Source organism: Brachycentrus maculatus, unplaced genomic scaffold (genome assembly GCF_059751285.1).
Source record: "Brachycentrus maculatus isolate JH-2025_06_01 unplaced genomic scaffold, ASM5975128v1 h1tg000116l, whole genome shotgun sequence".
NCBI classification, from domain to species: domain Eukaryota; kingdom Metazoa; phylum Arthropoda; class Insecta; order Trichoptera; family Brachycentridae; genus Brachycentrus; species Brachycentrus maculatus.
Window position 1 is genome coordinate 1,054,047 of NW_028280869.1, and position 71,393 is coordinate 1,125,439.

At 36.9% G+C, this 71,393-nt stretch overlaps 8 protein-coding genes and 1 long non-coding RNA gene across 11 annotated transcripts; 5 read left to right on the plus strand and 4 right to left on the minus strand.

Moving 5' to 3' along the window:
* Positions 1-649: 649 nt before the first annotated feature.
* Positions 650-7,685, minus strand: LOC148309901 (motile sperm domain-containing protein 1-like). Of its 2 annotated transcripts, none has more exons than XM_088259332.1 (4): positions 7,375-7,685; positions 4,115-4,278; positions 3,748-3,917; positions 650-3,688 (listed from the first exon to the last, which is right to left on the minus strand). In XM_088259332.1, exons 1-4 carry the CDS (start codon positions 7,493-7,495, stop codon positions 3,508-3,510), a joined length of 636 nt encoding a protein of 211 aa, XP_088115458.1. In that variant the 5' UTR covers positions 7,496-7,685; the 3' UTR covers positions 650-3,507. The 2 variants fall into 2 exon arrangements, with proteins under 2 accessions (XP_088115458.1, XP_088115459.1); XM_088259333.1 differs by having other exon boundaries at positions 651-3,673; positions 7,375-7,683.
* Positions 7,686-9,614: 1,929 nt separating this feature from the next.
* On the plus strand, positions 9,615-11,058 carry LOC148309902 (uncharacterized). The gene is made up of 2 exons (XR_015837466.1): positions 9,615-10,065; positions 10,193-11,058. It is a non-coding gene; the product is annotated as an uncharacterized LOC148309902 (long non-coding RNA).
* A 6,762-nt stretch (positions 11,059-17,820) lies between these two features.
* On the plus strand, positions 17,821-19,960 carry LOC148309903 (uncharacterized). The gene has a single exon (XM_088259330.1). The coding sequence runs from the start codon at positions 17,951-17,953 to the stop codon at positions 19,190-19,192; it is 1,242 nt and encodes a 413-aa protein (XP_088115456.1). The 5' UTR covers positions 17,821-17,950; the 3' UTR covers positions 19,193-19,960.
* Positions 19,961-23,086: 3,126 nt separating this feature from the next.
* LOC148309904 (uncharacterized) lies at positions 23,087-28,271 on the minus strand. Its single transcript, XM_088259318.1, has one exon. The coding sequence runs from the start codon at positions 28,173-28,175 to the stop codon at positions 26,754-26,756; it is 1,422 nt and encodes a 473-aa protein (XP_088115444.1). The 5' UTR covers positions 28,176-28,271; the 3' UTR covers positions 23,087-26,753.
* An 8,015-nt stretch (positions 28,272-36,286) lies between these two features.
* Positions 36,287-38,703, minus strand: LOC148309905 (uncharacterized). The gene has a single exon (XM_088259319.1). The coding sequence runs from the start codon at positions 38,232-38,234 to the stop codon at positions 36,831-36,833; it is 1,404 nt and encodes a 467-aa protein (XP_088115445.1). The 5' UTR covers positions 38,235-38,703; the 3' UTR covers positions 36,287-36,830.
* Positions 38,704-45,095: 6,392 nt separating this feature from the next.
* LOC148309906 (uncharacterized) lies at positions 45,096-47,603 on the plus strand. The gene has a single exon (XM_088259338.1). The coding sequence runs from the start codon at positions 45,303-45,305 to the stop codon at positions 46,761-46,763; it is 1,461 nt and encodes a 486-aa protein (XP_088115464.1). The 5' UTR covers positions 45,096-45,302; the 3' UTR covers positions 46,764-47,603.
* An 8,691-nt stretch (positions 47,604-56,294) lies between these two features.
* Positions 56,295-58,758, plus strand: LOC148309907 (protein KTI12 homolog). The gene is made up of 4 exons (XM_088259345.1): positions 56,295-56,945; positions 57,024-57,183; positions 57,978-58,158; positions 58,348-58,758. The coding sequence occupies exons 1-4, from the start codon at positions 56,678-56,680 to the stop codon at positions 58,582-58,584; spliced, it is 846 nt and encodes a 281-aa protein (XP_088115471.1). The 5' UTR covers positions 56,295-56,677; the 3' UTR covers positions 58,585-58,758.
* A 2,472-nt stretch (positions 58,759-61,230) lies between these two features.
* LOC148309908 (protein-L-histidine N-pros-methyltransferase CARNMT1) lies at positions 61,231-64,652 on the minus strand. Of its 2 annotated transcripts, XM_088259344.1 has the most exons (8): positions 64,567-64,652; positions 64,355-64,489; positions 63,264-63,486; positions 62,636-63,185; positions 62,140-62,289; positions 61,890-62,041; positions 61,718-61,799; positions 61,231-61,477 (listed from the first exon to the last, which is right to left on the minus strand). In XM_088259344.1, exons 4-8 carry the CDS (start codon positions 63,104-63,106, stop codon positions 61,337-61,339), a joined length of 996 nt encoding a protein of 331 aa, XP_088115470.1. In that variant the 5' UTR covers positions 63,107-63,185; positions 63,264-63,486; positions 64,355-64,489; positions 64,567-64,652; the 3' UTR covers positions 61,231-61,336. The 2 variants fall into 2 exon arrangements, with proteins under 2 accessions (XP_088115470.1, XP_088115469.1); XM_088259343.1 differs by lacking the exon at positions 63,264-63,486 and having other exon boundaries at positions 62,636-63,152.
* Positions 64,653-65,532: 880 nt separating this feature from the next.
* On the plus strand, positions 65,533-67,169 carry LOC148309909 (metaxin-2-like). The gene is made up of 3 exons (XM_088259342.1): positions 65,533-65,723; positions 66,259-66,832; positions 66,926-67,169. The coding sequence occupies exons 1-3, from the start codon at positions 65,681-65,683 to the stop codon at positions 67,101-67,103; spliced, it is 795 nt and encodes a 264-aa protein (XP_088115468.1). The 5' UTR covers positions 65,533-65,680; the 3' UTR covers positions 67,104-67,169.
* The last annotated feature ends 4,224 nt before the right edge of the window (positions 67,170-71,393 follow it).

The following is a 71,393-nucleotide window of genomic DNA, read 5'->3' on the forward strand; positions in this document are numbered from 1 at the left end:
CAAAACATGTTACATTCACAATATTTCTAAGAATAACTAAGAATAATTTCCCCTGATCACAACAATATACATAGTTATGTATTCAGTATTGCTGAAAAAGTAACTACAATGTTATAAGTTGTCCAATTTTTTTTAGTCAATATAGTCCTTTACTATTTTTTTCTCCAAGTTATGAAGAGGTGTAAAGTTTTAGATGGTAATTATTAATTAAGGATGGCGAGTAAATGTAGAGTATATTGAAGCCCATATTTCTCCGGACAGATGATACTATCATAGAAACAAATATAGAGTGTGAGTGTCGTGGTGTGGGGTAGAGGCTTGACTGTGAAACTGGCATCGCGGGTTTGATTCCTGCCAAGTGAACAAAAAAATTCAAGAAAGATTTATTTTCAATTGGTCTGGGTATTTGTGATGTATTTTTCACATTTACCTTCCCTATCCTTACTATCCTACCTGCAGACAAGCCTCTAATAGAGGCTTTGCGGGTTACTCCATATCGAAATTTATTTTGTGATTAATTTCATAAATAAAAAATACTTGGCATGCGTCTATTGAAATAATAGTCATCAGTTATCATCTGAAAATGATCAGAATCCACAGTCTAAGAGAAATAAAGAGTCTTCTTTAGTTTGCTTGAAATGTCAATTAGGAAATTTAAAACAATGTATGGTCACAGATTCATTTATTAAATTTTAAATATAAAAATTAAAACAATATCTCTATCAATAATACAATATAAAACATTTACAGATATACATTATAGTAATTATTAGAGTATTTTAAATATGTATAAACTTAGTCTATATGTGTAAAATGTCAGTGACAATAAAAATAATAAGTTAGGTCACTAATATCACACTTCATAAAAATTAAACCAAGTTTAAAGAGTTAAATATTTCATAAATTTTAAAAAGGTCCGGAAAAAGTTTTCTTCTTTTAACTAGAATGTCAGACCTTTATTGTAAATAAATTTGAGAAACAAATTTATAAAATCAAGACAGGATGTGGTCCCGTGGCTAGTGTCGCGGACTTTGAGACAACTTTGCCACATTTGATTCCTATTTTCAAACATGAGTCGCTTAGGCTTACCTGAAAACAGTATTCAGTTGAAATATTGTGCATATCATAAGAATACAAATATTTCATTTACATAAAAAAAAAAACTAGTTGCCAAACATTAAAATAAACTTATCTAAAAATTGCTCAGATTAAGTAGCATGGTTACTATATTGGAAAATAAAATCATACATTATCAATAGAAATAATTTCATATAAACAACAAAGCTGGTTCATATTTCATATATTTCTAGGAACCATATTTTAAAAGTAGTAGAATTCTAATTATCCGAATGAATTGGGACCGGACCCCATTTGGATAGTTGGTTTATTCCAAAAAAAAGGGTTTATTTTAATTTATTAATGTGTGATGAAAATGGGAGAAAAAAATATTTTTAAAGAAAAAGAGCTTTTAATTAATTAAATGAAAAGGTAACACTTTTACATATTAAGTGTAGTCACAAGTGCTGTAACTGTACTGATAAACATACCATACTGTAAATAAAAGTCATTGCTTGTTGAACATCTCGGTCAAAGTAAGCTCAGTAAGGCCTAATAAGGTCAAAATGAACAATGATAGGCGGATTCACGGGGGGAAGGACAATAGCGCGCGTAGACAGAACCATTGCCAGTCGGAGAACATTCGCAAGAATGTTTTCAAATAATAAATTCTGAAAGCGATTTGGATAATCGGAATTCGGATAATTAAATTTCTACTGTATGTAGAAAAGAGGAAAAAATATTTTATTTCAATGATTTGCACATTCAGATCCTAAATTTAAATGAAAAATATCAATTTTACAGGTTATTTAGGTATTTTATAATATTTATTTCTACAGGTAGATCACAACCACATTGAACCAAACTTATTTTAATAAGAGATAAAGCAAGAAAAAAAAACAAATTAAATTGTTATTGAAATAAAATTATTCCAACCAGTAAATTTATTACCGCCCAATTATTACCAAATAAAAAAAATATAAGTTTTGATTTTTGGTATAAATATTCATTAGGTCCCTAGAAGCATCCCCTAAATGTCTCAACCCCTCAGGCGTCAGCTCCCCCTTCCCGCCCTCCGTAATGTGTCACTGTCCTTGTTTTTTTTTCCACAAAAATGGCTAGGGCTAAAATAAAATACACACTACACATGTGTGGGCGGAGTAGCCATGCGAGCAGGCAGGGGGTACAGTGGGGGGACAGGATGAAGTGCTGGCCAGATCATATTTTATATACACTATATTTAAAAATTTATTTTAAATATACACATGTGTAACATATACATGGTATATAATTTGTGGGGATAGGTGTGAATGTGTACATGTTGGGCTCGAGCCCGCCATTCAAACAGCTTGATTTGTGGACACTTCATGGGTCGTTATCATGTATAAATGTAAATTACATTTGAGATCATGATTATGGTGCTGTAAAATAATGTTTTGTGATAAATTAAATGATTGTATTGTCACATACTTAAAATGTTTAATTTACAAAAAAGTTTATTTATTTTGAAGTCTTAATTGTCAATAGGACATATTATCGCGTATCAAATGGAATTTATTTTATAAGATGTATTGTATCGGTTACTATCGGATAGACTGAGTTCACATGGTCATGAAAAATATGTAAAAATAAAATTGACCCATACAGAACTTGTTTTTATGTCAAAAAACATTTTGACAGAAAGTCAAATATGTTTTCTTTAGTACGTTATAGAATCAAGATTTATTTGTTTCCCAATCATTTTGTCACAGTTTTCATAGTTCTATTGTTCTATTGTTCCCGTAAATTGAGTGCAAAGGATATATATTTTTTTCAATAATTTTAATGATAAAAAAGTACTATAAGTAGTTATATTTCAGAATGCATATGTCCGATCAAAATAAAATAAATATCATTATGTAGATAATTTAATAATGATCTTTTTTGCTTTTGACAGTTTTTTTTTCTTTATAGCTTTAACCGTTTTAGTAAGAAAATAAATTTTAAAAAAAAAACAAGGACAGTGACACATTTAAGGTCAGGAGGGGGAGGGGAGCAGACACCCGAAGAGTGGGCACTTTTGACAAGATCTTCATTAGAAGTATAATATGTTATATATAACGCATCGACAACTTAAAATAAAGATTCAAAGGATCTGGTTTAAACATAAAGCAAAACAGCTTGTTTGCCTAGTGCTGGAAAAAAACATATATTCAAGATCAATCAGAATTAAACTCAGATTTTACAAAAATAAACTGACACAAGTTATAAGTTCTTTAGCCTTAAAAATATGATTTAGTTGTTTTATCTGACTTATATAAATAAAAAAGTATGTATTTGCAAACATACCAAAATTATGGACTAAACTAACAGTTGACATTGAACGAACTTTACGGGTTGGTAATTTATGTGACAATAACCCGAGGGTTAGCATAAAGAATAGCACCATAGCGTTGGACAAGTAGAGTCCAGTTAGGGAACGGGTCGCACTAGCAGCATGGTGAGCAGGCCCAAAATGAAAGAACACACCAGCTGCAAGTTGTGGGACAGCTGCAGGCGCTCCTGCACGTGTGGGGGCAGTAGCAGGGCCACTACGCATACCGCGCATACCAATATCAGCGCTCCACTGGGGCCGGAGCTGTAACACGGGACACTGGTTTAGAGAGTGTGCAGGCCCGGGAAGAACACACGCAGAGAGTCAGGTCGCAGTACCTGCGGGTGGAGCAGCCGTGCGGGCAGGCAGGGGCCGCGGCGGCGGGGGCGGGGGAGAGGGCCGTGCGGCTCGCCAGGGGCTGGAAGGCCTCACTGCGCTCTTCCTGGGCGTCCTCACCCACCGGCTCCCCGGGTAGGAACTTGGCCACCACGATGCGCTTACCCAGTAGCTGAAATATTTTGCAGGGCGAATATAAAGGTAAGGTAAGTCAGTAGGCATATTAACATATTGTATGCGGGTTTATGGAGCTGGGTACATGGGCTTACTGATACTGTCTTGTTGTCGTAACTGACCAATGGGATTGATAACTACCAGCTGGACTGTATCGGCATCCCTAGCCGGGTGAACTAGTACAACAAAGATAACCTGGTTGGTGGCGCGGTCGTGCATGGTGATGCGGAACTTGTCAGAGGTGTTGCAGTGCGCGGGGGAGGGTAGTGCGTAGCGCACCACCACATCCACGCACGACAGGGGTGCGATGCTTCCCTCCGAATCCGTGACCCTGAACTTGTGAGGGGACGTGCACATCACTACGCAGAAGCAATTCAGACATTATATATATATATATATATATTGGAAAAAAAAAATATTTTTTAACTCCTTACCCTTCAAAAACTCTTTTTTTTTTAAAACCACATATTTATTTCAAAGAAAAACTTATTTTTTCAATACAAAAACGGTGTTTTAAGATTTTTTAAATTATGTCAAATGTTAGAAAATTAAGTTGCGGACTAATAATTACTGGGCCTTAACATTATAACATTTTGTACTTAATTTTTATTTACGTAATTGTAACTCTACATAAAAATCCCAAGAATCTGTGTACTAGAGCTCTTAGAGATGTGTGAAATAGATTAAGACAAATTTACCAGTGCAGAAACGATGAATGCTATATCGATATCAATAAGCAGCCCAAAGGGTTTAGTTTTACTTGCGACTTCTATTTTTAATGTCATTTTTTAAAGGAATAACCTGCAAAACCTCTACTTTTAGAGGCTTATCTGCGGGTAGGATAGTAAGGATAGGGAAGGTAAATCTGAAAAATACATCACAAATACCCGGATTAATTGAAAATAAATCTTTCTCGATTTTATTTGCGGGAATCAAACTTACAATGTCAGTTTGGCAGTTGAGCTGCTCAATTACGGTGCGGCGCCTGTCTTTATGCGTCGGGATTTATGATGGTTGCCAAAAGCCCCAATAAAACACGAAAATAAACTAAAACCTACAAAAATGCACATACAGCACACTCATCTATTTGTTTTACACCACTTAAAACAGATCACAGATAGTCCATTACTACTATACATCAGTCGGTGAGAAGCATTATTTGAGAAGTTTCACTTCAAAAACTAACTGCATCATTTTTAAAATGTGACAATAGTTAATACACATACTGTTTTGATGAGGAACATATATATATTTTTTGTTGGTAAATACCATATCTTAAAATCTATTCCGACAAATATTTTTTAATGTATAATTTTTCAGAACAAAATCTCGACTTCGAACCTCCGAGATGAAGACTCTCCGATCCATAACCGGAAACACATTGCGAGACCGAGTAAGAAATACCGACATTCGAAGCATGTGTAAGACGGAGAATATCGTGATGTGGGAACGACAACGAAGGCGATACTGGAATGAACATATAAACAGAATGTCAGAAGACAGACTTCCACGTATCGCCCTCCGAGGCAACCCTGAAGGACGCAGACCCCCAGGCAGACCTCCGAAAAGACAGAAAGACAGCTGGGAGTCGACATCCCAAGAGCGATATGCGGAGGCACAAACAGATCTTTAGGATCTACAAAAAGAAGAAGAAGAAGTATAATTTTTATATGCCAACTTTCTAGTGATTTTCAGAATAAACTAAAGAATATAATAGATTTATATTATCCACTGACACTTCGTGATGGAATTGCATTTTTAATTTATTATTAGATTAAAACCAATATTTTTAGCTTTTCCACTTTTTTATTTGACCAGCGACCGGGTTTCGTCGTTACCGACATCATCAGACTGGTGAGAGGCTATACAAATTGTTATGTTATATATAAAAGAAGGCAGGAGTTGATAACCATGATTTGATATAATTTTATGAGAAATTAATTTAATTTGAGTGAATTTAAGTATTGTATGATATTTAAAATATTTTTTATAAAGGTTTTTTTGTATTGAAAGCACGATTTTATATAAAGTTATAATAGATTTGCATTTTTTGTAAATGAATTTAAATTATGTAACGAGGTATCAGGAAATGCTGGTTGACGGCTCCTTCCACTAAGCTGTGGTTGTCCGGGGGGAGTCCGAAGTTCTCTGAAATGTAAATTTCCCGGCAGTCATTTCTTATCGACAAGACATTAAGGCATCTATTGTTTCTTTTCTAATGGGTAAAGTAAGGGAGAATGAATGTGTGTTACTTGATCATTTAATATGTATTTATTATGACAATTTTTTAATCTATTTATTTCCAAAATTTCGAGCCTATCTAATTTTTTACCTTTACTACATTTGTGTAAGATTTTTACATTAACATTTTTATCGAAATCATGATTTGACTCTATCAAGTGGTTTGCAAAAGTGGAGTTTTCTTTTTTATTTCTCCAACTTCGGACATGTTCGTTTATTCTTATTTTAAACGATCGTCCTGTTTGCCCCACGTATTCAGCACTGCATGATCCACAACTTAATAAATATGAGCCTGAATTTGTTTCTTTTTCCCTTTTATCTTTATTATTAATTAGTATTTTCCCCAGATTTGAATTATTATAAAAGGCTATGGAACATTCATCTTTGTTCGCTAGTTTTCCGATTCTGTTACTACTATCCCCTATAAAAGATAATTTAGCCCATTTTTTAACTACTTTTCTCTCAATTAAATAAAGCTCTCATTACAGAGACTTCAAAAGTAGATACAAAAATAGATTAAAAAATAAATACATATTAAATGATCAAGTAACACACATTCATTCTCCCTTACTTTACCCATTAGAAAAGAAACAATAGATGCCTTAATGTCTTGTCGATAAGAAATGACTGCCGGGAAATTTACATTTCAGAGAACTTCGGACTCCCCCCGGACAACCACAGCTTAGTGGAAGGAGCCGTCAACCAGCATTTCCTGATACCTCGTTACATAATTTAAATTCATTTACAAAAAATGCAAATCTATTATAACTTTATATAAAATCGTGCTTTCAATACAAAAAAACCTTTATAAAAAATATTTTAAATATCATACAATACTTAAATTCACTCAAATTAAATTAATTTCTCATAAAATTATATCAAATCATGGTTATCAACTCCTGCCTTCTTTTATATATAACATAACAATTTGTATAGCCTCTCACCAGTCTGATGATGTCGGTAACGACGAAACCCGGTCGCTGGTCAAATAAAAAAGTGGAAAAGCTAAAAATATTGGTTTTAATCTAATAATAAATTAAAGAATATAATTTGGATAATGTGCAATGTTTGACAGTTTTTACATGAAAATGTGTATTTCAGTTTTCATTTACTGCCTTTGGGCAGTACATTTACAATAATATGGTTAATTGGTCAAGTAAAAGAAATTTATGTGTATAAAATTTAAAAAATGCGCTATTTGTAATTATAATTACCTGTGAAGCTTACAGCAAAATCACACGGATTATAAAGAGTCAGTAATTGTTTGTGTGTGTGTCTGGCTGACAAATAATACTCTAACGAAATAGGAAACACAAATACGGACAGCTTCTCCATTTTCAATAATAATAATAAATTAAGCTTATTTTGAATCTATAGAAATGTCATTCACTCTTATTGCAATTTAAATAAAGTATTTCGGAAATCGGATTATACACAAAGAATGTATACATGGTAGTCGATACTAGATTACATTATTATATGATACTAGCCAGACGCAAATACTTTTGACAGTTGACAGAAAGATCAAAGATAATTGTATTATATAGTAGTTGACAGTACTTTCGGAACAGCGTTCATTTATTTAGAGGCCGCACATCATTAATTATGACTTATTGACCGACCTCAATCCATAATAGGCAATCGATCGATTATACCAAGATTATACTCTTGAAAACTGAGTTTTTTTTTGGATGGGGAGTCGCATTTATTATTTTCTTTACTTTGTGTACAAGGTTTACAGATCATTAAGTGGATTTTTGTTGCTTGTATCTAAAAAAAAATAATCTGTGTTGAAAACACGAGAATAATCTAGTGTCGGCCATCAGGAACTTCTCGGCATTTGCTCATTGCTTGAAGGAAACCGCGTAAAACTTATCAGAAGCCGGACTGTTGTCAACAGGTCTTCCGTTCCGCTAGAAGAGCGTTCGGCATTTTGTGTCCTAGCTTGGCTTATGGTACCAATGTCCTTCACAATTTTAGATATAACCTCTTGTGAGAGTTCCTTATGAACAAGCATGGATCCGATGTTGGATAGGTCCTCACCCAAGCTGCTGCAACGCGCCTCCAGCGTCTTTGAAAGCTGAAATGGGTGATAAACATCAACAGATGAGGAACATCTTGAGGTGTCTCACCATCACACGTACAACTGTCGAGCTTGAAACGAAGCAGGTAATTCATGAACCTACCGTACCCCGTAAGGATTTGGGCGAGTTCAAAGCCAAGTTTCTGCAGTCTCCTGAAATCAAAGGTATGAAAAATAGTCGGAAAGAACTTTTCGGTTACCTGTCCGGTGGTTTCGTGCAAATAAATATCGTTTCAGCGTCGGGTGGTCCTGTTTCTAATTTTCTTTCTGGCAAAACTTAGCGGGAAATTGGCAAAGTCGGGGGTGGTCTTTTTGAGTGTTGCCTCCCGAGCCTTTTCACACGCTTTTTTGTTGTTTAGAATACCTCAGTGATTCCCAATCCAACCGATGTACACGTTCTAATGTCTGGATCTTAGCTTTTGAATGTCTGTTATGATGTCCATGACAATACGGTTGATCGAGTTTCGGTCCGCTATTGCGTGGACCCTCTTTTACAGGATATCAGGATTGTTATCTGCTTCTATATGTTTGGGGTTTTTTCAGAACATAGATCAAGGCTTCTTTGATCTATGGAGTTCCACCTTGAATACAGAGCAGAAGTCGTCGTGTTTCAACTTCCTCGACGGCAGCTCTCTCACGTCGACGAAAGATACAAAAGCTGTACCTACTTTGCCGTTTAAGAGACTGTTTAGCTGGATGAAAATCTGTCTTCTGGCAGGTCCTGCAAAATGAGACTTTTATTGACAGTGTATGCCTCATCAAGCTCCCTGGTCATTAGATCGAGGGCATAAATCCAGACTTGAAATGGCTATATATTCACGGAGTCAAGATTCTTTCTGATGATATTCTTTCAAATCACTTCAACCCACACGCTCGAGGCATCCGTTATCAGAAGTTCTACAGCATCTTCGTATATTTGCTGCATGTCACGCTCCCTATATCTGTTTGACGGCTCTCAAGAGTTTGTTCGTAATGCCAGTGACTTTTTTTACAAAAATTATCGACGTGTTTAGAACAATTAAGGTTGCGGTCTATAGTGAGGCCCAAAACCTTAAAATGGTCCACGAATTTCAACTGGACCTCGTTTTTGTGTGTTTTTGGTTGGTGGTCCTTTCTTCTGGAAATAAACATCGCGTTCGTTTTATCTTCTTCAAAATAAAGTTTGGCCTTCATTCTCCTTCCCCATGTTATGATAGTCTTCTCTTCTTCTTCTAGGCTTTAGCTAGGACAGTGTCTTGTTGTTCTCGGAGTCCGCTCCTGGGACGTGGATGACCAGCTATCTTTCCATATATGACAGTAAGTTATGATAGTAACCTGAGTAATCGAACACACCCCAAATTAGAAAGGAAATGTCAATGTTGGTCAAATGTCTCATGCTGGTCACTCACGACGAGGAAAATAGTAGATTTTGTTACATTTTCTCTGGTTTTGTAACGTTCAAGTACGAAATTTGGAAAGACGAAAGATTTCACTGCCAACCTGGCGATATGACGCGAAATCATTAGTATATAATGTTTGTATATAAGCTTCGTTCGAGTCTGGCCGGGCGGCCGTTATGAATTCATTGCACAAACTAATTTATGTAATTCATTGTAAACAATAAATGACAAGCCGGGTGATCTCGTGTTGAAAATAACCATTATATATTGGAAATGTGAGTACTTCATTATTGGTAAGGCGTTTCCTCTCATTCCGCCGTTTGCCAAACAGCTGTCAAACAAATTACGCAAGAAATTTGTCTCGACTGCTGCTCAAATAAGCGCTAATTAGAAGAAATATGTATTCTATAACCTCCGGAATGACCCCATCAACAGCATTGCAGGTAATCAACTGTTTTTGTTGTTGTTTTTCATGCCTGAAAAACTGCAATCTTCTTTGTGTGAAATGTCATTTTGACAGTCCGTTGACAGCGAGTCTGTTTTCATTATTGTTTTTATGTTATATTTTAGGTAAAGTACGGACAACCGGCATAGTTACAAGCACATTTATTGTCATATAATGTTATTTATTGCACTATATGCATATAAAATAAGATTCAACAAACACAAAAGATGTCATTCAAAAAATAGCTACAGCACGTGGCGTATAGATTTTGAAATGGTTTTCCAGTTTTACTTATACAGTTACAAATGTCAATTTACTAGTGGGTGCAATGCTTGGCCATGTTTTGTTCACAAAGAAATAGGTATGGATGATAATTAATAAATAATATTGGATATATGATGTAAGAAGACCAGCCCGACGAAGCTTGCAATCGCAAAACCGGACTGGACTCTTTTGCTGACAAATTTCCAGCCCCCATCTGTGCTCCACGAGTAGTTTTATGATGAGGTTGGAACTCTTCATATCAACCCCTCCGAGAAGCCTGCCACTGTATACCTTATAAGACCATCTTAGTGTATACCGGTGTCTGATATCCTCACATCGGAGATCGCTCAGTGGGTCGTAATGCTCGCAATTATTTTTCAAACATAAAAACTAATTCTGTAACTTTGTTACCTTTTCAGACTCTTGCAACTATTGGCAAATGACTTGTCGCGGCAGAAGGGTTCCATTTCCCCCATTGTGTTGGCGCTTTGGACAGTTTCATTTCCTAGCGCTGGATCAGAATATATAAACTACAGAGGACGATTCGGCATTGTTTTATTTGGATGTGTAGCCAGTAATTACTGTTTTAGTGTTTGCAGATATGTATAGGCAGATAGATGATATAACCATGAAACGTGTGTTATTGCACAATTTTCTTGGGAGTTATTCATCGTGACTAATATATGTATACTCTCCCCCCTGAAAATAAACATATTATGCTCTTAAATATGTTTTTATTTTGTTCATTAATGACCGAGATCCTTGAAAAATATCATCCTATCCCGCTCTCTGTGATCTTACAACATTGGCCTTAATTTTTTACAGAAATGCAATCTAAAGTAACTAACTGACCATCACGCCGCTTCCGCAGGGATAGGCAGAGAGAATAGAACACCACACCACGCTACTCTTGTCTTTGTACACATTCTTCTTTACGCATCCCCTCACACATCCTCCTCCCAACCCTTATCCGCACCCCAAAGGTGCATAGGGCACTGCATTATATAGAAGCAGTGTTATCTTGATCGTTAAATACACGAAGGAAAGGTGATCAGCCTTTCGCTTCAGGTACCAGTCCAGGGTCATATTAAATATATATTTGACTGAAAAATCAATAATATTTATTGCGACCCTCTTGGGAATCAAACCCGGGACCTCCAGCATGGTAGCCTAGAGCGCTAACCGCTACACTATGGAGGCGGACCTCATACATACCCGCCGATTATTCGGATTCCTGAATTGACCACTTTCAATTATTTTAAATACTTGATCATGCCAAGTTTTGCCCGGTCATCCTCTGCTCATGTTCCCAACAAGATTCGCCTCATAAATTTGTTTAACACTCCTTTCTTCGCTCGTTCGTTTAGATCTTTTATAACTAACTAACTAACCATCACGCCGCTTCAGGCAGAGAGAATAGAACGCCACACCACTCTGTCTTTGCAAACATTCTTCGCCTCTTCCACGTTCATGCATCTCCTCATACATACCCGCCGATTACTACGACTCCTAACCTGACCACTTTCAAGTATTTAGCATACCTGATCGTGCCATGTTTTTCTTGGTCTTTCTCGGCATAAATTTGTTTTGCCGTTCTTTCCTCACTCATTCGTTCCACATGTCCAAACCATCTCAACGCACCTTTCTTAATTTTATTGATAATGGTTATCTCCGCTTTGCATTCCTTCCTTATTTCACTATTCGAACATCTATCATACATCGTTTTGTCGCACATTCTTCTGAGAGATTGCATTTCGACTGCACTCAGTCTACTTTCATCCTTCTTTTGCCAACTCCATGTTTTACTTCCATACATTAGAGTTGGAACCAGGACTCCGTTGTGCACTGCCAGTTTAGCTTCCGCTGATAGGCTTTTATTTGCCATAACTGATATTATTAGAGGGTATTTCTTTTTCATCGAGAATTTTAATGACTTCCTTTAATCTGACTCTATCGAATGCTTTAGTAAGACCTACAAAGCAGAGGTAAGCTGTCTTATTGAACTCTATTGCTTTTTTAACTAATTTGTCTAACAACAAATGTGTTGAACTTATTTACGTCCGAGTTCACTTAGATCTTGGTTCGTTTAGATCTTTTATAACTAACTAACTAACCATCACGCCGCTTCAGGCAGGGAGAATAGAACGCCACACCACTCTGTCTTTGCAAACATTCTTCGCCTCTTCCACGTTCATGCATCTCCTCATACATACCCGCCGATTACTACGACTCCTAACCTGACCACTTTCAAGTATTTAGCATACCTGATCGTGCCATGTTTTTCTTGGTCTTTCTCGGCATAAATTTGTTTTGCCGTTCTTTCCTCACTCATTCGTTCCACATGTCCAAACCATCTCAACGCACCTTTCTTAATTAATAATGTAATAAATAATAAATAATATATATAAATAATAAATAATGTATGTAAAAATAAAAATAATAGATCAACCTGGCTGATCGGTGATAATATGCGTGAATAGCCTATAAATAAAAAAAAGACATTCATAATAACAGCAATGGGGGCGCGAGATAGAGACAGGCATGAATATAGAAAGAGGTAGAAAGACATTCGCCGGAGCTAGCGGTTGAGTTCGGCTTCGTCCACAGAACCAAAGATCAATTAACGAACATCTATTTACTTATATTTCTTCTTTTTTTATGGCTATTCACCCTTCTAGCCAATGCGAGTTATTTTTTATTTATATATTATTATTTTACTCTTTTTACAATTTAAAAAAGATAAATGTTTGAGTTTTTATTATTTACAAAAAAAAACTTCAATTTCATACTATTTCTGTGAGCCTGAGCGGCTCATTATTAGAAAGTGGTATGAAATTGTGGTAAAGTGGTTCGAACCGAAAAACTTTGATTAAAAAATCCGAGACACTAGCCACGGGACCACAACCCGATACGATTTGAATTGATATCGTTTGTTTTCCTGTAATTGGGGTTAGCTTCATTATTAAGTTAGTTTGTTTAGTTAGTTATTTTATATATTTCATACACATTTACAAATGATTTTCAATTAATTTTGTTTGTTAGGGGAGGTCGATGAGATTGAGATGTTAGTGGAAAATGGAATTGGATTGAGAAGACAATACTTGACATGTAAATTTATCTTAAAATTTTCGACTAAAAAATATAATATTCTGATTTAAAAAAATGATAGTTAATAATTCCGAGGGGGCGTCAGAGGCCTGCACTTGCAGGGCATTAATTGGAGACCTAGATCTTATTTCATTGGGTGCCCGTTTAATGACGGCTACCTTTCAGACCTCTCCAGCATTAGCATTCCGTTTTCCACTAACCTCTCAACCTTATTAACCTCCCAAACTTGTTTGTAATAATTTTTATTTCTGCTAATAATTTGGATGCAACTGGCTATCCAGAAGCTTTCAGATTCATTGTCGTTGCATGACCTAGTTGTGAAAGTAGAGTGGAGTTCCCTAGATTTTCAATTCTGCGGCGATTGCATCGTTCAGAACTATCTTCAAAAGCTGTTCCGCACGATCGCGCTTTTGTTGTTTTCGAGTCATCTTGCCCCTATGTGCGGCGCGGCGAATTGCCGGCTTTGTGAGTCAGTGACAAATTGACATTCTGATTCTGGAGAAGGGTGATTGATGCAGGGGACAGAAGACGATTGAAAGCACGCGTGGAGAAGAATCATTAAAGATATCATGAAATACATTTAAAAAATAAAAAATAAAAATTATACATTTGTGGGTTACAATAGTACATGTAGGAAGGCTCAATATATAAATACATACAGATAAACTTCACAAAAAACATAATAAGATAATAAAAAAAAAACAAATAATTCAAATCGTATCGGGTTGTGGTCCCGTGGCTAGTGTCTCGGATTTTTTAATCAAAGTTTTTCGGTTCGAACCACTTTACCACAATTTCATACCACTTTCTAATAATGAGCCGCTCAGGCTCACAGAAATAGTATGAAATTGAAGTTTTTTTTTGTAAATAATAAAAACTCAAACATTTATCTTTTTTAAATTGTAAAAAGAGTAAAATAATAATATATAAATAAAAAATAACTCGCATTGGCTAGAAGGGTGAATAGCCATAAAAAAAGAAGAAATATAAGTAAATAGATGTTCGTTAATTGATCTTTGGTTCTGTGGACGAAGCCGAACTCAACCGCTAGCTCCGGCGAATGTCTTTCTACCTCTTTCTATATTCATGCCTGTCTCTATCTCGCGCCCCCATTGCTGTTATTATGAATGTCTTTTTTTTATTTATAGGCTATTCACGCATATTATCACCGATCAGCCAGGTTGATCTATTATTTTTATTTTTACATACATTATTTATTATTTATATATATTATTTATTATTTATTACATTATTAATTAAGAAAGGTGCGTTGAGATGGTTTGGACATGTGGAACGAATGAGTGAGGAAAGAACGGCAAAACAAATTTATGCCGAGAAAGACCAAGAAAAACATGGCACGATCAGGTATGCTAAATACTTGAAAGTGGTCAGGTTAGGAGTCGTAGTAATCGGCGGGTATGTATGAGGAGATGCATGAACGTGGAAGAGGCGAAGAATGTTTGCAAAGACAGAGTGGTGTGGCGTTCTATTCTCCCTGCCTGAAGCGGCGTGATGGTTAGTTAGTTAGTTATAAAAGATCTAAACGAACCAAGATCTAAGTGAACTCGGACGTAAATAAGTTCAACACATTTGTTGTTAGACAAATTAGTTAAAAAAGCAATAGAGTTCAATAAGACAGCTTACCTCTGCTTTGTAGGTCTTACTAAAGCATTCGATAGAGTCAGATTAAAGGAAGTCATTAAAATTCTCGATGAAAAAGAAATACCCTCTAATAATATCAGTTATGGCAAATAAAAGCCTATCAGCGGAAGCTAAACTGGCAGTGCACAACGGAGTCCTGGTTCCAACTCTAATGTATGGAAGTAAAACATGGAGTTGGCAAAAGAAGGATGAAAGTAGACTGAGTGCAGTCGAAATGCAATCTCTCAGAAGAATGTGCGACAAAACGATGTATGATAGATGTTCGAATAGTGAAATAAGGAAGGAATGCAAAGCGGAGATAACCATTATCAATAAAATTAAGAAAGGTGCGTTGAGATGGTTTGGACATGTGGAACGAATGAGTGAGGAAAGAACGGCAAAACAAATTTATGCCGAGAAAGACCAAGAAAAACATGGCACGATCAGGTATGCTAAATACTTGAAAGTGGTCAGGTTAGGAGTCGTAGTAATCGGCGGGTATGTATGAGGAGATGCATGAACGTGGAAGAGGCGAAGAATGTTTGCAAAGACAGAGTGGTGTGGCGTTCTATTCTCTCTGCCTGAAGCGGCGTGATGGTTAGTTAGTTAGTTATAAAAGATCTAAACGAACGAGCGAAGAAAGGAGTGTTAAACAAATTTATGAGGCGAATCTTGTTGGGAACATGAGCAGAGGATGACCGGGCAAAACTTGGCATGATCAAGTATTTAAAATAATTGAAAGTGGTCAATTCAGGAATCCGAATAATCGGCGGGTATGTATGAGGTCCGCCTCCATAGTGTAGCGGTTAGCGCTCTAGGCTACCATGCTGGAGGTCCCGGGTTTGATTCCCAAGAGGGTCGCAATAAATATTATTGATTTTTCAGTCAAATATATATTTAATATGACCCTGGACTGGTACCTGAAGCGAAAGGCTGATCACCTTTCCTTCGTGTATTTAACGATCAAGATAACACTGCTTCTATATAATGCAGTGCCCTATGCACCTTTGGGGTGCGGATAAGGGTTGGGAGGAGGATGTGTGAGGGGATGCGTAAAGAAGAATGTGTACAAAGACAAGAGTAGCGTGGTGTGGTGTTCTATTCTCTCTGCCTATCCCTGCGGAAGCGGCGTGATGGTCAGTTAGTTACTTTAGATTGCATTTCTGTAAAAAATTAAGGCCAATGTTGTAAGATCACAGAGAGCGGGATAGGATGATATTTTTCAAGGATCTCGGTCATTAATGAACAAAATAAAAACATATTTAAGAGCATAATATGTTTATTTTCAGGGGGGAGAGTATACATATATTAGTCACGATGAATAACTCCCAAGAAAATTGTGCAATAACACACGTTTCATGGTTATATCATCTATCTGCCTATACATATCTGCAAACACTAAAACAGTAATTACTGGCTACACATCCAAATAAAACAATGCCGAATCGTCCTCTGTAGTTTATATATTCTGATCCAGCGCTAGGAAATGAAACTGTCCAAAGCGCCAACACAATGGGGGAAATGGAACCCTTCTGCCGCGACAAGTCATTTGCCAATAGTTGCAAGAGTCTGAAAAGGTAACAAAGTTACAGAATTAGTTTTTATGTTTGAAAAATAATTGCGAGCATTACGACCCACTGAGCGATCTCCGATGTGAGGATATCAGACACCGGTATACACTAAGATGGTCTTATAAGGTATACAGTGGCAGGCTTCTCGGAGGGGTTGATATGAAGAGTTCCAACCTCATCATAAAACTACTCGTGGAGCACAGATGGGGGCTGGAAATTTGTCAGCAAAAGAGTCCAGTCCGGTTTTGCGATTGCAAGCTTCGTCGGGCTGGTCTTCTTACATCATATATCCAATATTATTTATTAATTATCATCCATACCTATTTCTTTGTGAACAAAACATGGCCAAGCATTGCACCCACTAGTAAATTGACATTTGTAACTGTATAAGTAAAACTGGAAAACCATTTCAAAATCTATACGCCACGTGCTGTAGCTATTTTTTGAATGACATCTTTTGTGTTTGTTGAATCTTATTTTATATGCATATAGTGCAATAAATAACATTATATGACAATAAATGTGCTTGTAACTATGCCGGTTGTCCGTACTTTACCTAAAATATAACATAAAAACAATAATGAAAACAGACTCGCTGTCAACGGACTGTCAAAATGACATTTCACACAAAGAAGATTGCAGTTTTTCAGGCATGAAAAACAACAACAAAAACAGTTGATTACCTGCAATGCTGTTGATGGGGTCATTCCGGAGGTTATAGAATACATATTTCTTCTAATTAGCGCTTATTTGAGCAGCAGTCGAGACAAATTTCTTGCGTAATTTGTTTGACAGCTGTTTGGCAAACGGCGGAATGAGAGGAAACGCCTTACCAATAATGAAGTACTCACATTTCCAATATATAATGGTTATTTTCAACACGAGATCACCCGGCTTGTCATTTATTGTTTACAATGAATTACATAAATTAGTTTGTGCAATGAATTCATAACGGCCGCCCGGCCAGACTCGAACGAAGCTTATATACAAACATTATATACTAATGATTTCGCGTCATATCGCCAGGTTGGCAGTGAAATCTTTCGTCTTTCCAAATTTCGTACTTGAACGTTACAAAACCAGAGAAAATGTAACAAAATCTACTATTTTCCTCGTCGTGAGTGACCAGCATCAGTAGTTGGTAGCAATTGCAGTTAATCTGTGGCAATTGGTAGTTGTCATGTTGCTGTCATGCTTGGAAATGTCAAAGCGCGTTTGTTGATTTAGACGAATTGTAATGTTTTATTTTATCGAAATTACTTTATAAACTGTGTATGTTCTAAGCTTTTTTCTTTAAATATGCATTTCAAAATAGAAAATCTCAATGAAATTTGTCGAGTGTGTTTACAACATAAAGATGATTTAATTCCAATTCTCGACATTCCGTCGATTATAAGTATCAGTGAACAAATCGAGCGATGTTCAGGATTCAAACTCTTAAAGATCGAAGGGTTGCCTTCAGCTATTTGCGGTTGTTGCGCGCGAGAACTATCCGCTTGCCACAGGTTCCTCGAAAAGTGTCACGCCTCAGAGAAGGAACTGCAGAAATTAACGGAAAATAAAACTCTCGATCTGGCTAGTAAAAAGGAGGACGATTATCAGAGAGTAACAAATATATGTAAAGAATCAAAATATGAGCTTTCCCCGGATATGTCAATTGCCGACACGTCTGCGGATGAACCAGGTCATTCTGAATCAAAAAAGCGATGCTCAAAGCGTCCTCGACTCCACGGTGGGCGTAAATTAGTTCGTCGAGCGGATGTCGGCGGTAAGAGACAACACACGTGCGAAGTGTGCGGGAAGACTTTTTCCACATCGTCCAACCTCCGCGTGCACCAGCGTGCGCACAGTGGCCAGTTGCCGTATGCGTGCGACCAGTGCGAGCGCCGCTTCACGCAGCAGGGCTCGCTGGCGGCGCACGCTCGGCGCCACTCGGGCGAGCGGCCCTTCCGATGCGCCCTCTGTCCCGCTGCCTTCGCGGAGCGCACGCACTTGCGGCGTCACGCCAGCGTGCACAGTCAGGAGCGCCCCTTTGTGTGCGCCGCCTGCGGCAAGGCCGTCAAGTCCGGCTTTGCGCTAAAGCAACACGCCAAACTGCACGCAGAGCGCAAGGACCACGTGTGCGAGGCGTGCGGTGCGGCCTTCGCGGTTAAAGGCAACCTGGTGGCTCACACTCGCGCGCGGCACTCGGAGCGGGCGGGGCGCTGCACAGAGTGCGCGCGCGTGGTCCCGGATCTGCGCGAGCACATGACGCAGCACACGGGCGAGAAGCCGCATGCGTGCGTGGAGTGCGGGCGCCGCTTCTCGCGCCGCCGCGGGCTGCTCGTGCACTCGCGCCGCCACGCCGGGGCCGACAAGTTCCCGTGCCGAGTGGCCGGTTGCAGTCGCACATTTAACGCCCGTTGGGTTTTAGATTGCCACATTATGAAGCATACGGGAAAAACTCCCTATATCTGCAAGTATTGTTCCAAAGGTTTTATTCGTGTTTGCCATTTAACTAAACACCTGAAACTTAATCATCCTAATGAAGATGATAATTAGAGTACTTAACTGCTTTACAAAAAAAAAACTGTAAGATCGTGTTCACACTGCAGAGTTATGTAGAGAAATATCAATAGACACATTCACTTTACAAGTTGCAATTTTTTAAACTCCTCATCTATATTTTTCTTTCCTTCTCTCTGGTAGAAAATATCTTTTTCCAAAAAAAAGGATCCAAGAGGTTTCACAACCGATTGATCATAGTTATGTAAATTCTTTTATATCCATTGTCATTCAAACATATTTTCCTGAGTTAAAATTGTGATAGTTACAATATATTATGGATACCAATTCTAATAACGGATGTGGTCCAAAATATTGCCTAAAACTATCAAGGAATATTTTAGGATAACACTATCAGTATTTATGTAATGTAGATGGAAAAACTACAGCCAGTACCCTTTTTTATGCAAAAAATCTTTGCCTCTGACAGAACTGTAGAATTTCTATTACAAATAAAAAATATAAAAGGATTAAATTCTACCAGTATTTAACTTATTTTAATAATAACTGTGTTGTCTTGTAAGAAAATTGTTATGAAAACATAGGATCTTCTTACTAAAATAAAAATTATCATATTTTTAAATATAGGGCGGTTACTTCATAAGGAAATGCAAGTGAAGTTGATAATTTGCTAGAATTAATATATAGAACAGCCTATAGGTGGAATTACAGTTTATCAAGTTTGAATAAAAATCATTATTCCAGTTGTATATTATTAATTTAAAAAAATTCAGTTTTAAAAATAAAAACATACTTTTAAAACTTTTTTCCACTCTTCATGCAAGTACCTAAAATCAGCCGACAACTTACCTCGAATCTGTGAGGCGAAAATATTATATCAATATACCGTGTAAACTAACTACTAGTAGTAAAATCAGCCTACAACTTACCTCGAATCTGTGAGGCGAAAATATTATATCAATATACCGTGTAAACTAACTACTAGTAGTAAAATCAGCCTATAACTTACCTCGAATCTGTGAGGCGAAAATATTATATCAATATACCGTGTAAACTAACTACTAGTAGTAAAATCAGCCTACAACTTACCTCCAATCTGTGAGGCGAAAATATTATATCAATATACCGTGTAAACTAACTACTAGTAGTAAAATCAGCCTACAACTTACCTCGAATCTGTGAGGCGAAAATATTATATCAATATACCGTGTAAACTAACTACTAGTAGTAAAATCAGCCTACAACTTACCTCGAATCTGTGAGGCGAAAATATTATATCAATATACCGTGTAAACTAACTACTAGTAGTAAAATCAGCCTACAACTTACCTCGAATCTGTGAGGCGAAAATATTATATCAATATACCGTGTAAACTAACTACTAGTAGTAAAATCAGCCTACAACTTACCTCGAATCTGTGAGGCGAAAATATTATATCAATATACCGTGTAAACTAACTACTAGTAGTAAAATCAGCCTACAACTTACCTCGAATCTGTGAGGCGAAAATATTATATCAATATACCGTGTAAACTAACTACTAGTAGTAAAATCAGCCTACAACTTACCTCGAATCTGTGAGGCGAAAATATTATATCAATATACCGTGTAAACTAACTACTAGTAGTAAAATCAGCCTACAACTTACCTCGAATCTGTGAGGCGAAAATATTATATCAATATACCGTGTAAACTAACTACTAGTAGTAAAATCAGCCTACAACTTACCTCGAATCTGTGAGGCGAAAATATTATATCAATATACCGTGTAAACTAACTACTAGTAGTAAAATCAGCCTACAACTTACCTCGAATCTGTGAGGCGAAAATATTATATCAATATACCGTGTAAACTAACTACTAGTAGTAAAATCAGCCTACAACTTACCTCGAATCTGTGAGGCGAAAATATTATATCAATATACCGTGTAAACTAACTACTAGTAGTAAAATCAGCCTACAACTTACCTCGAATCTGTGAGGCGAAAATATTATATCAATATACCGTGTAAACTAACTACTAGTAGTAAAATCAGCCTACAACTTACCTCGAATCTGTGAGGCGAAAATATTATATCAATATACCGTGTAAACTAACTACTAGTAGTAAAATCAGCCTACAACTTACCTCGAATCTGTGAGGCGAAAATATTATATCAATATACCGTGTAAACTAACTACTAGTAGTAAAATCAGCCTACAACTTACCTCGAATCTGTGAGGCGAAAATATTATATCAATATACCGTGTAAACTAACTACTAGTAGTAAAATCAGCCTACAACTTACCTCGAATCTGTGAGGCGAAAATATTATATCAATATACCGTGTAAACTAACTACTAGTAGTAAAATCAGCCTACAACTTACCTCGAATCTGTGAGGCGAAAATATTATATCAATATACCGTGTAAACTAACTACTAGTAGTAAAATCAGCCTACAACTTACCTCGAATCTGTGAGGCGAAAATATTATATCAATATACCGTGTAAACTAACTACTAGTAGTAAAATCAGCCTACAACTTACCTCGAATCTGTGAGGCGAAAATATTATATCAATATACCGTGTAAACTAACTACTAGTAGTAAAATCAGCCTACAACTTACCTCGAATCTGTGAGGCGAAAATATTATATCAATATACCGTGTAAACTAACTACTAGTAGTAAAATCAGCCTACAACTTACCTCGAATCTGTGAGGCGAAAATATTATATCAATATACCGTGTAAACTAACTACTAGTAGTAAAATCAGCCTACAACTTACCTCGAATCTGTGAGGCGAAAATATTATATCAATATACCGTGTAAACTAACTACTAGTAGTAAAATCAGCCTACAACTTACCTCCAATCTGTGAGGCGAAAATATTATATCAATATACCGTGTAAACTAACTACTAGTAGTAAAATCAGCCTACAACTTACCTCGAATCTGTGAGGCGAAAATATTATATCAATATACCGTGTAAACTAACTACTAGTAGTAAAATCAGCCTACAACTTACCTCGAATCTGTGAGGCGAAAATATTATATCAATATACCGTGTAAACTAACTACTAGTAGTAAAATCAGCCTACAACTTACCTCGAATCTGTGAGGCGAAAATATTATATCAATATACCGTGTAAACTAACTACTAGTAGTAAAATCAGCCTACAACTTACCTCGAATCTGTGAGGCGAAAATATTATATCAATATACCGTGTAAACTAACTACTAGTAGTAAAATTAAATACTTGAGGCTCCGGTTTTTTTTCAAAAAAATAGAATTGATAATGTGTATCAGGTTATTTATTTTTTATTTAAAGAGTATTTCACATAATTTAAAATTAATCCAATTAAAAAAAAACATAAGCAATAAAAAATGTAAAAAAACTTACCCTTATACAAACAAAAAAAAAAAAAGATAAAATTTGGTCATTTATTGAAGAATTTCCAAAAAAATTCAATTAAAAGCGTCAAGTGGCTAATGGTGAGCTCGGGTTCAGTTGTCTATCTTATGTAACGCTAATAAGTCAAAACTCAGATTGGCCATACCGAGTGAATGATGTTCATGGACAGTTCATTGGCATGCGCCAATACATACGCCGTCCACGAACACCATTCACTCGAATGCATTAAGTGGTTAAATGATTGTCAGTGTCAGTTGAAACTGTCAGTTAAAAGATATTTATAATAAAACCACACACACCCACCGGCTGTAAAACTCAAAACACAGTAAGGGACATGTTTTTTGTAGTATGTTTTTTTTGCATTTTTTGACTAGGTAGATTCTACTTAGTCCAAAAATGCAAAAAAAACGTACTACAAAAAATGTCCCTTGCTGTGTTTTAAGTTTGGACAGCCGACACTTTTATGCTATAATATATCTCAGAAAACTTATTTGTAGAATTAGTAAGTAAAAAAATATAAAACTAATTTTGATCATGCTAAAATTTACAAAACTGTATGACATTCTTTTAGTTCATAACGCGTTCATAAATTTGTTGAAGCGTATCATTATATAGAATGTATGTGATGAGATCAAAATTTACCATAAGTATATCTAATAACAAAACTGTACTCAGATTCCTCCCTTCAGGAAATTGTAAATTGCACTTGGACTTTGTCTCCCCTTTTAATTGGCTGTTCACTCATGCTCGTGTCCATGTAGAGGCTTGCGCACTTTACCTCAAGGTTTGAAATGAAAACAAATAAATAAAAACATATTTTACATATGCATAAATATTTTTAAAAAAAAACCTAACTGATTTTGATATGATGTAATATAAATAAATATAACAATTTTTTGCTGTAAAACTTTGTCAGTTGGCTAGTTGGCAAAGGTTCACCTCGGTTTGGAATAAAAATAAATAAAAACATATGTAAAATATATGCATAAATATTTAAAAAAAAAAACCTAACTGTGATTTTGATATGATGTAATATAAATAAATATAACAATTTTTTGCTGCAAAACTTTGTCAGTTGGCTAGTTGGCAAAGGTTCACCTCGGTTTGGAATAAAAATAAATAAAAACATATCGCTCACTCCTTTCAAGAACGTCATAAATCAAAAAACTTGATTTTTCAGGAGAACGTTTTTAAAGTTCAAACATAAAATACAATGTATTAAAAATAAATATCAAGCCACTTATAGAACTTTTTACTGCGCAATAGATCTTTTTAGGTAAAACCTGAATATTTTTTCTCCTTTTGAAAAATATTAAGTATATTTAAAAAAATAATTAAACAATACCTTTTCTTCAAAATGCAAAAATAACACTTTCTGCCCTGTAGCGGGTAAATATTAAGTTAAAAATATGGCGCTTTTGCTGGGATATAGTACATTTTCTAGGCATTAAGAAAACATGACAAACTCAAAATTGACGAATTTTGATTTATGACGTTCTTGAAAGGAGTGAGCGATATGTAAAATATATGCATAAATATTTTGAAAAAAAAACCTAACTGTGATTTGATATGATGTAATATAAATAAATATAACAATTTTTTGCTGCAAAACTTTGTCGGTTGGCCAGTTGGCAATGGTTCACCTCGGTTTGGAATAAAAATAAATAAAAACATTTTTAAAAATATGAAGAAAAAAATAACTATTTTACTTCTACATATTGATGAGGATGTAATTTAAATCTCTTTTGTAATTTAAATAGATTTACGTATAATTTACTCCTCATCAAAATATATATGATAGGATATATTAATGGATTTTGATGAAATGGAAATTTTAATATAACAAACTTTTTACTGCAAAACTTTTTCAGTTGGCCAGTCCAACAAACAAAAAATTGCCATATTGATACACGCTTAATGACGTCAAATAAACAAAGTCAACTAAAATACAAGTCCAGACCAAACCAATGTCGGGTTGTAGTTCAGTAGTTAGTGTTGCGGACTCTGACGCAGAGTTCCGGGGTTCAACCTCACTCTACCATAACTTGATGCCTATTTTTAATAACAGACCACTTAGGCCTACAAGAATAGTACAAATTTTCAAATATTTGTGTATATAATAAGAATACAAATTTATCTTTTTTTAACACGTTGACTGCCATGGAATTTTTAACGGTTCCGGTCTAAAGAGCCAATTTGATTTAATCATGTAATGTTACTCAAAACTTTTATTATATAATAGTACAAAGTAATAATCAAAAAGCTTAAAAATAAAACTTATGAATTATCTTGTAGTTGGTTTATGTAATATAAACCTCTTCATGGAAGCCAATTACGAGATAATTGGTGAACAGAAAGGCTTCGGTCTGTCATTACTGGTCGAACAAATTAATTTGTATGCTGCAGAAGGTATCGCAAAATATAATAAAATCCATATCAATAAAGTTTTCACAGTGGAAAGACGTTAGCGCTGCAAAAACAAATGTTTTTATTGCACTTCTTTTACAAATGGGCTCTTGTTCTTTTCCTTCTAAAGAACATCACTAGAGTAGAAACAAAATATATTTTGAAAAATTTTGGCATTCATGTATGAGTCAAAATATGATCTGAATGTTATTGCGGCATTTTCACTTTGTTGATAACTCAATACCATTTTCTGACAGATTATATAAGGTGCGACCTATACTAAATGATATTATGTGACAAAACTATGTGCCAAATAAAAATATTTATGTAGACGAAATTGCATTTCTGCCAGTACTTAAAAAATAAAACACAAATGCGGTGTCAAGCTGTATGAGCTATGTAAATCAGATGATGTTATTATGGAAATAAAAATTTACAGAAGAAAATGTGAGAAATCTGATAATTTAGGTCACACTTCTAATGTTGTCTTATACATACTTACTTGAGGACTATATGGATGTATATAGTATACATTGATTCTTTTTATAATTCTGTAGCTCTTACGTAATACACAAAAAGCTTATGTGTGTAGAATCCCAGAGATGTAATGAATCGAAAACTGAAAAAAGGAGGGTTTTTTGCCAGCAAAATGGTCCAGTTACTATATGTAAAAAGAAAGTCAAGCAAAATGCCTTTGCCATTTCAAATATGCATATTGTTGAAATGGTAGAGGTATCCAATCAAAATTAAAAATGTTCGATGAAACCAAATATAATTTAGGACCACAATCTAGGAACGTCTGGCATTGATCGTTTTACACATCTCTAAGAAAAACAATTTGATGGCCAAAAAAGGTTGCTTTGCATGTTATGGAGATATATCGCTCACTCCTTTCAAGAACGTCATAAATCAAAAATTGTCAATTTTCAGTTGTGCATGTTTTCGGAATGCACAGAAAATGTACTACATCCCAGCAAAAGAGGCATATTTTAAACTTAATATTTACCCGCTACAGGGCAGAAAGTGTTGTTTTTGCATTTTGAAGAACAGGTGGTTTATAATTATTTTTTAAAATAAACTAGTTATTTTTCAAATGGAGAAAAAACCTTCAGGTTTAACCTAACAAGATCTGTTGCACAGTAAATAGTTCAATAAGTTGCTTGATATTTATTTTTAATAAATTGTATTATATTTTTAAACTTTAAAAACGTTCTCCTGAAAAATCAAGTTTTTTGATTTATGACGTTCTTGAAAGGAGTGAGCGATATGTATATGAACTATTCCAACAATCAACTTCTTCTAAAATATTTATAAACTTTAGAGAAACATTCGCCGACGTGTTGATTGAACCCCAAAAAACAGGATCAAGGGCTTTATTATTTACAGAGTATTCCACCTACTAAAAAAAAAGCGTCTGACAAAGCCATGCCAATTTTTTTCAAAGATAAATACCGGCATGAAACACATTAATTACTTGTCTAATTTGCCAAGAGAAGCCGTCACTTTACGTGGAAGATTCTTTTGAAAATTATCACAAAACATAAAAAATTATTTCCTCGTATAAACTTTTTCTTTTTAAATTTTCTGATCATTTAAGCTTTGTTTCAAACCTGATTTTTTATTGTTTCCTGAAACTATTAGTTTTCTCGTAGCTTTACAAATATGGCAAGTAATTAAAGGACGGGATAACTCATAGTAGGCGTCGTGGGCGAGAGAACAACCTACGAGATATCTAGTAGTTAATTGACAGTCAACGTATTAATAGAAAAAATGCATCAAAATTTTATATTTTAGTTATCTTTTATTGGGTGAAGATTCATCGGAGTGAAGAGTATTAACATGTCGAGAGAGATCGCTATTGCGAAAGAATCCCTTAGAACAATAACGACATATGTGCGGAGTTTCTGTAGAGTGCATTTTAAGAGTATGGAAATCCAGCATGTTCCGTTTGGGGAAAGTCTTTCCGCAATCTTGTACAGAACACTTGAACTTGTGCGCGTTGGTGTGCATCGTCAGGTGGAAGGAGAGACTACTCTTTTGGCGGAAGGAGCGCTCGCACATGTGGCACGCATAAGGCGACCCGCCCGCGTGCTGCCGCATGTGTTCGCGCAGGTCGGATGTATCTTTGCGGCACACGACGCAGCGTCCCGCACGCTCTGAGTGCATTTTGCGGGCATGCGTCAGCAGGTTGCTCTTCATGGAGAACTTCTTGCCGCAGTGTTCGCACACGAAGGCCTTGTCTGCGTGCGTGAGCATGTGTTGGCGCAGCGCGTAAGGCGACTTGACGGCGCGCCCGCACTGCGGGCAGCGGTGCGCACGCTCCCCCGAGTGCACGAGCGCGTGGCTCTTGAGCGAGGAGGCGTGCGCGAAGGTGGCGCCGCAGCGTTCGCAGGCGAAGGGACGCTCGCGCGTGTGCACCACGCGGTGCCGCCACATGGAGGAGCGCGAGGAGAAGCGGCGGGAGCACGCGCCGCACGCGTACGGCTGCTCGCCCGTGTGCAGGCGCCGGTGCTCGATGAGCGAGCCGGACTGCGCGAAGCGGCGCGGGCACTGCGCGCACGCGAAGGGTCGCTCGCCCGAGTGCGTGCGCTGGTGCACCACCCAGTCGCACTTCCGCGCGAACACCCGGCCGCACGCACGGCACGGGTACTCCACGCGCTGCTCCGCCCCCGGATGGCTCCTGGCGACGTGCTTCTTTAGACGGGCCGCCGTTTCCGATACGTGTTGGCAAATTCCACAAGCGAATTCCGAGAAATCATTTTTAGATTTTTTTATTTTCCCATTCTTTCCTTTTCGTGTGATTTTTTTAGTTTTCCTTTCGGTTTCGAAACTAAACCTCGCGTCCGAATCACCGCCTTCATCGACACTACTCGAGATGTCCGATTTTGCGGACTGAGAATTACATTCTTCTTTGATTTCCAATTTGAATTCTTCGATAACTTCGGTTTCGGCTATATCTAAACCGTCGATAATCTTGCGTAAGGACTCGTCGGATGTTCGGCACATTTTTACAAACTTCCAGACGTTAGGAAGTTCGACCGTGCACGATTGACACATATTTTTGGGAAAATTATCTACATCGGAAATTAAAACACCAGTAGAGAAAGTCAACATCTCGCTGAATTTAATATCCCATTGATGTGCTTCGAAAATTGACGTCCCATCTTCCGTGTTACATAGACACGTTCTACAAGCAGAGTTCATATTTATATCCATTTTAAGTTTTTATTGATAATTAATAACATTACAACATGATCTAAGATTGTTTGACATTGACATTGATCCGACCAAAGACTACAGATGACTGGTTTGGTTTGCAAAGATGGTTTGTTTGATGACATGAGCGCCGGGCTCCGTTCGTTTCATTAAAACGGTCATCACACGATCACTGGATTTCAATAAGGTAAGTAGGTACCAACTAACATTCCCGTCTCTTCAAAGAGGAATAGTTCAGATGCTAGTAGATAAGAATTATGTCCTGAAACACGCACTCAAAATAAAAGACTCAGTTTGTAAAATCAAATCATTTCTAAAAATTAAAAAAAAAAAAATTAACCGACCTTTCAGTACCTACCGAAATCTAAAAAAAACTTTATATTCTCGAGAAAACGATGTTTATTTTAATACCTTGGTGAATTGGATTGCATTAGTGAAATCGAGCAGTCGAATTCTCTGGAGTATTCTGTAAAAATTAAAATTCACTTTCATTTATCCTGAAGATGAATGTTGCACCGAGACTCGATTCTCTTTATTTCAGGCGGGATTACTGTTGCCCAGATTCCGAGCAACTGCGGCAAAAATGGAAATCAGAAGGATGATTCTTTTTTTTCTAAATATAAAAATGTATTTGTGTTTTTTTCTATATTTACACAAATATTTCAATTTTATACTATTTCCGTGAGCCTAAGCGGCTCATTATTAGAAATAGGTATCAAATTGTGGTAGAGTGGGTTCGAACCGAGAAACTCTGACTAGTCCGCGACACTAACCACGGGACCAGAACCCGACACATTCCTTGGCAAAGGAAGCCGTACTTACTGGGGACCCGGTACATGTGAATGAACTAAGCGTCACGACCTCCTCTTTAAAAATAATATTGAGAAAAAATTTCCAGGAATTTTTCAGGACTTTTAGGGTTCTTCTTCTTCATCTAACCCTTATCTGCACCTCAATGGTGCATAGGGCACTGCACCGTATAGAAGCAGTGTTATCTTGATCGTTAAATACACGAAGGAAAGGTGATCAGCCTTCCACTTCAGGTACCAGTCCAGGGTCATATTAAATAAATATTACTGTATACTGAAAAATCACTAACATTTATTTTGACCCTCTTGGGAATCGAACCAAGCATGGTAGCCTAGCGCACTAACTACTTCACTATGGAGGCGAACTTTTAGGGTTACTATGCTAGAAATACCGCGATTCAAATATAAATAATTCAAAAGTAAAATGTGTCTGATAATTTATAAACACTGCTATTGTTTTATCTTTGGTGCGACGAAAACATCTCATATCATATATATATATATATATATATATATATATATATATATATATATATATATATATATATATATATATATATATATATATATATATATATATATATACATATATACATATATACATATATATATACATGTATACATATATACATATATATATATATATATATATATATATATATATATATATATATATATATATATATATATATACATACATACATATATTACATTTGTATCAATTTATTGCATATTCTTTATTAATCTTCACATGTAAAAATATATCTTCTTCTTCTTCCTGGCTACATTCCAACTTATCGTCTTTGTAGACTGCTGGGGTCAGCTCTCCTCGTCCTCAGGTTATAGGTCCTTCTGTCATGGACAACGTCACCTAGGCCATGTCTTCGAACCACGTTTTCCCTTTGCAGCATCCATGAATTTTTTGGACACAACTTACTTTTCGCGGTAACAAAATTGGTTTACTGTGCTTTGTTTTTCTCGTTTCTCTTTAAGTATTTTTGTAATGTCAACTTTTATGATATTATAACAGAATTATCATTTACTTTAAATATCGATGTATAACTTATTGAAAAAAAACCTAATAAAAATCGAAATTTTATGCACAACCCTGATGCAATCCCTAACATTCTGTTCAAAATGTATCTGATACTTTTATAAATCATGACATCAGATCTGATGGATCTGGTATTTCTAAATAAAGAAATGTATTTAATAAAGAGAGGCTTAGGATGACATATCAAGCTCTAGCTCAATCAATCCTACAGTACGCGATAGTCGGTTGCGGAAGGGTTTTCCAAGTTCATTTGACATTTCTAAATATATCACAAGAAAACCATAAAAAATTATCCTCAAAACCTGTCCGACTACTCTACCAAAATGCTTTCCCAGGAATTGAAAATACCAACTTTAAATAAAATGTGTAAAAAAAAATCTCTAATGCTGATACATAGGGCTTTTTTTCTTGAAACGCGGTGGAATGGCGCTCCAGTACTTTTTTTCAGATATTTTTTTTTAATTTTCAAAATCAATTAGACGAATCAATGTTTGTGCTTACGTAATTACAATGTACATTTATATAATTCGTCAAAATGATAAAATATGGAATAGTTATGAATATTTAAATGATATTTGAATATATTTTTTTTTAGTAAAAAGCTTGACATGAAGTGAGTTCCGGGATATTTTTTGTTTAAAAAATAAAATTATTACTTAAATATACTATATGTTTGATTTAAAGTTAACCCACAGGCAAAATAAGGCTGAAATTAAATCGCACTGCCAAGCCAAAGAAGAGGAGTCAGGTCAACATTGTTAGGCTCAAGGAGACAATGTCTTGGCTTAACTATGATATCGCCGTCAGAGAGGGACTCTAGCAGCAGCATTCCGATGATAATGACCCTATGCATAACATCAAAACAGCCATAGTTACGTCAGCTCAAAGGGTTCTCGGAATAAAGCCGTCAAATCGACCCAAATTTTAGTCGGATGAAACGTGGAGATTAATAGAAGAAAAGGCCAACTTAAAACTCTTAAAAGATGTGGAAACTGACCAGGGTAAGATCGAATGTCTCCGAGTGCAATATAAGTGGAAGCACCTGGCTGTCAAAAGATCCGCAAGTCGTGATAAACGCCGTTCCCTGGACACACAAAAAGCAGCAGCCAAACAAGCAGCCTGTGGAAGTGATACTTCTAATCTTTTTAAAATTACGCACCGAATCTGTTACCACTGGGCCTGCGGTCCGCAGGCCCAGTCCGGGGCCCGAGCGGCCAAATCGAGTCTGAGCCCGATTGTGTAAAAAGCATATGGAGAGATCGCTTCTGCCGCGTGCTAAATCGTCCACCTCCGTTAGACCCTCTTAGAGCACACAATATTTCACAAGCACACCAACACATACCGAAATTATATCAGCTATTAAAAAGCTGAAAAACGAAAAGGCGCCTGGTGTCAACAAAATACATCCGGAATATGTCACGAGTGGCATGGACGCTAACCTCGACCCCCTGTATCACCTACTTTCAAAGGTATGGAAAGAGGAAAGGTGCCCTAAGGATTGGGTGATCCGCTGTTGTGTGATAACTACCGTGGCATTACTCTTTTAAGCGTTCCTGGAAAAATTCTGGCACAAATAATACTGGCAAGAATCCAACAACCAATAATGCGAGTCCTCAGAGAGAACCAAGCGGGCTTTCTACCAGGCAGGGCGTGCGCTGACCATATACAACTTACGATGCCTGTTACAGCAAAGTAACAAATGGAACTACGCCGTGCCTGCTGTTTTGTAGACTACGAAAAAGCTTTTGACAGCCCGCACAGGTCTTCTCTTTGGAATATCATAGAAGCATATGGAGTTCCTGTCGAAACTGTGGCCATTATCAGGGCGCTTCACACTAACACCGAATGCTGCGTTAGAATAGATGATGTGTGCAGTAAACCTTTTGAGGTCTCTACTGGGGTGAAGCAAGGCTGTGTACTAGCCCCGTTTCTCTTCATTATCATGTTCGACTGCATCCTACGAATGTAAATTCCCACGGATCGAGGAATTGCAGTGAGTCCTACTCAGAAATTATGCAATTTAGAATATGCAGACAATGCAGTTCTAATAGAAACATCGATCAGAGCCCTGCAAGATATAATTGACTCCCTTCAAATAAACTCCGCTCGGTTAGGCCTAAGAGTGAATGCCAAAAAGACCAATGTCATGTGCAACCTCAGCAAGATCAACATCTTACTTGTGAGTGTCGAGCGCTTGTTCGAGTCGACACCTTCAGATACCTTGGAACACTCATGGTGGAGGATGGTAGTGTCCAGAAGGAACTGAATGTACGGCTCGGAATGGCAGGAGCCATATTCAATAAAATGCTCAATGTCTGGGACTCATTGCTTACTCGACAAAAACCAAGTGTCGTCTCTTTAATGTCTGCATCCGAACAGTGTTGCTGTATAGATGTGGGTCGTGGCACCTCACCAAAGCTCAAAGCAAAAAACTAGCAAGTTTTGAAAATAGGTGCCTGAGGCGAATACTGGGTATAAAGTGGTATGACTTCGTCAGGAATGACGATGTGAGGAGAAGAACTCAACAGCCCCTCATACTGAAAGTCCTAGAGAGGAGAAGGTGGACATGGTTGGGACATGTTCTTAGAATGCCACCTGAGTGCATCAACCCCTCATGTCTCTTCTTCCAACTCCGAGGATTCCGGCGCCCCGGAAGGCTGCTGACAACCATTCATCGACTATACTCAGCGGAACTTTGAGATGCCGGACTGACGTGGGAGGCAGCCAAGGAGATGGCGCGTGACAGAGTGACTTGGAGACGTCTCGTATTGGCTATATGCTCCACCTTAGGAGCGAACATGGAAAGAAGAAGAAGATTTTAAGTTTACTAATAAATTGTATTTAAAATTCAGTTATAAATAAAGTTTGTAAAATGAACTGACAATATATACTATACAGTTATATACAGACTTTTCTTCTATAGCTGCAGAATTACAGGAGAGACAAATAAGGTCTAAAAATATTTTACTACTGAATATTCCTGAAGCAACTACCAACGCCAGAGCTGCTGAGATAATTGAAGATGAAGCCAAAGTCTCCGATATAGTTAACAACTTCAGTGCTGAGGACAGGCCAAAGGTTATAAAAGTCCAGAGGCTTGGGATCAAAAACCCGAGTAATAACAGGCCATTAAAGATTACTCTAGACTCATGTGATGAAGTGCAATTATTCTTCATGAATAGAAATAGACTACCGAGTGGCATAAGGTTAAAAAATTGTATCACAGACATGCAGAGAGAACATTTAAAAAAATTATGGGAGGAAGTTGAAACAAGAAAAAAGGGTGGTGAGATAAATATCGGTATAAAATTTATAAATTCGATACCAAGGATATCAAAATTTGCACCAAAAAACTAAAAATCCCCAAAAAACCAATCGTATCGTGCTACTATCAGAATGTCAGAGGTATCAATACAAAAATAAAAGAACTTCCAACCACTGCCGCAACCCTTAATCACGACGTTCTACTTTTATCAGAGACTTGGCTGTCACCCAAAATGAAATCATCCGAACTAGAATCGTTCAATATTTTCAGATGTGACAGGAGTAACCTTTCAAGCAATAAATCACGAGGAGGAGGAGTAATGATATGTACCTCAAATTTACTTAATTCGGTGAAGATTACTTCTAAAAACAAAAGTGTCGAACATCTATTCATAGAAATCAAGAACCTAGCCATCAAAATAATTCTATGGTGTGTATACATCCCACCTGATTCCGATCACCAGAAATATAGAGACCATATTGAGGACGTTCAACTGATCCGTGCACGGTATCCTAAAGCTAAACTCGTGCTAATTGGAAACTACAACCTTCCCGAATGAATTTCTTAAAAGCCGACTACCAAAGGATGTCTGATAGTTTATTCTCGACTGATTGGTCATTTCTCGATAGTAGTGATGATATTAACACACATATTGAACAATTTTACTCCATAATTTATAAAGTAGTTGAACAAAATGTACCAGTTGTAAACTATAAAACAAATCTTTATCCCAAATGGTTCACCAAAGAATTAATTAACATTATTACTGAAAAAAAGATTGCTCATTTAATTTTTAAAAGAACGAATAGCGTAAATCATTATAGTATATTCTCAAAATTAAGGGCACAATGCAAGTCTCTGTCATTAGTATGCTACTCGAATTATATACATACCGTTGAAAACTCAGTCAAAGACAATGTAAAAGCATTCACTAATTGGAAATTCACTAATTCAGTGCGTAATGATGACTGTGGTTATCCCGACACTATGTACTTGAACGGTAGATCCAGTGACAATCTGGAAATAATAGTTAATCTATTTTCAGAATTCTTTGGTAGTGTGTACGACTCTACAGCACACACTTATACACGATCCACTGATATTCTGGATTATTTTAATTTACATACATGCTGTATACACCCTGACAGTATCAAAAGGAAAATTTTAAAACTTGATTGTAAGAAGTCCCCTGGTCCACACAATATTCCTAATATTTTCTTAGTTAAATGCATGGAATCACTAATTGTTCCCTTATATAAATTGTTTAATAATTCTTTGTCAACAGATTGTTTTCCTAAATATTGGAAAAAATCCTATCTTTAAAAAGGGAGACAGAGGCAATGTGTTAAATTATCTTCCAATTTCTATTCTTTTTGCATTACCTAAACTTTTCGAGTCTCTTGTGCTAGATGCAATTCAACCTGAAGTATCAAAAGTAATATCAACTACACAACATGGATTTACTCAGGGCAGATCTACAGTTACTAACCTATTAATATACCAAAACTATATAATTGAAGGTATAGCTGGAGGGCATCAAATTGACTCTATCTATACTGATTTTAGCAAAGCCTTCGACCGAGTCTCTCATCATATCCTTCTCGAGAAGCTAAAAGCGATGGGAATAACAGGTAGTTTTATAAACTGGATCGACAGCTATTTATGTGAAAGAGTCTTGTGCGTGAAGATTAAAGGCATTGAATCTTCACCTTTTCTTGCTAAGAGTGGTGTCCCACAAGGATCTCACCTTGGCCCTATTTTATTTATTTTATTTGTAAATGATATTTCTAGTATATTTCACGATGTCCAAACACTTTTATTCGCTGATGATCTCAAGATTTTCAGACTTATCAAAACTCCTGATGATAATTTTACTCTTCAAAAAATCTTGATAAACTTCAATTGTGGTGCTCTAGGAATGCACTTTATCTAAATCATGAAAAGTGCCATATCATGCGATTCTTTAGAATAAAAAAGCCATTCATTTTTCAATAAAGTATCAACGGGACTGCCTTATCAAGTGTCCAGAGGATAAAAGATTTGGGAGTCATCTTTGATGATAAATTGTCATTTGCAGCGCTGCAAATGACAATTTATGCGCATATCAGTGAAATGGTAAACAAAGCATCTAAAACTCTTGGTTTTGTGATTAGGGCAATAAGGGATTTTAAATTAAGTCCCTGTATGTTGCCCTAATCAGAAGTCAGTTGGAATACGGCTCCACAGTCTGGTCTCCTCGTTATGCTATACACGCTGACAGCATAGAGAGAGTGCAACACAAGTTCCTTAGATATATTAATTTTAAACTAAATATACCCATTGTTGAGTTAGATTATAATTGCATAATGAAGCGGCTTAAATTGATAAATCTAAGTGAAGGGAAATTACTGATCTGGTTCTGTTATATGAAATTATTAACAATTTTTGGACAGCCCTGATCTCCTAAACCAAATAAAGCTTAGCGTCCGCCAAAGAGCTACTAGGAAAAATCTGTATTCGCAGTATTTGTACATAATGCAAACTATGCCATGTTCTCTCCGATTCCGCGGCTTCACATGTTAGCCAATGCTTTTGAAAGTATAGATTTATTTAATATATTGTTATCCTCCTTGAAATCTGTACTTTCTCAGAATTTCTTCTCCATGTTATAATGGATAAATTTAAACGTTGTGTTTCACTCTCTCTTACTGCTCACCGATAGTGTTTGAAGGAGACGTGTATTTACTAGTGCTTACTACTTGTTATTTTATTTTTTTAATTATGATTTTATGTTATTAAGACTATTTGTTACAAGACTTTTTGTTTCTCTATTAGTGTATTCATTAGTGTATTTTTTTATTTATTAGATACTGTATATATGTATTATATGTATTGCTTTAAAGGCTTCAGCCGTTCAATAAATAAATAAATATGTATATATATATATATATATATATATATATATATATATATATATATATATATATATATAAATATATTTTATTTTATTTTTTTTTTTTTTTCTATCAAATTTATTAGTTCACACACACAGTGACGTAATATAAAAAAAGGTTTTAGATAATATTTTACATTATATTATATTTACAGGTACAACAAAGTCAAATATAAGGTGATTTTTAAGTTCTTTACACTTCACATTGGACAGCACTTTATACGCATCTTACCCTTATTTCTACAAAATGGTGCATAGGGCCTGCATCTTATAGATGCAATGTTATTTTACATGAAGGAAAGGTGATTAGTCCTGCGCGTCAGGTGATTAGTCCAGGGTGATATAAATAAATATTAGAGTGAAATATCACTATCACATAATCTCACTTGTTTTGACCCCCCTGGGAATTAAATCCAAGATCTCGAGCATGGTAGCGAAACGCGCTAACTAATACATTATGAAGTAAATAAAAGTGTCAATAACATAACACCCATCACATTTACCGAAAATAAGCTGTACAATGATTGCGGCACTTATATAAATCTTCGACCAAAAAAAATCGGAGGTTTCATTTATGGCAAGCGGAGGATCATATTTACGGAATGAATGGAAAATTGGGATGATGTATTTTAGAATGTCTTTTCAAATCACCAATTCTTAAGAAACCCTTAGCGCAGATCTTACAAACGAAAGGAGTCTCACTGGAGTGATATTTCAAGCGGTGAAAATCCAGCAGATACTTGAGAGAAAAGGTTTTCAGACAGTCCTCCTGCTCACACTTGAACTTGTTGGCGTTGGTGTGCTTGTGCATGTGCACGGAGAGGCTACGGCGGAGGGAGAAGCCCTTGGAGCACAGCGGGCAGCAGTAGAGCTTCTCGCCCGAGTGGCGGCGGCGGTGCTCCGCCAGGTCAGCGCAGTGCCGCCCGCACTCGGCGCACGTGCCCGAGCCGTGCCCGTGCTGGCGCCGCACGTGCGACGACAGGTTGCCCACGGTCGAGAAGGCCGCGCCGCACTGCTCGCACATGACGGGCTTGGCCACGCGGTGCAGGCTCAGGTGCTTGTTGAGCGTGTTGCGCGACTTGACGGCCTTGCCGCACTCCTCGCAGCGGTAGCGCTTCTCCTCGCTGTGCACCAGCCGGTGCTGGCGCAGCATGGAGCGGTCCTTGAAGGCCTTGCCGCAGCTGGGGTCCGGGCAGCGGTAGGGCCGCTCGCCCGTGTGCGTGCGCCGGTGCCGGATGAGCGAGCCCAGCTGCGTGAAGCAGCGCCCGCAGAAGGAGCACACGTGCGGCGCCTCGCCCGTGTGCGTGCGCACGTGCATGGTGAGGTCGCGCTGGCTGAAGAACCGGCTCTCGCAGTGCTCGCACGGGAAGGGCCGCGGCCGCTGCTCGGCGGGCTCGCGCGCTGCGTGCCGCCGCCGCATGTGTACCTTCAGCGTGCCCATCTGCGCGAAGCGCGTTCCGCAGTGCACGCACTGATACGGCCGCTCTCCCGTATGGCACCGCAGGTGGATGATCATGGCGGACCGGCTTGCCACGATCAGTCCGCACGTCGAGCACTGCAACTCTACACTTTCTCTTTTTATTTTTACTTTTTTTCTCTTTTTTCCCTTAATTCGTGACCTCGATGGTTTGAGCATTTCTTTACTTCCAAACGCTTCTAACGCGTCTTCGGCGAGACCGTAGTCACCGCAACTTCGGTCAGAAAGGTTTCCGGAAAAATCTGGCTCGATCTTAACCTCCACATCCACATCTACCTTGGATTCGCGCAGAAGTCTATCAGAGTTTTGACATTTGAGGATAAAGCCGTATGCGACAGATAGTTCTGTCCGACAATCGTTACATATATCTGACGGATACCCATCGAACTCTTTTATATCAATATTTGCGCAATGTTTTATTTTATCGACATATTTGTTGGAGGTATCGTCGTACTCGTATAGGGAAATCATAATTTCTCCGCGTTTCAAGCACACGCGACATAGATTCTCTGTCATTTTCATAATCGACTTTATCAATTTACTAAATAAAATAGTCCGTTCAAAAATTAACACAATAGCACAATATTTTCAAATAATAATCTCAGTCTCCGGAGAAGATTTTGACTGATTTTGACGTTTGACATCTTTGATAATGGTGTGAAGAATCGAACGAAAATGATCGAAACATTTAGATTATTATAAAAATCGAAAGGTTTCGATTGTCCGAAGAGCGTTTCTGGATATTACCTCGCACATGACACTAACGAAAATATGAAGGAATCGAAGGGCTTTCTATTTTTCTTTATATTATATGAATATACAAGGTTCGAAAATATTTGCAAAGGTAGAGTGGTGTGGGGTTTTATCCTCCGTGCCTACCCCTGAGGGGAAGGGTTAGCTAGCTTTTTTTTCAAATTTCAAATCGATTCATTCGATCATTGTATATTCGAACAAAGTCATACGACTATATAAATATTTCTATTACACCACACCACTAAAACATTTGACATTTTTATTTAATAATCTATGCTTTTTGGATTGGTGGGTGCGTTCATTAATCAAAAGTCCAAAGCTAGAGACATTTTTTTTGGATTGTTGGGTGTGTTCATTAATCAAAATTCCAAAGCTAGAGATCATAAAAAAGGCTCCAAAATTTCTCCCGGTGATTTCCAAAACAGAGATGAATATACGTTCACTTAGCGCACGTGTACAGCAAGTGGCACTTGCTTACAAGGCAGGAGAGAAAAATATGCTAGATTTAATTTGCTATATTTAATGTATAATTGTATTGGTTTTATTTAAATAAGGAACAGGGAGCGAGACCCCGATAAATCCGGTGCCTTTACAAACGACCATAATTTTTTTATGGAAACAGGTTTTTGACGGGGACATTTGTGGATTATATTTTTAAGTATAATGGTGAATATGAAATATAAATAATTCGAACAGAAATTTGAAATTGGTCAAAGCAAGAGTATTTTGACAGCTCCACAAATGTCCTGCCTGCTCAGTTGTTCATGCTGCTAGACAGTTAGGTTTAGGTCGAGTTTTGACATTGATACCGAGTTTTGTATGGTTAACCTTTAATTGCTGAGGTGGGGGGCGCTCAGGTCTTGCGAAAGTAAAATGGTTGAATTATTCCTTTCTCTCCCCCACGGCACACTCGTACCTTTTAGTACCTTCGAGTTTAGTCGCACTGAGGCTGTCATGGCAGTGAACGTATTTGCGAACGCATTTTCGGTAAGTAAATTCATTTTGATTTTTTTCGTGGGCCTCTGACCCCACCTCAGTATTTACCTAACTTTTTTGCAACAAGTTTTGATTTAGTTATCTTTTTTTGTTGCTTCTGTTTGAAAACTTTTACAAAATGGAACCTAGTACGATATCTGAGAGAAAATGGTCTATTGGTAAAAAAAAGAGTGCCAGGAAACAACTATTTTGAGACAGCCGTGATGTTGTGGATAGATCGTGTAGACATTAGCGGTTCGGAGGCCGAAAATATTAATGACACCTTTACACCGGAGCTTCAGGAGCAAGACTCAGATACACAGAATGAGTCAAAACCTGAAGAACAGGTTGACAATGTTGAAAATATTGGCAATGTACCCGGAAAACAGACGTCTCCCGATGACGATGTTTTTTTGTCATAAATTCGATCCTTTTATGGGAAAAATCGGTGCAAATAGGTGTATCAACCATCATCTAAAGTCATTCGAGTTTCTCAACACAGTATAATTAGACGAACTAACCTTTCAAATCTAAAGCTAACGAGCGTTGAACGAAAGGTTAGCTACGTGAGCTAGGTTTGCTACGTGAGCTAGGTTTGAATTTGGCCCAAGTGCTGAGAAAGGATATACCTGACCGTCGAAAATTGACGAGGAAAAATCTAAAACAAGAAAAAGGTGCCACATATTATGTCCTTTGAGGCTTCAAAGAAAATCTACACACGCATACAAAATACACGTATGCCTTCAATGTGCAAAGCAAGTATGCCCAGATTTTGTATAATTCGCAATGGATGTCTGTGATTTTTTGGTTTACATTATAGTAAAATAATTATTGATGTGCCATTTGCTAGGAAAACTTTAAAAAATTAAGATTCTAAGTTAATTTGTTGATTTTTCAAAATATTAATTTTATTTATGTTCTCATTTATTTTTTTCCAAAATGCTGAGTGTTTTCATAACTTTGATATAATACTTAATTCAAAGTAAATAAAGTATACGAAAATATGTTATTTAATTTTTAAATATTTATTAAAGTTTATTTTTAAACACTTAACCCAAAAAAAAATTAAGCAAATATATATATATATATATATATATATATATATATATATATATATATATATATATATATATATATATATATATATATATATATATATATATATATATATATATATATTTATAAATTGGGTGTAAATAATATGTTAAGTGGGTGTATAATAATAAAAATAAACAATGTGTTGCTTTGTAATTGAAGTGACAATAAAAGTTAATTCTTAATTAATCTTTATAATATTTTTCTATCTATCTGATTCTGACAGTTCAGAATATTATTTTTTTCTATCTGAAGTCTTTTTTTTATTCAGTGCGACGCATGCGACATCTGGTGGTAGATCTGCTTTATGTAGGTACTATATGTAAGTACTAAATAAAATCTATAGGTAGGTACCTAGGTATTTTATTACATCTCCCCCCTTGGGGAAGAAAATTCACAGTAAAATTTTCACTCGTCCTCCTCCGGATCATCTCCTTGTAGTTAAGGAACTTTTCTTTCTATTTTTTTTTTCTTGACCGTTTTAAAGTAGACACAGTTTTTTTCAATCCATTTGTTTTTTTCTTTTGAATTCCTTCATTTTTATTCTGATCTCTTATATCTTCTAATTTAACCAAATTTACAACTTTTAATTGTTCATCTACATTTTCATTCGATTCTAATTCTGGACTCCTTTTTAGACAATCTGCTTCTATATTTTATTTTATATTTTGTAGTATTTTTTTCTACTTTATTTTTATTTTCATTTTTCAAGCACTATTTCTGTGTTATTTGTGAGTCTTAACTTTTATTTTGATCTCTTAAAATATCTTCTGATTTAACCAAATTTACAGCTTTTATTTATTCATCTGCATTTTCCTTTGATTCTAATACTGGATTTCTGCTTAGAAAATCTGGTTTTAAATTCTTCTTTCCTGGAGTATATTTTATTTTATATTTTGTAGAAATTTTATCTACTTTATTTTTATTTTTATTTTTAAGTGCTGTTTCCATGTTATTTGTAAGGCTTCATTTTTATTAATCTTATCATCCTCCTTTGTTTTAAACCAGCACGTTGCTTCAGGATGATATCGAGTTCCCTTATTTAATTTTTCACAAATCTTACATGAACTTTTATCTTTAATTTTATCACTAGTTCTTAGATTTCCACGTCTTCTTTGATAATCTTCTAATTTTTCTCTATCACTCCAAACATATAGTAGTTATTGTTTTAATGAGTCTTCTAATGTTCGATAATCCATTTCCGATTATCAATATTGTCGTCTTATAACGTGTTAATATTTTTCTTTGTAAATTGGGTGTCAATAATATGTAAAGTGGGTGTATAATAATAAAAATAAACAATGTGTTGCTTTGTAATTGAAGTGTCAATAAAAGTTTATTCTCAATTAATCTTTACAATATTTTTCTATCTATCTGATTCTGAATATTATATACAGTTCAGAATATTATTTTTTCTATCTGAAGTCTTTTGTTTATTCAGTGCGACGCATTCGACATCTGGTGGTAGATCTGCTTTATGTACGTTCTATATGTAAGTACTTAATAAAATCCACAGGTAGGTACCTAGGTATTTTATTATAAATATATATATATATATATATATATATATATATATATATATATATATATATATATATATATATATATATATATATATATATATATATATATAAATGTTTTTAAAGGGACCTAGTGAAATAAACCATGAATGCGGGATAAAGAAGTCAAGGATATACGATTAGGATACACAAGGATATACGATCGAGTAAAGATACCGTCCTTGCATAACTATTGGAAGGTTGAGATTTTAAGAATACAAGTTTTAGATGTAACTAAATGTATTAATTAAAAAAAGTACACAGTTGAACAGTACCTAAAGATCTTGAGACCTCTTCTGCTGTATCCATCACACAAGCTTTTGATTGTCTGTGTCCCACACGTTGAAATATTGTCGTCGAATATAACAAAATTGAGAAAATGTAAAAAAAACAGACAAATTTTATCAAATATATAGCGTAATTCAAACGATGAATGCTGTAAAATGTTGGATAGAAAATATCGATTCGATCTTTTTTTGTATGAAATGAATTTGGTGTAGAAGAAATAAACGACATATCTGGGAAAACGATTATTCAAGGAACGATAGATAGAGGTTTCACTGTATATTAAGCATTTAATTATAAGCTTGAGTGAACATTTTAAAATAAAATAACATAATTTTCCAATTTATTTATGTAATATTAAATTAAGTAGGTATTATATCAAAATTCTCAAGATAATTCTAATAATCCTGAAGACAAATGGTCACAGCTAAAGAATATCATAGCGTCAAGCATCAAAGAGTCTCAAGCCCCGAGGACAAATATGGAAACACGAGGTCAATGGATATCCGAAGAATCCTGGAAATTAATTGAAGAGAGGAAACGGCTTAAGAAATTGAGCACATCTACCCAGGAAGTAAGAGTCCAATACTCCGAACTGAACCGAAGAGTGCAAAGAAGTTGCAGAGCGGATAAAGAGCGCTACATCAATTCGATTTGCGAGGATATTGAAAGTCACGCTAACACTAATCACACTCGCGACTTGTTCCAAAAAGTGAAAACACTCGCCAAGAAGTTCAAGCCTCGAACATGGACCATTGAGGACAGGCAGGGAAATACCATCTGTGAAATTGACAAAGTCATCAGAAGGTGGAGAGAGTATTGTGCGGATCTATACAAAGATGATAGTATGCAACCCCAGGCAGAATTCAATGATTTAAATCCAGATGAACCCCATATAATCCTCCAGGAAGTAGAGAATGCCATTAAAAAACTCAAATCCTACAAATCGCCTGGAAAGGACGGAATCCAAGCTGAGTTCCTAAAGAATATGACCGATGACGGCATTAAGAGGATGCACGATATATGTAATTCGGTATGGGAATCAGGAATATGGCCAACGGACTGGGTGGAATCTGTATTTATTCCAATACACAAGAAGGGTTCTACGCTAAAGTGTGAAAACTATCGAACTGTCTCACTCATCTCTCATGCCAGCAAAATATTGCTACACATATTAAAAGCAAGGCTAAAACACTACCTCGACTGGCAAATTTCAATTGAGCAAGCTGGATTCGTCAAAGGCAAGGGTACACGTGAGCAAATCTTGAACATAAGACAAATAATCGAGAAAAGTTGGGAGTTCAAGGTTCCGGTCGTACTTTGCTTTATTGATTATACAAAGGCTTTTGACTGCGTGAATTGGAATTGCCTGTGGAAGGTTTTGGAAGCAATGGGTGTACCGAGACAGTTGATAGTTCTTATTCACAACTTATACGTACAAAATTTGGCATCGGTAAGAGTTGATAATTTCCTCTCAGAGTCATTTCAAGTACAAAAAGGCGTGAGACAAGGGTGTATACTGTCTCCTGATCTCTTCAATATATATGGAGAATATATAATGAGGAAAGTACTAGACGGGTGGGAAGGTGGCGTATCAGTAGGGGGCAAAAAGATCTCCAATATAAGGTTTGCAGACGACACAACGCTAATAGCCAACAATGAGGACGAAATGGCTGAACTCCTCCATAGAGTCGAAATAGAAAGCCAGCATTTAGGACTTCAAATAAACAAAAGTAAAACCAAGGTTCTTGTCATCGACCGATTCGGCACCCTGATAAGGAACAATTCTTTAAGGGATTATGAAGAAGTCGACGACTTTATCTATTTAGGTGCACTCATTTCTAAAGACGGAGGCTGTGAAGCAGAAATCCGGAGAAGAATTGGAATGGCAAAATCAGCAATGTCTAGTCTGGCGAAGATATGGAAAAATCGGTCCATACTGAGGAGAACGAAAACCCGTCTAGTGAAATCTCTTGTATTCTCCATTGCGCTGTATGGAGTGGAAACATGGACACTGAGGAAAAAGGAAAGACATATGCTGGATGTGTTTGAAATGTGGTGCTGGAGGAGGATGCTGCGCATTCCTTGGACTGCAAGACGCACAAACGTCTCCATTCTCCGCGAACTGTCAGTGACAGAAAGACTCTCCACGACTTGCAGGAAAAGGATTCTGTCCTACTTCGGGCATATCGCCAGAAAGAACGAGAAGAGTCTTGAAAAACTGGTAGTAACAGGTACAGTTGAAGGCAAGCGGGCAAGAGGACGGTCTCCAACAAGATGGACAGACCAAATAAAGGAATTAACCGGATCCTCGCTAAACGCTGCCATCAAGTTGGCCCAGGACCGGGAAGAATGGAGAGGACTTGTGCACCGAGTGCCTGACATTCCAGAAGACCACGACGCTCAGCATTGAGCAAGAAGATGAAGAAGATATCAAAATTATGAAAACAATTGATAATAAATACTGAAACGTAAAGAGGATTATTACTACTAAAACAACTAAAATGATCCATGCTACAAACTTAGAAAAGAAAAGGATTTGATTTCTAAAATAAAAAAAAATGTTTATAAAAATAAATTTTATATTTTGGGTTATTGATTCTATACAGATTTTATACAGATTTCTAGACTGTTTTTGATTCAGATTTTTTGGTTTGGCATATGGCAGCACTATTTAAATCCTTTTATCTTTGATTTTCGTTCACAGAAGTAGTCTGTGGTCGTCTGTCTAGTGTATAATCTACTAGTATATAATCTTTGGTATAATCTGTGGTCGTCTGTGGCAATGGCAGTGAAATGTCGAAAAGCGAATTTGTTGCTTCCTAAAAGAAATTAACAAATGTTTAAGAGTTGGCCGTTCATTGTTTTGTGCTGAACAATAATGCTTCCCTTGTTCTGAAATGCAAATCAGTTAATTTACATTATGTCATGTGATCAGGAGTATAAGTTATCAGAAATAAAAATGAATTTAAATGCGGTTTGTAGGGCGTGCTTACAGAATAATAATGGCATATCGTTATTCGACGAAGTGCAACAAGGAAAAGATTGCAAACTCAGCGAAATGCTCTCAGCTTGTGTCGGCACGGAGGTGACTGAAGGAGACGGTTATCCCGAACTAATTTGTCAGTCTTGTGTTGTCGAGCTGTCATCTGTGTGGAAATTTATTCAAATGTGCAAAACCTCTTTTCATTATTTACAGAACTTTTTAAATGTCAAAAATGAAGGAAATCCAGAAATACCTATCATTAAACTAGAAATCAAGGAAGAATACGAATCCCCTTTTATAAATCATAATTCCCCCAGTGAAGGAGAATATTCTCCTAAAAGAGCAGACAATGTAGAAAACGTAACTTGCTCTAAGTCTCGCCCTACAATCTTCAAAACGGAGAGGAAAAACAAAAGACAAAAATCAAAGTCAGATTTCGAATGTCCGTTTTGTTCTCACGTCGCTGTCACTAAAGGGGGATTGAAAAAACATACGAAACTTATTCATCCGGAAAGGTTCGTACTTCCCCACTTCCCCTGCCGTCACTGCAGCAAGAACTTCAAGAGAAAGAACGATCTCATTGTACACGAGCGAGTGCACTCTGGCGAGCGGCCCTTCGCGTGCACGCACTGCCCGGCGCGCTTCTCGCAATCCGGCACGCTCATCCTGCACACGCGGCGACACACGGGGGAGGCCCCCTACCGCTGCGCCGCGTGTCCGCGTATCTTCACGTCCCACTCGTCGCTGCGGCGCCACGCGCGCGCCCACTCGGCCGACCGGCCCTTCGCGTGCGAGCGCTGCGGCGCCACCTTCACGCAACCCGACTCGCTGCGAGCGCACGCGCGCGTGCACTCGGAGGAGCGGCCTCACGCGTGCGCCACGTGCGGCCGCAGCCTCAAGTCTCGCTTGGCATTGCGCAACCACGCGCTCACCCACGGCGAGAAGGGCTTTGTTTGCGAGCGCTGCGGAAAAAAGTTCTTTGTGAAGGCCAACCTAGACAAGCACTGCAAGAAGATGCACCGCGCAGAGGCGGGCGTCTGTCCCGTGTGCGCCAAGCAGTGTTCCGACCTGGAGCACCACATGATGGTGCATTCGTCGGAGCGGCGCTTTCAGTGCCCTCACTGTCCGCAAGCTTTCCGCACCACTCGCAACCTGTCCTTCCACGTCACCACGCGCCATGACAACGCGCGGAAGTATCCGTGTCCGGCGGAGGAGTGCTCCAGAGCTTTCCCCAAGCGGAATATGTTGGACTTTCACTACCGCAAAGTCCACTCGGACGAGACTGCCTATGTTTGTACTTACTGCTCTAATGGTTTTTTTCGTAAAAGTGATCTGTCAAGGCATTTAAATACCGTTCACCCGAATGAAAAGCCATGTAAATCTGAAGTTAATGAGTAAATATTGAAGATCACCATTAATATAATAATCGTATTGTGTTTTATTTCTAATATAAATGTATAATTTACTAAATATCAAATTGTCAGTATTATTTAAATAAATGATCCCGCCTCACTGTGAACACAATGTATATATATATACGGAAGTAAGAACCTGTCATTTATTTACTAAATATCAAATTGTCAGTATTATTTAAATAAATGATCCCGCCTCACTGTGAACACAATGTATATATATATACGGAAGTAAGAACCTGTCATTTATTTACTAAATATCAAATTGTCAGTATTATTTAAATAAATGATCCCGCCTCACTGTGAACACAATGTATATATATATACGGAAGTAAGAACCTGTCATTTATTTACTAAATATCAAATTGTCAGTATTATTTAAATAAATGATCCCGCCTCACTGTGAACACAATGTATATATATATACGGAAGTAAGAACCTGTCATTTATTTACTAAATATCAAATTGTCAGTATTATTTAAATAAATGATCCCGCCTCACTGTGAACACAATGTATATATATACATTGTGTTCACAGGAAGCAAGAACCTGTCATTTATTTAGCAGAAATACACTCCTTGTGCCTGGAGTGTATATTGAGTGTGTCAATTTTTTATTGTTTTCTTAAGTTAGTCAATATAATATTGCTTTGTATTTTAATTCATATTTAATTGTTACATTTCATAATCTAATACATTTCATATCTATAATCTATTGTTAATTACTAGCATTTACATTTTTATCCTTCACTAATATGATATTATTACACAATTTCAATATTTATTTTGAAATTTATTAAATAAACTTCACATTTTCTGACATCTCATACTTATTTTTATCCTATGTATATTAAATAATTTACTAAATATTTTTTTAAAATTTTTAAAACGAAACTTGAGTGAAATTTCAGGAACGCGTCACATTTATTACGTACATTTCTTTGGATAAGAGAGAAGGAAGTTATAACGCAGAGAGAAGGAAAAAAAGAGCTTCCTACCTTCCGACGCCACGGGAGTAGAACGAAAGAGAGTGATGTATACACAATGATACAAAGGGATAGAATGTGATATATGAAGAGTGAGGTACCACGGGTTGTGTACCTAATATTTATCATTGTGTTTTGTGAATATTTACGTTTTGTTATGTTTGTGTTCTGCGATTGTTTGATATGTCTATGAAGACTTATTGAAGAATTTACGTGTACGGTCCTGTTCTATTTGTATTTCTAGCTTTATGTTATGTTTGGCATTATACGTGTTTGGTGAAACAGGGGATGTTGATGGTTGTAGGTTCCAGTTCCAGCACAAGAATTTGACAAATAATGTGCCCTTTCCAACAAAATATTGTATACCTACCACAAAATGCTACTTAATAATAATTGAAAAAAAAAGTTACATGTGGATTAATGTTGATAATTCACCTATCTTGAAATATCAATATGAAAATAATTCCAAGTAGACAAACCCAGATTTGTGAACAAAGATTTGGACACTCAATATATTGTGTATAAAATAACTGGACAAATATCAGTTTAATAAATCATATTTCATGATTTATAAAAGTATCGGTTACATTTTGTACAGTATGATAGGGATCCACTCATTCTTTCAGGGTTGTGTAAAATTTTTAGATTAATATTTTTTTTAAATTTATATATCAATATTTAGAATTGCATATTTTACAATTAGTTATAATATTACAAAAAATTAAGTTACAAATATGAGCAAAAAGTGTAAAATAAAACAATTTTGTTTCCGTTAAAAATAATAGAAAATTAAAGTTATAGCAATAAAGTTTTTAAAAACTTACAAAAAAATTAACAAAATAAAAAATAAAATAAAGTATAAAAATTACAACGAAGATTATAAAAAAATTTAATAAACAAAAATACAATAAAAACACTTAAATATAATCAGGTTCGTAAATGCAATGGAAAAAACGCACATGACTGACAAAATTGAATTAAATTCATATTAATGCAAAACCAAAATTATAAAATATAAATATATTTTTTTTAACAATGTTTTGAATGCTCAGGAAGAAAGGCCCCATGAACACCGTTTTCGCACTGAGTGCAGATAGTATATTCTTCAAATATATACATTTTCAGGTGTCAGGTTAATCAACAACATGCAATAAATTGATACAAATATAATACATAATATTTACTTAATGAAAAAAATAAGTAATAAACAAATAAAAAATTCCATTTAGTTATTCAATATAAAATACATAACTAAATATGTACAAATCATTATTTTTATTCGTTGATTACTGGCAGCCTTGCTGCCAATTACTGTGTCCAGCGGAAGTGGCGAGCGGTTTGAGTATTTGCGCGCACGGTGTAAAAAAGTAATGAATAATAATCGAGTGGCGTTGTTAGTCGGTGTATTAGACTTTTGTATAATGTTGCATAATTTATTTAACTAAACTCTTTCAAATATTTTTGTTGTGCGGAAGATGTCTGAAACATTTCAAAAGGTGTTCACAAATTATGTCACACATTTTTCTCTTTGTTTATTTTTGATTAAATCGCGGTCTGGGACAGTAGGCCCAAAAGTCTTGGTAGCCAAAGGGATATATAAAATAATTCGGGAAACATCTCTTGTGTGTGAAGGTTTCTGCTAAATATAATAAAAACTTACTCAACTCAACCGTAGATGGTGCCGAGAACTCGCGTGTGAAAGAAGGTGTCAATTAAAGGATAAATACAACTTCCGAAATTTAAGTAGTGTGGTTGTCAATTATGGGTAGAATGGTGAATATTACATGTGCATAAAGTGTAGATCACTTAAACCATTTGAGGTAAGTTAAACCATAGGGAAAACAGGTCGTAAGCCCCGTAAATACTCAGACGTCAATATTTTTCTTCATCTATGTTAAAATATCAATATACGATTGGAATAAATTAAAAGCATCTAGTTCTAAAGTTAAATTGAAAGCAGCTGGTTCTTCAACTGTTAAATACGAGTCTGTCAGTTTTTCGGACATATCGCCAAAAGAAACGATGACAGCCTTGAAAAGTCAATAGTCACGGGAGGGTTCGATGTTAATAGAAGAAGAGGAAGATTCCCCATTAGATGGACTGATGAAATCAAGTCTGCCACAGGTTCATTAGTGATGGAACGATGCGGATGGCGGTGTGTCGGAGGATAGGAGAGAGGATGGTCATCCCTCAGCAATGAGTACAACGATGCAAAGGAATAAGTTGTAAGGTAATCAATTTCCAGAAGTTCCTTATTAAGATGCATTTTCATTGCAGAACAAGAGATAAAAGATAAATCATGTTACTACTAAAAAGAAGGATTCAAATAATTTATTGAATTGGGTTGAAGTTCACTGATTTCTTTTGTTGATCCATATCTACTGATTTGTTAGTTTTGAAATTTCTGAAATATCCAGAAAAAATATAAATGACAACTAGGAAGTGTGACTAATGGGTAACTTACATTTTTGGTTACCCGATTAGGACGGTATTTGTACCTTTTCTTGAATAATATATTATGAGTCAGAAATACGCAATACGCAGGCAAATTTGTGCACTGATTAGCTTTAACCCGATGGTTGTCAGAGACGAGATATCTCGTAAGCACGTTTGGTGGTATATTCTTGCACCACATTTACTTATATTGACAATCTGGTGAAAACGGCACATACATTGACATCTGTTGAAGTTCTCCAAAATACTTTATAAATTTTCCATATACTTTTAAGCGATTTATCGGTAAATTTAGAAAATTGTTTTAGCTGACAGTTTACAAATGTCATATTCTAGGGCTACCACTTATTAATATTAATATTTTTAACACCGCGTGGTTCTATCTTTCTCAATTTTTGTATAATTTTCCATTATTATTACTTCTTCTGTGGGAACATCTAAAAGGTAGTGTGTGTGAATCCACAAATGATGTCAAAGATTTAGTGAAAGAGAAGAAGAATGCGTGGTCAAAGTGTTTGGCAGTGAAGAATAAAAGCTCCGCTGAGTATGAATTGGTTAAAAAATTGTACAAGGAATGTAAAATGAAAGTTAAGCAAGGGGTGAGTGAACGAAAACGTTTGTTGAGGAAGGACAAAGGAGTAAAAATGCCAAAAAATTTCCAAGAAAATATAAAAATTTTCTGGAAAGAAGTCAAAAACTCCCGAAGTCTACGCTCGAATGGATGTGCGAAATCGATTGCAGCGAAAGACGGAAAATGGTGACGAATGAAAAAGATATAAAAGAGAGATGGAAAGAATATTTCGAGGAGGTGTATGAAACACATACGATTAATAACGTTAGTGACGTAAGTACATTTCCCCGAATATGTGTGAATGATGTTTCAAGAGAGATAAGTATGGAAGAAATTAAGAATGCCACTAAGTCCTTGAAAAATGGAAAGGCTCTAGGATTCGACGATTTTGCCGCAGAATACGTCAAAAATGGTGGCGAAATAGTTCTCACATGGTTGCAAAGGCTCTTTAACCGTTGTCTGGAGGAGAGTTGTACTGCCGTGGATTGGAGAAGGGCAGTTATAATGCCTCTACAAAGGTAAAGGTTCTAGGGTGGAATGTGGGAACTATAGAGCAATCAGTCTATTGAGTGCTGTTGGTAAGATGTATGGTCGAATCCTTATTGAAAGAGTGAGAACCATAACAAAGAACAAAGTGTGGGATGTCCAGAGTGGATTTATGAATGGGAGAGGATGTACGGATCAAATTTTTGCGCAACATTACGGAAAAGTTTTTAGGCAAAAATTAAAAGCTTTTCGTGCTTTTGTGGATTTGCAGAAAGCGTATGACCGAGTTGATAGAACGAAGCTATGGAAGGTGTTATCTGAGTATGGGGTAAGCAGTAAACTTATCCAAGGCATTGCATCCTTGTACGAGGATAGCACTGCATGCATTAGGGTAAGTGGTTCATTTTCATCCTGGCTTAGCATCTCTAAAGGTGTTAAATAGGGATGTGTAATGTCAGCGTGACTGTTTAACCTATACATGGATAATTGCATGAAAGATTGAAATATTGGATCTAGAATGAATAATTTGACTGTCTGTTGCCTTTTGTATGCTGACGATGCTGTTCTTCTTGCCAATAGCAGAGAAGACCTGCAGGCGTTAGTGACAAAAGTGTATAATGTGTGCAAGGAAAGTGATTTATTGATGAATGTTAGCAAATCCAAAATTATGGTTTTTGAAAGAGAAGAATGTAGATCTGAGTGTGAAATATTGGTAAACGGAGAGATTTTGGAACAGGTAGATGATTTCGTGTATTTGGGTAGTATGTTTTCTGGAAAGATTGATAAAGACATAGAAAGGAGAGTGAATGCTGGGAACAAAATGAATGGTGCACTGAAGTTATAGCAAATAAAAACAGCGAAATATCAGCGGAAGCTAAACTGGCAGTGCACAACGGTTCCAACTCTAATGTATGGAAGTGAAACATGGAGTTCGCAAAAGAAGGATGAAAGTAGACTGAATGCAGTCGAAATGCGATCTCTCAGAAGAAAACAAAACGATGTATGATAGATGTGCGAATAGTGAAATAAGGAAGGAATGCAAAGCTGAGATAAGCATTGTGTCGGGTTGTGGTCCCATGGTTAGTGTCGCGGACTCTTAAGAAGAGTTTCTCAGTTTGAACCCACTCTACCACAATTTGATACCTATTTCTAATAATGAGCCGCTTAGGCTCACAGAAATAGTATGAAATTGAAATATTTGTGTAAATAATAAAAACACAAATAATTATCGATAAAATTTAGAAAGGTGTTTTGAGATGGTTTGGACATGTAGAACAAATGAGTGAGGAAAGAACGGTAAAACAAATTTATGAGGCGAATGTAATTGGGAAAAGAAGCAGAGGAAGACCGAGAAAAACATGGCACGATCAGGTATCCAAATACTTGAAAGTGGTCAGGTTAGGAGTCGTAACAATCAGCGGGTATGTATGAGGAGATGCATGAACGTGGAAGAGGCGAAGAATGTTTGCAAAGACAGAGTGGTGTGGCGTTCTATTCTCTCTGCCTACCCCGCGGAGAAGCGGCGTGATGGTTAGTTTTTTTCTTCTCCTTTTTCTAGATCCTAAGGATCTGTTTGTGCCTCCGCTTGTAGCTCTTGGGATGTTGACTCCCAACTTTGGAGGTCTGCCTGGGGGTCTGCATCTTCAGGGATTCCTTGAAGGGCGATACGTGGAAGTCTGTCATCTGACATTCTGTTTACATGATCATTCCAGTATCGCCTTCATTGTCGTCCCCACCTCACGATATCCTCCGTCTTACACTTGCTCCGGATGTCGGTATTTCTTACTCGGTCTCGCAATGTGTTTCAGGTTATGGATCGGAGAGTCTTCATCTCGGAGGTTCGAAGTCGAGATTTTGTTCGAGAAGTATCTGCTTTTGCCTCAATCCCATAAGTGGCTATCGGCCGAACACATGTTTTGTATATTTTCATTTTACTTTCTATTCTATTATGTGTTTGTTCCTCCACACCGAGTTTCTGAGGCATCCGGATATAACTGCAGCCTTATTAATTTGATTCTGGGTCTCACCATAGAGGTCATAGACGTCGACTCCAAGATACTTGAATTTCATCACCTGTTCAACAGTGAACTCGGACATAAATAAGATCAATCTACTGGATGACATTCACAAAAGAAATGGAGTTCGACCTGTATGGAGCCAAAAACAAGGTCTGGAAGATGTTGGAGAAATGTAAAAAACCTACAAATGAATATACACAAACTACAAAAGTAACTATCAAACAGTGGGAAGACTGTTTCAAACGACTTTTTAGCGCGGCAGAAGAATATCAGGATCATTTTATACATAACAACAGTACGGAAGAGGTCACTGAACACAAGTGAAAAAGGCAGTCAAAGGACTAAAGAATAGACAATCACCCAGGCTAGACGACATCTCAAATGAGCTGATAAAATATGGAGGAGATAAAATTCATACAGCAATAAACAACCTTAAATCAAAGATATAAGGTTGTATATTTCTGTAAAAGAAACAAGCTGGTTTTGTGAAAGGAAGAGGAACAAGAGAGCAGATTCTCAACATCCGCCAAGTGATCGAAAAAAGTCGAGAATTCCTGACACCAACAGTTTTATGCTTTATCAATTATAAGAAAGCCGATTGCGTGAAGTGGGAACATCTATGGAAAGTGCTCATGGAGATGGGAGTCCCATCCCATTTGATAAAACTCATCCATGGACTTTATGCCCAAAGTAAGGCAATCGTAAGAATCAATGGCATAAACACTGCAAGTTTCCCCACTGAGAAAGGTGTAAGACAGGGATGCATACTCTCCCTTGACCTGTTGGTGAACATCTATGGGGAATACATAATGCGCAGGGCTCTTTACGAATGGAATGGAGGAGTGTCCATTGGTGGCGTAAAGTTATCCAATACACGATATGCGGACGACACAACACTTTTGGCCAAAGACCCAATAGAGATGGTAGATCTCCTTAAACGAGTAGAGATTGAGAGCAAGGCACTGGGACTGGAGATTAACCAGAGCAAGACCAAGATCATGATCATAGATCGATCTAAGAATTTTGGTGATCTCGGAAACTCGCTCGAAGGTTTAGAGATAATAAACGAGTTCCAGTTCCTTGGATCTCAAATCAGCAATGAAGGAACTTGTGAAGGAGAGATTAGACATTGTATCGCCATCGCCAAAAGTGCCATGTCTAAGCTAGACAAAATCTGGAAAGACCGGGGTGTGAGTAACAATAACAAGATGAAGCTTGTCAGGAGCTTGGTCCACTCCATTTTTCTCTATGCTGCTGAAATATGGACCATAAAAGCAGCAGAAAGGAGAAAAAATTATGCCTTTGAAATGTGGTGTTGGAGGCGCATGCTCCGAATTCCATGGAGAGCTAGACGCACCAATGAGTCCATTCGGCAGGAACTACGCTTGGATGGCTTGACTCTGGCCAATGTCTGTACCCGACGGATTCTCCAGTTCTTTGGACACGTCGCGCGTGACAACGAGGATAGCCTGGAATGACTAGTTGTGATTGGTAGCCTGGAGGGAAAGAGAGGGAGAGGAAGATCCCCCACACGATGGACCGATCAAATTAAGGCAGCAGCAGGCACCTCAGTGGTTGGAGCGCTACATGCAGCGAAGTCAAGGGATAACTGGAGAAGAGTCATTGCTTCTGCAAGGGTCACAACCCTCAGCAATGAGGAATAAGACGGAGAAGAAGAATATCAAAGATATTCAAAACATGTAGTATACCAACAGAATGGCGAACAAGTGTAACTGTGCCCATATTCAAAAAATTGATAAGAGAGACCCTGGAAACTACCGAGGTATAACTCTCCTTAGCTGTGCTCTAAAACTTACAACCACCATTGTCAGAAACAAATTGGAATGACAAATCACCAATAGAGAAGAACAACAGGGGTTTAGAAAAAACAGATCAACAACAAACGCCATCTTTGTTGTTAGACAAATAGTTGAAAAAGCAATAGAGTTCAATAAGACCGCTTACCTCTGCTTTTTAGATCTTACCAAAGCATTCGATAGAGTCAGATTAAAGGATGTCATTAAAATTCTCGATGAAAAAGAAATACCTCTATATTATATTGTGAAACTTATAAAAGATCTAAACACCAATAGCTACACAAGGATCAAAGCAGATGGCGAACTCACAAGCTTAGTTCCCACTCCTGTCGGAATCAGACAAGGAGACAGCCTCAGCCCATTTCTTTTCAATTTGATTATGGATAAATTGATAGAAGAGGTTGCCAATATAAACCTGGGCTACCGACTGGGCGGGAAAAGAATCAGCAATGTCTGTTACGCTGATGATGCCGTCATTATAGCAGAATCAGAACACGACCTCCAAAGAATGGTTCTCAAGTTCCACTTGACATCGGAAAAGTTCAACATGATATCCATGACAAGACTAAAAGCATGACCATATCAAAGAGTCCAGTTAGATGCATTATTATTACGATATAAGATATCTTTTAAATAATGGTTAAGTGTTATTATTTAGTTATAATGTTCCTCTCTTAGTTTTTCCCTCTACCTCCTTCCCTAAACTCCCCTTTTCCTTTGCCTTCCTTATTATCATTAATTTATAATTTATGATTTTTAAATTTTCAAGTACTATCTACTCTCTGATTGCATACAGCTATATATGGTATCAAACTTTTTAACCTATATCACTAGTCTAATTTTGGTTGGTTAGAAGATATTGCTTTTTAGCAATAAGCCCGCCAATGTACTTTTTTCTTTTCTGTACATGAAGTATAAATAAATAAAATTTATTAATATCATATCCGGTAGCATAAACATAGCAAAAAAAATACAACTTTTATTATTACAAAAAATATTTGGCCTGATTTATTGTGTAATTTATTTGCGTCTATGAAAAGGTTAAGTGATCGAATAAAAAAATCGAATTAAATAATAAATACAAAAAGTCGTTAAAAATTAGATTCTGTCATTCGATTTCTAATGCCAACCGTGCTCGATGAAATCGAATTAAATTTTGACAGCAGCTGTCAAAGAAGACATATTCAGTATTCTATGGAGAAAACTGTTGGTAGTCCATGGCTGTGGTTTGCGCGCTATGCTAATGAATTTACTTTACCATTAGTGTATTAATTTATGTAAATAAATTTTGAAAAATTGTGCGTTATGATTAAATAATGCACTAATAACTGATTGCAGTTAGAAATATTTTAGTTAGTATTCTCTGGACTAAACTGATTCTATTAACAAAACCTAACCTAATACTTATAATTTTCACCCTGTTTACATTAATTTAGCAATAATAATATAAAACCGGATAGAGAATTACATTCATGGCAATTTAGGGATGTACTGGAGCTAGCAAAAGCCTTTATTTTCACGCATATATATATTTTCCAATAATATATCTTGCATTCAAATTACTCTAAAATGCCTCTAGTTGTTATGTGTGGTATACCGAAAAGTGGAAAAAGTACGAAGGCTCTAAAAATCAAGGAATATTTAGAAAAACAACATAGAATAAACGCTCGCATTATATCAGAATCTGAGGAAATGATTAAAGCCGGATTTGAGAAGAACACTTTTTATGTCGACTCACAGAAAGAAAAGCACATTCGCAGTGTTCTGAAGTCCGAAGTTATGCGACTGCTCGATAAAGAAGATGTTGTCATATTGGATTCAGGAAATTATATCAAAGGTTTGTCCTACATTTATTATAGAGTAATTAAGTACGTAGTTGGAAACTAAATACAGGCGTAACAACTATATATTGCAGGATTCCGTTACGAGTTGTATTGCGCATCCAAAGCCGCCAAGACCACACAATGTACCGTGTTCTGTATTGCCAACATTGGGAGCGCGTGGGAGACCAACACAAGGCAGGGGGGAGGAGACGCTGCGTACTCGCGGGAGGTGTTTCATGCCCTCGTGCAGAGGTTTGGAAACATTTCATATTTTTACTAAATAAATCGTTTCTTTATACATACAATGATTTCTGAAATTGACATAATTTTTTTTTCGTGTTTCTGTTTGGGAGATAGGTTAGTACAATATGTTTGCTATGACTACCTTTTGTTTGTGTATCTGTATAGTACTTGTAAGGTGCTTCATTTGATTTATTTGCAAGATATACTAATGTTATTCATGTGTTATTTTCTTAATTTATGTTTTAGTTATATGCGTATAATTTGTGTATTTTTATTTATACGTTTGGCGTTTAATTTGTAGAACTCCATTTTAATTTATGTATTACATGTAACATTCGTTTGAAAATGCCATCACTAGGCGAAACAATTGTCTCAAAATTAATTTTTATGTGTTTTTTAACAATAACTTAGTAGACTCAAAAAATCAGGTTTGATTTAACATTTAATACTTAAATTATGTATTTTTGTTCAGATTCTATGATGCCTATGCAAATACCAAACAGTATCTGATACCATTTTTATTTTTATTTTTATAAACCACAATTTATACGTTATTAACTTTTATGTATTAGCTTTGTAACATATTCTTATAAAAAATATTTATAAATTTGTGATAACAATAATGTTACGTTGGCTTAAGTATTCAATATCTGGTCGGAAAATAGCCAGTGTATAGTTTTCTTGATGATCATTTAACTATGTTTTAGATTAAATTATTATACTTTTAAATGAGAAATATAAATAGTTGTAAAGAAAAACTCTAAAATTTCATAAGAGTAAATATTATTATAATTTGGGGGCAGGTTCGAGGAGCCGCAGTCACAGCACCGCTGGGACAACCCACTGGTGGTGTGGGGGCTGGCGGAGGCCCCAGAGGCAGAAGGCGAGGAGCGGGCAGATGAGGAGGGGGGCGATGCACTGCCGCAGGTGCATGCTGCTCTCTTTCAGAGGGCGCCACCGCCTCCCAATCTCAGCACACAGAATGTACGTCATTGTTTCCTTATTTGCTCTTACTGATCATTGTGAAAACTATTTACTACAATTGAATGTCATCCTTTTAAAACTAACCAGTTAATTAATTGCGTAATATTTTATTTTATTAACAAAATAATAATAATGTAAGTTTGTGAAAATAAAGCTATTACCGGAGTTGATAATGAATATTGATGTTAGGCTCCCCTGTCAGCCACCACGTTCCTGCAGCGAGCGGATGGCGCGACGCGAGACGTGTGTCAGCGGGCGGCGCGGGGGGCCCTCCCGGGCCTACTCGGGCCGGCCCCGCCGCCGGCGCGCCTTGCCCGCCTGCGCCGACAGTTCCTCATCTACGCCAAGCAGACACTTTCCACAGCCGATCCAGAGACCATCGCGCCGCTCTTTGCGCAGTACTTGATTACCAATTTAAAGGATTGACAAATCACAGCTGTGGTATGTGGCAATAAAGATCGACATCAGCGAACTTGTGCAAGTATCTCGTAACTGCACCTGATTTCTCACGTTTATTGTGATTGAAAATATTAAAGCTGTTTTATTTATTTAAAAAATGTATCTAAATATTTATTTATTAAAAGATTTGGTTTCTACAAATGTATTTATTCAAGAGTAATTACAAATGGAAATATATCAAGACTTCTCTCTTTTGATGCATTTGAATTGGAAGAAATGGAGTTTTGATCCCTCTTTTTTCGAGCCTTGTAAACTTTCCTATTTTCTATAATTGTTTATTGAATTATATCATTACAAAGCGCCACATTACAAAATAGTCAAATTTAAAAGCCGTTGGTGAAATTGATACACTAAAACCATCACACAGCTAATGTGGCCACACAGAACCACTTTTCTAGAGCATACAAATGAGCACTCAATTAGCTTGTACAATATCATGGTACTCGTATTCAACATGAGCAATGAGTTCTACTGTATGTGAATCAGCTGTATTCGTATTGTCAACAATATTTATCCAAATAGAATGACTTAAAGTTATGCAAATAATAATAATTCAGAGTGACAACTTCTTAACCCTCTAAGATGCGTCACCCCAGATAATATGTGAGGGAAATGGGAAGTTATTGAAGCTGCTAATTTAAAATATTGGGTCTTATAAAAAGTCTCCGCGGTTTTTTGGTACATTTTTTAATAAAAATTTTCTTCATTGAAAACCAATTTTATTCAAGTACATATTGACCATTATTATCTGTGGCCTTTTGTCATTTTTCGGGTAGCTTCATAATTCCATCAGTGTAGAACTTATTTAATTGAAACGGTGTTTCAATTAAATATTAGATAAAATATTATTTACTACCATTTTTGAAGCGCAATACACCGCCGACAATTTCAGTAACTGGTCACCTCTGATTAGTACATACATATTTATAAATAATGTTATTTAATATTATTGAAATAAACTTATACAACGTGTAGTTCAAAACATTTAAGTGTTTTTTTTATGACTGATTACATTTTAATGTATGCACATATTTTCCAATGATTATATATTTTTAAAAGGAGTAACATGCAAATCCTCTTTTTTAGAGGCTTTTCAGGTTTCATTTTGTGTTTATGATCTATTTTTTATATCTCCCTCCCTATCTTTACTTTGCTTACCTGCAGACAAGTAGAATTTGTGTTAGTTTTTATATGCTCCTTATAAAAGAGTGTCTACCTGACCATGCCACGTAATTTGTACGCAAGTAATTTTCAAAATGTAAATTATTTATTTGATAAATAAAAATAAATAAGAAATTGCAGATACTGAGTAATATTAGGGGTACCGAAAAGAAATCCATTTTTTTTTCATACCTTATTTGGGATTAGTCTATACCTGAACACGGTGGAGTAAACATCTTTGTGAGTGTTACATTCTAAAGTTTTTTTTTTGTTTTTTTTTTAAATTTTTAGTGATAAAATAGGCAAACCAGAAGCAACTGAACAACATATTCAGCATTATATGCTATTATTTTTCCATCAAGGCTGGAATGCGACCAAAACTACTAAATAAATTTGTATGTATGTATGTAAGTGTATGGAGCAATGCTAACTCCAAACAGATGTCAGTTTTGGTTCAGAAAATTTAAATCCGGCGATAAAAGTCTGACAGATGATCGGAAATCGGGGCGCCCACAAAATTTCGACGATGATCTGAAGGCCACAGTGGAGGCCGATCCTCGTTTAAGTATTGAAGAATCATCACAAAAACTCCACACTCCATGGTCCACAGTGCACATCATTTACAAAAAATCAGTAAATCAAACAGAATGGGTGTTTGAATTCCGCACGCGCTCTCCGAGGTGAACAAGGAGGTTCGAATGAGCATGTGCGAATCCCTGTTGCCGAGGCAAAAATTAAATCCATTTTTGAAACGAATTGTGACCAGCGATGAAAAATGGATTCTGTACGATAATGTTACACAAAAAAACAATGACTTTCAACATCCTTCACCCTAGGCCTGGTCTTACCCTTCGCAAGGTCCTTCTGTGTGTCTGGTGGGATATTTGTGGAATCGTCCATTACGAACTACTGAAACCTGGAAATACGGTAAATGCAGAAGTCTACTGTCAACAACTCTCAAGGTTAAATGAGAAATTGATCACAAAATGACAAAAATTGGTCAATAGAAAGGGCGTGATTCAGTGGCACAACAACGCTCGGCCCCATAATGCCAAAATAAAGCGCGAAAAAAATTCCGATTTAAATTTAGAAGCCTTAAAGCACCCCCCATACTCTTTAGACCTTGCTCCTTCTGATTTTTACCTATTTAGGTCAATGGAACATTCATTACGGGAAAAAAAAAATAAAAAATTTGCAAGATGTCGAAAATCATTTAGATCTATATTTCAAGTCCAAACCAGCGAGTTTCTATAAAAAACGAATTGAAAAACTACCTGAGAGATGGCAGATAGTCTTAGACAATGATTGAGACTATATTTTGTAATATAAAAAGTACTATGCAAGATTTATGTTCATAAATATGTCAAATAAAATTAATGGATTTCTTTTCGGTACCCCTAATATTAGGAGTGTCAGTATATTAAAAAATTATATGAATTAAATAAAACACAATTTATACTCCCAATATTGTATTTTACAAAAATAATTTTAAAAAGTAGGTTTAACCGATAAAATATAATATTTACATTTGTGTGAGGTAAGTCAGGTTATCATTTGGTCATACAGAGATGTGGGTAGATTGTGAAGACTGGGTAGACTGTGACGGCTTGCGGCAGACCAGGAACACCGAGTCGTACTCGTGTTGAAGCATGGAACGCGGGTTATTGAAATATTTGGTTCTTACTGCAGTCTTGGTCTTCTGCAAGATTTACATATTATTTGATTCAGTTACTTCATCTCATACTGGAGTCACATATTTATAAATCAAATAAATAGCGACCAGTCTTAAATATATATAAAGAGTGGTCGTTAGCAAAACTTACTGACACAATATTTTCATTATCTATTTAGCTTTTATAACTACAGCCTGCGCAACTTTAAATGAGAAAATCTGTTGATCTTTCATAAAGAATAACAAAGATGAATAAAGAATAGATACCTCTATAACAAATCCTACTCGCTTGATGATATCGCACAGTATATCGAATGGCGGTTCTATACTTCCTTCATTGTCCATGTCACTGCAAAATGAAAGGTATAATCAGTTTATTGTGTGGAGGTGAACACTTGCAGTTTGCGGAGGTGAGCAGAAGCGTATAGATATATCTCACCAATAGTGATAGAGAAGAGGACCGATGTTGACCCAGATTCCTTCCGGTTTGAGGATCTTATAGATGGTTTCTACAAAGTCGATGACGTTTGGAGCGCAGTCGATAAAGAAACATGTCGCCACACAGTCCCACTCATCTGGGGCAGTGTACACCTGCAGGGAGAAAAGAGGGTGAGTAAGGTGCAATGGTAGGATATGTCACGGCTTGGCACTCTCACGGTGCACTAGCGCTCGTGCACAATGAAGCTCACCTCCACAAAGTCCCCGGCCACCATGGAGAAGGCGCGGCCGTGAAGAGCTGCCGGGTTGATGTCGGGGAAGTGCACTGCGCGGAGCTGGTCCTCGCTCGACATGTTGTTCACAAACTGGTGTACCCACGGGTGGATGCTATACTTGTTCACCTGCAATTATATTTATAGCCATATGTATTGTACATCGGAGTTTATATACCAATAGTAACATGTAAAGAAATATACTAAGAAAACGGACCTCCTGGATGAAAATCAACTGGTATGGAAAAAGTATTTTTTACTATAATAGATATTTGTTCAGGACTTTTTAAGGTAGAATTTTATATTTTTAAAATTTATTTATTTATTACGATTCTGTAAAATATTTTAAGAATGCACTGTAGTATTTCACCTTTATATAGTTAAACTAAGAGTTTGGTTTTCTTACACACCTCGAACATTCACTTTGAAGGAAGACCAAGCTGTGCCAAGATTACCTATAGGTATAGGACGTTACCTCGTGGCACTTGTTGAGTACAAAGTTACTGGCGAACAGCATGAAGAAGGAGAACTCGTTGCCCTGGCAGGTGTAGCCGCGCACGGCGATCTCGTAGGCGAGGCGGCCGAGTCCCGCTCCGGGCACGAGCACGCTCACGCCGGCCGGTTTCGGGAAGTGCGCTGCGATCTCCTCCAGGATGGGCGAGTAGCACTGGCGGCGCTCCTCGGCGCCGGACGCACTCCAGTCGCGCACCACTTGCTTCAGTACGTACTGCACTTTGTCCATGTCCTGCGCGGGCGGTCGCGGCGCCTCCGGACCCGTGCGCTCCTCCGCCGACATGAGGTCCTGGCGCGGCACGTTCTCGAAGATGGTGGCCGCGTCCTCCACCAGCGCGCAGATGAGCTCGTGGTTGTGCAGTACGGCGGCGCGCGCGCTCTGCAGAGAGCGGACGTAGCTGCCGAGCCAGCGCCGGTGCCGCTCCGGCAGCATACCCGTGAACTCCTCTCTCCGGGATATCCTCTGCAGCGCCGCCGTCCTGCGGACTCAAATTATTAAGCAAAGGAGAGATCTAGAAAAACACGTCATAATAATAAAGAAAAACACTATCAGCATGGTCAATGCAGTTTTGTATTACAAATGCACCCACCAATCTACGGATAAGTTTGTTGCAAAGTATATTACAAATTTAAATATATATTTATAGTATATTTAAATGCAGCGCATTCATCAGTCAGTTGGAATGGCATAAATAAGAAGATGAAAATGACTTTTTTCATCTTTTTCCGTCCCTCTTGAAATAATATGTATAGCCAACCATGTAGAGCTCCCTTTTAAAATTATACAAATATTGGAGAATCTGTCTTAGTTATCTGTAATCAAATAATGAAAGTAATAGTTCTGTATTAATTCGCACCAGGGGTGTAAAAAGGGACCAAAAACGGGGGAAAAAATCACAAGATTTATATATTTATTGAATAATTTAAAAAGCGCCATTTTTGTGAGAAATCACCTCAAGGGCGTTCTACTTCAAGCTTCCTGTACATCCATACATCTTGCTAAACAAGCATTCTGATTACGTAGAGTTCTGACATAACTAGATTCTAGGTTCTGATTCATTTGGTCATCTCAAGTCTTTCTTGGCTTTTTTTATTCTGTTTCTTCCATTCATCTTTGACAAATATACTCTTTTAGTGACTCTCGTTATCCATCCATTGACATATCCAAACCACTTAAAAGGATCGTTCTTATTCTTTTAAATTATTTCTTTCTAATAACTTCATTTTTATTTTTGTAAAACGAGTATATTAATTTTCCACACATTGGTCTAAGGGATTGTGTTTTAACAGCGTTCACTCTGCTTTCATCCTTTTGCCAACTTCATGGTGCGCTTCCATACATCAGTGCAATATCGCTCTGCTATTATTAGCTTGGCATATTTTCCTTATACTTCCATGGGCATATTTTTATTTGAAATTACTGTAATCGGTGGGGAATTTGTGACGCCATAAATTAGTTCCCCATTTTTTTTCATACAATGGAGACCATATGGAATCAAAGCTAAATCATCCATGTTCAAAATACATTAATAAAAACATAAGCTCGGTTAGCTCATGTTTTTAATTAATACATTATGAACTTGAATGATTTTTACATTGCTTCGATATGGTCTCCTATGTTTACCGAGAGGTATAATTATATATATAACTAATTGATACAATAATTAAAAAAGCATCATACTTGTAATATTTAAACGCTGCCAAAATAGAATGGAAATGTTGCTTTTCATTTTCGTCGTTGAATGGATTATCCGGAACATTCCCATATTCGTCAAAATCATTTCCTAATTTATTCATATTCGGGTCCATATTTAAACTAGATAAAAAAATATCAACACTTACACGAGGAACATTAATTAATAAGTAAATAAGACCGATAGACCCGATATTTACGTTCAAAAATCTGCCCGATATTTGTACTTATTTTGAATACCTATACAAATATAAAAACTCCGGTTTAATTGAAATTATTTTTCCACAGATATTTGTTATTTTGTATACAATTCAAATTGACAACCGAAAACCAAAGACAAATTAGCGAAATTTGCTTTAGTTATTTTATTATTATTTTTAAAAGAGTAATAGGTATTTGTGTTTTTGTTATTTACACAAATATTTCAATTTCATGCTATTTCTATGAGCCCAAGCAGCTCATTATTAGAAATTGGTATCAAATAGCGGTAGAGGGGTTCGAACCGATAAACTCTGACTCTGAGACATTAACCACGGGGCCACAACCCAACAGTTAGATTTGGGTTAGATCAAAGATTATATACTAGTGATGATATTCTTGCAGAAGATATGTCTTTTTCCGAATTTTAAAGTCCCTAAAGGGTTGCGCTAATACAGATACAGATTTGCTCGTAATTTCTTAGCAACTAGGATGACGACCATAATTCGCAGGTTACAGTTATAACCACATGAATAAAATACAAAAACCACACCTATAAAATATAAAAATATTATTGAGACTCTTAGCTCATCAGAAATGAAACTTTTTAGGTTCTAGAAACAGTTATTTTTTGCATTTGTTGATGATTTTATTATTTCAAGATTATAAAATGATTATGTGTAATTTAATTGAAGAAAACATGATAGTTGATACTTCGGTCTCGAGGGGTCGAGCAGGCAGAGTTTAGGGTTGAAGGGGGGGAAAGGAAAAAGGAGCCAAGTATTATTATGCCTTCTCAGTCTTCTTGGACTGGAGCATGGCCAAGATATTGGGCAGGATGCCTTCTCTGAGTGGCGGTCACGCCGGAGAGCAGCTTGTTGAGCTTCTGTGGATTGATAGGTACCTTCCTATGATTTTAAATTATTGTCTATGAAATCACTATATAAATTAGGGTTTTATTAGAGTCTGTGGATTTTTACCATCTGTCAAAAGTTGTGATATGTTGTTAGCATTCAAATAAATATTAATGTTTTTAAAAAATATTTGATGATTTCATCAAAAAATCGAATCGAAGGGTGTTATTTTTTATACAATAAATAAATATTATCGCGTAACATGCCATCACCCGTCGTAGAAAACGCAACATTCGAGTTGGACGGTAATATGTCAGACGTTTTACACATTTTGTTATTTTGCTGTATTCTTACATAACCTATTAGCGAATAGTTAAAAGTAGACTTGACAAATGTATAGATATGTAACTATCTAAAACTAAGTGTATAAATCTCTGATTCTGTACACTTAGTTTTAGATAAGTAATCTATTGTATTTCTGTCCGCCTCCGTAGTGTAATGGTCAGCACGCTCGGCTACCGTTCTGGAGGTCCCGGGTTCGATTCCCAAGGGGGGTAAAATAAATATAAGTGATTTTTTCACTGTAATATTTATTAATGGACTGGTACCTGAAGCGGAGGGCTGATCACCTTTCCTTCATGTGTAAACGATCAAGATAACACTGCGTTAATATGACACAGTGCCCTATGCACCATTGGGGTGCGGATAAGGGTTTTATTTATTATTATTAAATATTACAGCATAAATACTTTTTGAATGTAAAGTATTTTGTTGTATATTTTATTCGTGTTTCTATTGTAAAGTCTGGGTTAGTCATGTGAAATGTTGCATCTGTCGCAGGCGCAGAGCCGTGGCCCGAGGATGTGCAGCTGTTTCAGCCTTACGAGGTGGAGCAAATCTTGCTACCGGACAATGCCAACTGTCTCGCGGTGCAAGCCTTCCTGCGCTCGCTCGGGCTGCCCTTCACCGTGGAGATGCGCTGGAACGCCGAGTGGATGGCGCCGGGCGGCCGCGTGCCCTTCGTGCGCGTGGGCGCCTTCCTGGCGCCTGAGCTGGAGGGCGTGGCGGGTCTGCTAGGCGAGCGCGGATTGCTGCCGCCCGCGCCGCCCGCGCAGCGCGCCGACACGCGCGCCTTCTGTAGCACCATCCACAGCGTGCTGTACCACGCGGAGCTGTACGTCTGCTGGCTGCACGAGCCCACCTTCCGCGGCGTGACGGCGCCGCGCTACGGCTCCGTGTTTCCGTGGCCGCTGGGCTGGCTGCAGGCGCGCGCCAAGCGCCGCGCCGTGCGCCGCCGCCTCGCGCTGTTCGGCTGGGCGCAGCGCTCGCTGCCGCAGGTGGTGGACGAGGTGGACAAGTGCTGCCGCGCGCTCACGGAGCGCCTCGGCGACAAGGATTACTTCTTCGGCTCCAAGTGAGTACCTTCCTCATCCCTCCACTGCACCCCGACATTCACCTCCATCTACCCCTTGAGGTAGCGTTATAATGTTCCGTTTGCACATTGCAGGCCCTGCGAGTTGGATGCGCTTGTGTTTGGGCACGTGTTCGCTCTGGCCACCACGCAGTTGCCCTGCGACCTCCTCTCCGCTACAGTGAAGCGTTATCCCGAATTATTATCTCTCGCCACGCGAATTGAAAATACTTATTTCAAGAAGAAGAACGACTCTCGTCCGAAGAATAAATAATTTCTACAATATGTAAATAACTAGCGCTAATATTAAGTTTGTTATTATTAAAGAGTTTTAAAATTATGCACAATTTTTAAATACACTTTATATTACTAAGAAAATGAATATCCTACTGTTATGTAACTAATTTCTTGTACGCATTCACTGCGAACGGAGTATTTTTTAATTCAAACTAGTCAATCCATATTTTTTAGTTAGAACAGTGTTTATCACCTTACCAGAATATAATAAAATATATTTTTAAAATGAAATATAAAATATCATTTCATTCCACTTTACTCCGTCACTAGATTGTATAATCGGATAGTATAATGGGATATTGTATTCCCGTTATATTTATGTATATGTAAATATATTTCAGTTTCTCATCTATATATTCCTTTTAAGGGGTGTTAGGCCAGCTCATGACTCACTATGAAATGAAAATATGACCTCAGAAAAAGTGCCTTAGTTTTCGCGATATTTATATACAAAGTAACCTACAAATTTATTTTAAAACCATTAGCGGGCATTCATATTTTTTTCCGCCAAGGCAAGAAGCCAGTATTGGTAATATTTTGGACTGTAATCAACAGAATCGTTATTCAGTATTATGAAACAAAAATTAGAATCCTAAAATATGAAAAGTGGCACTCAATAAACTGATCTAAGGCGTAATATTTTCAATACCTTGTTCTTCAACTTCAACTGCTGATGTATCTGCAGGCGCTGGATGCATATCTTCATTATCACATCAAATCACATCTCCCTCGGAAATGCAAATCCAGGTACGTAAACATCAATAGTAACAACGCAATCTGATCTTTGATATTTCTTTTTTTTTATAACTATTAATTCTATTCCAGCAATTTTTTTTAATTCTAATTTTGTTTTCACTTCTACCCCTCCGCCGTCAAATTTGTATATGCCCAACTAAGTGGCCGCCGAATCCATATGGATGACCTTGAAATATTTTCTAAAGGCCATGGCAAAAAAAACTACAAACAAAAAACCAAAAATTAAACCTCACTGGGCAAAACTCATGGTAACAAAATGAACAAAAAAATAATAAAACCAAAACCAACCTTGTTTTTTTTTTTTACCTAACTTTACCAAACCTAACAAACCTTACCTAATAAATTTTAACCTAACCTTAGATTACAACTCCTACTCCGCGATGGTGGGTCCGATCTGACCCGGAAGTACTTGCGTGCGTGCAAGAACTTGTTAGTTAGGATGAGTCACAACACCGCGCGATACTCTTGTTACTTTACATGTGTGGATGTGTGTCAGTATCGCAATTGATAAATATCACAATGTGTGATTATCGGCTAATAAATTAATATGAAAAATCACAAGACGACACAAGAGTTTTATGATGTCATAAGGTTTATTGTCCATGGTTTATAGAACTGTAACAGTAGTAATGTGGATTATTTGTTTATCACTACACTACCATTTGTGTTATACAAATATGAGGGGGGTGGACCCCCACCCACCCCCAATATGGGTGAGGGTGGACCATAGACATCAACAAATAGAGCCGCCAATAATTTATTTAGCAATGTTACCAATATTAAAATAAGTCCATCGTTTCTATGACATCATTCATTACCAACTTACGAAAACAATGTATCTACGTAGGCGAATTTTCCAAAAGAAAATGATGAATATATAGATATTGATTATATCGGCTGTTATAAACACAAAATACAATCCTTTATAGGTTGAGTATGTGAAATTAGATATTCCTCCCGTCTGACAATGATCCATTGTGAAATACCACGTCTGTCGCTAGAGCGCGTATGACACGAAACGATAGACTTTATGGAGTGGTGGGACTCAGCCGGTTTGGTAGAACCGGTACCAAATTTTTTTAGAGTTCGCCGAACCGGTCCTTAACCCTTTTGTTGTCACACAATATTCCGATTGAGATCATAGCACGGAGCACGCTCGATTTACTTGGTCCGCCACGTAAAATATTTGAACCTCACAAAGAGAAAAAAATATTGGAAAGATAAAAAAAAACAGTGGAAAAATTCAGTTAAGTTATTCCACTTAGTAAAAAGAATATTGTGAAAGATATATATACGCTTCAGCATTTGGAGCATTCTCAGTTATTATGTGAATGTTCTGTTTATGTGCAGAATAAAAAAGAAATAAATGAATAAATGTAAAAACTTTTTTTTATAGGGGTAGTACCTAAGGGCGAACCGGTTCTTGAAAATTTTGAATCCCATCACTGACTTTATGTTATCTTTATTTAGTTATATGCATTATAAATTTAGTTAAACTTTTTGTTTAAATTTCTCATTGTTTTAATCCAGATTCCACATTTATCTATTGAAGTACTAAGCAGTGTTTAAATTATCGTAAACAACCACGTCAATGTGTTATATAATATGCCAAAAAAATTTGATATATTTTTTTTGTGGGAACGGATTAATCATTTTCCCTTTATTTCTTATGGGAAAAATACGTTTGGTATACATCCTATTTGGTTTAAGTCTCATGATCTGGAACGGATTAAGGACGTATACCGAGCTTCCACTGCATTTTAAAATGAAATAATGAATTCAATTAATGTCACTCAAATAACCAGTTATTTTCTTACATAATACACGCACACCCCTATAAATATTCAATACATACAATACATACTGAGAAAAAAATTAATCACCACTACAGGTAGATAAGTCCCGTCAGTCTTCTTCTTCCCTGGTTTCTATCCTGGGATTGGTTTGCAGCAATTTCCTCTATTCTTCTCTTCCATTCTTCCGTCTTTTGCGGCTCTTTTGAAATCTGCACATGATGAGCAGCGCACGTCCACCAACAGGTCCTCCAGGTACTCTCGGCATGGGCGTCCCCTAGAGTTTGTCTCCTCGGTCGTACCCTCCATTATGGCATGCAAGAGACCTTCTTGACGTATTACATGGCCGATCCATCTTGCGCGCCTTTCGGACAAGGTCCTGAGCAGGTGGCTTCCTCCTTCGATTCCGTGAAGAACTTCCTCATTCGTGATGTGGTCTCTCCAGGAAATTCTTAAAAGTCTTCTATAGGACCACATCTCAAAAGCCTCTAGTCTTTGCTTATCCCTTTCGGATAGGCACCATGTCTCGCAGCCGTACATCAAGACATACTCCATACATACATGTAGGTCTTTATGAGGAGTATTCTCAGTTTTAGGTCTGTATTATTTGACTCTATTATTTTCGACCTTTTATTAAATGCAAGCCTAGCCTGATGTATATGGCTGTCGACCTCGCTCTTAGACCGACCGTCCCATGTTGTTTTGCTCCCGAGGTAGACAAACTCCTTGGTGTTCTTTAGTGGAACTCCTGACACACTACTCTCATCTGATGTTGCGTTTGGCCTACAGTCAGCAGCTTTGTTTTGTCTTTATTTATCTTCATGTTGTAGCTATCTTGAAGAATGCCTTGCAAAGTTGCTAAGGCCTCCTGCAGTTCCTCCTCACTTTCAGCAACCATAGCAATATCGTCAGCAAACCTTATGTCTATCTTTTGCCCGTGTATCTTTACACCTTCTCTGTGACTCATTCTCTCTCTCGAGTCGTCAATCTAATTCTGTATGTAAACATTAAAAAGAGCAGGTGACAGAGAGCATCCCTGTCTCACCCCTTGTCTTATACTGGCTTCCTTTGTACCCTCGTCACATCTGATTATGGCGGCCTCATTCTTGTATAGCGCCTGGATTATTCGTCTATCTCTATATTTGATATCAATTCTCTTCATAATCTCGAAGAGTTTTTCCATTCTACTTTGTCAAAAGCCTTCTCCAGGTCTATGAATGCGATGTGTGTGTTTTGGTTTCTTTTTATTCTATTTTCTAGTAGTATTCGTAATGGCAATATTGCTTCTCTGATTCCTACACCTCTTCTGGAGCCATACTGGTCACTGGAAAGGATGTTCTTTACTTTTGGTTCAATTATTTTTAGAATGATATTATTCAATATTTCTGAGGCGTGGGATATTAGGCTAAGAGTTCTATGTTGCTTGCATTTTGTCATACCTGCCTTCTTTGGTAGCGTGACAATTAGGCATTTCTCTAAGTCCTCTGGTATCTTCCCAGTATTATACATTGTCTGCATTTTAAAGAGGGCATCTGTGGTTCCTATTCCTGCTGACTTAATTAGTTCGGCCGGAACGTCATTGATTCCGGGTGCTTTCCCGTTTTTGAGGTTTTTCAGTGCAAGGTCAAACTCTTCTCTAATGATTGGATCTCCCAAATCATCCGCGTCTACCTCATTGTCTCTTTCTATCAGTGTTTCGCTGACAATATTTCCCTTTC

Bases quoted from the DNA above. Each gene is read 5' to 3' on its own strand.
- LOC148309905 (XM_088259319.1), bottom strand. From the start codon at position 38,234: ATGAAAATGACAGAGAATCTATGTCGCGTGTGCTTGAAACGCGGAGAA.
- LOC148309906 (XM_088259338.1), top strand. From the start codon at position 45,303: ATGTCATGTGATCAGGAGTATAAGTTATCAGAAATAAAAATGAATTTA.
- LOC148309907 (XM_088259345.1), top strand. From the start codon at position 56,678: ATGCCTCTAGTTGTTATGTGTGGTATACCGAAAAGTGGAAAAAGTACG. The intron at 56,946-57,023 runs GTTTGTCCTACA...TATATATTGCAG, and splicing joins TTCAGGAAATTATATCAAAG to GATTCCGTTACGAGTTGTAT. The intron at 57,184-57,977 runs GTTTGGAAACAT...ATTTGGGGGCAG, and splicing joins TTTCATGCCCTCGTGCAGAG to GTTCGAGGAGCCGCAGTCAC.
- LOC148309904 (XM_088259318.1), bottom strand. From the start codon at position 28,175: ATGGATATAAATATGAACTCTGCTTGTAGAACGTGTCTATGTAACACG.
- LOC148309903 (XM_088259330.1), top strand. From the start codon at position 17,951: ATGCATTTCAAAATAGAAAATCTCAATGAAATTTGTCGAGTGTGTTTA.
- LOC148309908 (XM_088259343.1), bottom strand. From the start codon at position 64,482: ATGGACCCGAATATGAATAAATTAGGAAATGATTTTGACGAATATGGG. The intron at 62,290-62,635 runs GTAACGTCCTAT...ATATAATTGCAG, and splicing joins TACTCAACAAGTGCCACGAG to GTGAACAAGTATAGCATCCA. The intron at 61,800-61,889 runs GTGAGATATATC...TTCATTTTGCAG, and splicing joins CCTCTTCTCTATCACTATTG to TGACATGGACAATGAAGGAA.
- LOC148309909 (XM_088259342.1), top strand. From the start codon at position 65,681: ATGCCATCACCCGTCGTAGAAAACGCAACATTCGAGTTGGACG. The intron at 65,724-66,258 runs GTAATATGTCAG...CATCTGTCGCAG, and splicing joins CGCAACATTCGAGTTGGACG to GCGCAGAGCCGTGGCCCGAG. The intron at 66,833-66,925 runs GTGAGTACCTTC...TGCACATTGCAG, and splicing joins GATTACTTCTTCGGCTCCAA to GCCCTGCGAGTTGGATGCGC.
- LOC148309901 (XM_088259332.1), bottom strand. From the start codon at position 7,495: ATGGAGAAGCTGTCCGTATTTGTGTTTCCTATTTCGTTAGAGTATTAT. The intron at 4,279-7,374 runs GTAATTATAATT...GCTTCTGCGTAG, and splicing joins TTTTGCTGTAAGCTTCACAG to TGATGTGCACGTCCCCTCAC. The intron at 3,689-3,747 runs GTACTGCGACCT...TCTCTAAACCAG, and splicing joins CACGGCTGCTCCACCCGCAG to TGTCCCGTGTTACAGCTCCG.